Consider the following 60,948-nt stretch of genomic DNA (forward strand, 5'->3'; position numbering starts at 1 on the left):
TGCCTCCCTAACATGCATACACAAGCCTGTATGTTGTCTCTAGTAATAACTTCCACATCTTTAGGATTATTTGAACAATTAAAAAAAAACAGGACAAGGAACAACTGTTAACCAATCAGCTATTGCCTTTTTCTTGGCAGATGATTGATACTATTGCATATACAAAAAATCCAGCACTCGACTTTTTTCGTACATGATTTTCCAGTTGGAATAGAGCTTGTTGGGCTCTATAGTTGCTCACCGTTCAATTCAAGTGGTTCGGGTGCTCATGGCCCCAAACTCTGGTCTTGCAACTTTAGGTAAATCCACCTGTAACAAAAGCTGTCCAAATGTTTAATCCCTCACAAGCAGTTATATTTAAATTGGTTTGCCCACATCGTGGTGCGATCCGGGTGCTGCCTTTCCGAGTTTGGTTGACAACGTACTTCATCATTGAATGTAACAATAAAGACTGATGGTTTTAAACACACATTGAACCGAGCGATCATTGACTCTTGGAATGCGCTGCAACGTCCAGTTTACGAGATGATTCGTACTAGGTCAAAACAAAAACAGGACTACTTGCATTGGAATATTCCCCTGTGGTTTAAAAGCCCCCAAAATGTTGTGTTTTCACAAATGATTTATTTTTAACTAAAGGCACAGAAGCATAGAAGTCAGTCGGAATGGGTGAATTTGACCCATTTAGTTTCGACAAAAATTTGCCGCTGTCGAAATGTCACAGACGCCCATTAAAGTCTATGCGAATTTTTTTTGACATGCATCTTTTTATTTTTTTTTTAACGCACACCGCCATACAAGTTATGGGCATCATTTTTGCAGCGAATCAAGGTGAAAAAATTTGTCCATCCCTAGAGAGCAGCAGTTGAGTGCTGTGTCATTGCAGACCCAAAGGTATATACCAATGGCTGGCTGAGTTGTGGGCAACCAATTATTCTTTTAATTGGTGTGTTTGTATGAATTTCCATTTGTGTTTGCATTATCATGGCTTATAGTTGAAGTGAATCAGAGGCTGATTTATTCACACTTAGGGCGGATTTATCAAGGGTCGAATTTCGAATAAAAAAAGACCAGCCGAAATCTATTAAAAAAATCTTTCTTTTTTTTTTCCAGGTGAATAGGCCATTTTCGCTCGAATTTGAATCATATGAATCGAAGCAATACCGCAATCGATTGAATTCAAGTAGAAGTTTTTTTTAAAAAAAATTTGATTTTTCAAAGTCCACCAATTGACTCCAAATATGTTTTCGGAGGTGAATGGTCGAAGTCGAATTTTTAAAGAGACAGTACATGATAAATTTCGATATTCAAATTTCTAATTTTTTTCAAATTCGAATGGAATTTGGACCATTCCTTAGTCAAAGTACACCAAAAATAGCTCGAAATTAAAAAAGATTTAATTCAAATTTTCACTTTGACTCTTGATAAATCTGCCCCTTATTATTGTCACTTATTATCCCTTATACATACGCATGCTTTTTAACTAAAGCCGAGATTGGAAATTTTTGTTCAACACATTAACAATTAATTTGTAAATGAAGTGTTCTCTTTGTTTTTTAGGATATTTCTGTTTCAATGAAACAACATTATCAGTGGAAACCATGTTAGAAAAAAAAATGTTGGGCTTATTCGGATTCTCAGAAATCATATAACCTGGAACAAGAGAGCATTTTCAAAAGCATGAAAGCTTAAAAATCATTGCCTTGTGGAGAGCCTTTTACAGAGAAAATATAACTGTTGGAATGGAAATGACACAAACTTTCACAAAGTTAAGTGGGCATTCCAGTGTCTGGTATCAAATGCAGTTGCTTTATGGAGTATACTGTAAATAGCATTTGAAACTGCTTTAACACTGTGACCATTATCTATGCAAATAATTCCATAAAGATGACATATATGATTATATAATACAGTATATATGAACACCAGGAAAGAAAATATGTTTTCTTAAAGCGAACATGGAAAATCCAATTGTTAAACCGATAATGCAATTCAATATTTGTGCAAAAACAATACTACTCAAAGATTCACATGTACAAAAATGTATGCATTATGTGTAGAAGTTATGTATAGTGGGAAATCTCTGAAAAAATTAGTGAAACGGCAAAAAAAATTGCAAAACAATTTGAAGTCAATGGGTGTTATAATTATTTTGACGCGCAACAATTTTTATATGTGCGACTCTTTTGTCCAAATGCATTAAAGTCAATGGGCCTCTGAATATCCCTCTTTCTACACCATGCATGAATTCTTTACTATAATAACTTTGGATAAGTGCTCAGCAAAGCCTGACCTTACAGTCAATAATTAATGAAAATGGGTATTCATCATAATAAGTTCCACTAGATAGACCATTCTATACAAATGGGGACAGAACAGGAATGCTTGATCTCTACCCTATAATTTTTAGATGGGCTGCTGAGGTGAAATAATGATTACTAATATATCATGATATAATTATGCTTCCACATTTCAATAATATGGCTTTAACAGTCTGGTGCTTGAAACCATAGAATAGCATAGATAGGATGTACATCATTGTGGTGATTAGCCCAACTGTGCTTAGTATGAGAGCATTTATATCCTGGGATCCAAACTTTGGTCTCTTGGCATTACAAGAGGACAGTTTTTTTAACCTCTCACCATTAGATTTCTATCAATTTACAGTGCTATATATATGGAACAGAGTAAACTTTTGGTCAGTTTCAATATACTTGCCCAAATAAGAATAAGGGCATGGTGCGCCACAAACATGGATTAAGCTTCTAAGACCACAGAATGGGCTATTTTTCTTCTCCTGCATGGTCCATAGTGGTCATAGAGTTCTATGAGTTCTGGCCAACTGCCAGTCTCCCCATCATTTATTGTTCAAGCTCACTCCATTAATTTTTTGACATTTCCTATGCTTTGATACCTTGGAGCAGTAAAGCATTACAAAATTATAAAAATGTGGGATGCCATTGTGCTAGTAGAGATTTGCAAGATTTGCAAGTAAACATGTTGCAAGAGGTGTATATCCCCATTTACCTCCCCCTTATGTAAAGACACAGAGTTGATGTAAGATGCAAAGATTAAAGACTTTTTCTGGTCGAAACACAGAAAGAAATCGCCAGTGCTTGGTCTAACCCACAATGTGTCATTGACCAGCTGCTATGTGCCAACGCTCGGTCTAAACCACATTCTGGAATTGACCAGCTGCTATAAACGTTAAAAAGACAATAATTGCACATAAAGAGAGAAAATTGCATTTAAAAATAATCATTACAAACATTTTTTTTTAGCTGGTCAACTCCAGAATGTGGGTTAGACCAAGCGCTGGCACATAGAAGCTGGTCAATGCCACAGCATGGTTTAGACCGAGCACTGGTGATTTTCTTTTTGTGTTTTGTGTACAAATTGTAGCCACATATTGCCTATTGCTACCATTCAGCCTTTAAAACAGGAAATGATCTACTGGATCAGGTCCTATTAACTCATGTCCCTATGTCCATCCCTACCTTTCTGCAAGATATAAAAAAATGTAGTTAATCAGATTTTGACTGTTAACTACATATTGACAGCAACCAAGAGGAAGACCCCCAATCCCCAAACTGTTTAAGAAATAATAAATAGAGTGAATAATAATAGAGTCTTTGAATTAAATGTACAGTATCTACTATACAGAATTAGGTTTGATGACACCTTGATATATGATCCATACTGTTTGGGTATAACTATGCCCATCAAACACTGTTACACCTGATTACTTTGTATTTAAGACCTAACTCTGAACTACTTTGTTGGCAACTTTAAGGTTATTTATTTAAACTCGATTTTTTTTCTAGTCAAGTGTTTTAGTGAAAAAAAATTGAATTTTTAGATTTCGAAAAACTTTTCGAGATTTATTATGCCCGAAGCTGCTAACAGTCTGAAAACCTGTCAAATTTATGTAAAAGTCAATGGCAGCGGTTCCTTTAACCATTTGAAGATGTTTTTAAACTTTATGAATTTTGGGAGTTTTGAGGTTTTTGATGCTTGTTTTTACTTGAAAGCTCAATAAATTCAAGTTTTTTGAGTGGCAATTCAAATTCATAGAATTCAAATTTTTTGTTTCTAAACTGGAAAAGTTTGAGGGGTTTTTAATCCGATTATTTATCTGTGTCAGGACTCTCGGGATTCGAACTTTAGCATGTGTGTTCCTGGGATAATGCACCTTCCTGTTGAGCCACTGGAGCCTCTCATGGCTATTTCAGGCCAGTCCTCCTACCTATATTGTATTTTCTGTCTCCTCCCATCTCATTACCCTCATGTGTTTCCCATTTAAAATTATGTACCCTTTATAAACCTGTCCCTAACTAGTGATCCTTGCTTGATCATCTGAGCTCCTGAGCCAGATCCAGCCTCTGACTTTTGTGATTCCTGACCCTTGATTCCTGGTTCCTGTGTTCCTTGCCTGGTTCTGTGTCCGTTGCTTGTTTCCCTTGCTCCTGTTCCCACCTGGTTCTCATTACCTGTCTTCTTTGAATTCCTTGGTTTGACCTTTGGCCTGTTACTCAACTCTGCTTGACTGCTGCCTGCCACTGACCTTGCCTGCCATTCAGACATTGCTAGTCGTCTGCCAGCCCTGACCTTCTCAACCTGTTGTTAGATTTCGCTCTATCGCTACCAAGGCCTGTGTTTGGTTTTTCAGTTTGCTCTCCTGTTTATTGTTTTCATTCTTATTATTAAACCTCCTTAACTTAATCATGGCTTCTGATTTTAATCCTGAAGTAAATGTGTGTCATCTGGGTTATCCAGCATATAGGCTTCAAACTGCTGAACATTCACCAGCACTCAGACATAGTTACATAGTTACATAGTTACATAGTTAAATTGGGTTGAAAAAAGACAAAGTCCATCAAGTTCAACCCCTCCAAATAAAAACCCAGCATCCACACATACACCCCTCCCTACTTTTAATTAAATTCTATATACCCATACCTATACTAACTATAGAGCTTAATATCACAATAGCTTTTGATAATATGTCTGTCCAAAAAATCATCCAAGCCATTCTTAAAGGCATTATCTGAATCAGCCATCACAACATCACCCGGCAGTGCATTCCTCAACCTCACTGTCCTGACTGTGAAGAACCCCCTACGTTGCTTCAAATGAAAGTTCTTTTCTTCTAGTCTAAAGGGGTGGCCTCTGGTACGGTGATCCACTTTATGGGTAAAAAGGTCCCCTGCCATTTGTCTATAATGTCCTCTAATGTACTTGTAAAGTGTAATCATGTCCCCTCGCAAGCGCCTTTTTTCCAGAGAAAACAACCCCAACCTTGACAGTCTACCCTCACAATCTTCCGTCCCTCTAACCAATTTAGTTGCACGTCTCTGCACTCTCTCCAGCTCATTTATATCCCTCTTAAGGACTGGAGTCCAAAACTGCACTGCATACTCCAGATGAGGCCTTACCAGGGACCTATAAAGAGGCATAATTATGTTTTCATCCCTTTAGTTAATGCCCTTTTTTATGCAAGACAGAACTTTATTTGCTTTACTAGCCACAGAATGACACTGCCCAGAATTAGACAACGTGTTATCTACAAAGACCCCTAGATCCTTCTCATTTAAGGAAACTCCCAACACTCTGCCATTTAGTGTATAACTTGCATTATATTATTTTATATTATATTATATTATATTATTACATGACAATCTGATTTTTTTTCCACCTGAAATATAATCCCCTTAATGTGCCTTTGCTCTTAGGCTTATACCTACATAGTCTCTGTCAAGAATCCTATAGAATTATTACGATAATAACTTGTTTCTAATTATCTTTGACTCTTTACATGTAAGAGCAAATTAAAAGAATTTTGAATATTCTTTGGTGTTATTTAGGTATGTAAACAGTATAAAGGGTGAATGGAGGAGATAGCTTCTAGTACAGATGTCTGAATGCAGTTTTAACATAATACCAATGTCTACTGGCTGCCAGTGGGGTAGAGCTCATTTTTATCCAGTGACTGGGCAAAGGTCTATTAACATAAACTGCATTAAATATGTTTTATTTGGAATAAACACTAGAAAATATTCTTAAGAATCAAAAATATTGCATAATAAAAAGTCTTGTAGGTATTGCGGTTTTGAAATCACAAAGCAATTTATACTTTTTTGAAGCATAATGGAAACTGGTACACCACTGCTTATAATTAGTAATGAGCCCTGGTAACTGCGCTGATGACCCCGTAACTGCCCCATTTGCTTCACCAAACAAATTTGTGAAGCTGTTTAAAATGCATGAAATTCCGACAAACGCATTATATTCAATGGATGTTTTTTTCACCTATCATCCCTACTCATCAACCTGCAAATATAAACAACAAAAAGCAGCTGTTCAGATGCTCTAGTAGTGCTCAATTCTTGAGCCTGATGCAATTGGAAAGGTTTCTGATTTTCTGCAGCTTCATTCAGTGATTTACTGGTTTCATCCAGCTGCAGGTAGAACAATTCAATCAAACATTAAATTGGCTGCCATGGGTTAATGTCCAGTTGCAGTCTTAAAAAACAAATAACCATCATAGCACTTGAAACACTGAAAACTTTTCTTGCACTTTATTTGCTGGTCTCATCATTTAATATATGCGTGTGTGTCCTCATTTGTTTTCCCCAGCTATCATTATTGTACAGTATATTAACAGTATATTTGTATTGCTTAATTTTTCTTTATTTAAGATCAGTAATGCATTCTTTTGTTTAATACATGTAACTGGCATTATATTTATCATATGGAATTGACACTGTATGCCAAACTGCCATGGTACCGTTCCTTTCAACAATACAAAGGGGCAAACCTACTGCAAACACAATAATACCATGAAAAATGGAATTGATTGTACTATAAATATTGGAAAACAAAAATACATTAGTGCTATGAAAGTTTGATAACCACCCCATGTCTAGGATGCCATAGTTTCTAATTTTGCATACCCTGGTCAACAGTTCCAACTTTACTACTATTTTTGTTAGTAATACCCTGTTTGAGCACTGGAGACCAAAACTGCATTGCATATTCTGGTTGGAGCCTTACCAGTGCTTTGTAAAGGGGGAGACTAACCCTTTTCTCCTGTAAACGTATACCCCTTTTAATACTGCTTATAACCTTGCTTGGCCTTGCAGTTGTTGACTGTCATTGCTTGTTAAAGCCAAACGGAGTATCCACAAGTACCCCCTTACCTAACTTAAAGGAACAGTAACGTCAAAAAATAATTTTTTTAATGTAATGAAAATATAATGCAGTGTTGCCCTGCACTGGTAAAACTGCTGTGTTTGCTTAAGAAACACTACTATTGTTTATATAAATAAGCTGCTGTGTAGCCATGGGGGCAGCCATTCAAAGGCGAAAAGGCTCAGGTTACACATCAGATAACAAATAAGCTCTGTCTGTCTAATGGTGTTATCTTTCATCCATTAGTTATCCGGTGCCATATAGCCGTTTTTCAATTTCCACCATTGCTTCCCAGCAGCTTGTTTATATGAACTATAGTGGTGTTTCTGAAGCAAACACATCGGTTTTACCAGTGCAGGGCAACAGTACATGATAATTTCATTACTATAAAACACTTACATTTTTTGGTGTTACTGTTCCTTTAATTCTTTATGGGTATAAATGGCATGCACATTTTTACATTTCAGGTGCACGACCTTACATTTATAAACATTATGGGGCTGATTTAATAACATTTAATTTTTTGTCCTGCTCTCCCATATAAGACAAGATCCAGATATCTCAGGTCTTATAGTGAATATTAAAGAATCTAAATGCATTGCGTTCGCAGACGATCTCTTATTATGCATTACAAAACCTATTATTTCACTCCCAAAAATAATCTCAATGATGGGGGAGTTTAGGGAGCTTTCCAACTTTAAGGTGAATTATTCGAAATCGGAGATCTTAAATATCAACATTCCAAAAGATAAAGCTGAAAAAATTCAAGAAAATTTTCAGTTCAAATGGGCAGACACGACTATAAAAATACTTGGGAGTTAAAGTAAGGGCAGATCTTAGCAAACTTTATCAAGATAATTACTTACCTCTCTTAGCGTCCTTTACGAAATAAGTAAAGAATTGGGAGAAAATACAGCTGTCATGATTTGGAAAAATACAAGCTGTTAAAATGATATTGATGCCCAAATTATTGTATTTTCTCCAAGTTCTCCCAATAATGGTGCCTCAGTCCTTTTTTACCTCTGTAAAAACCCTAGATTAAATTAATTATGAGGTGGCACTATACACAAAAAAACTGAAAAAAATGTACCCTGCTAGTTCAGGTTTGTGTTGGAGATGTAATATCTCAGGAGACACTCACACACACATATGGTTGACCTTCCCTGTTCTACACGTCTTCTGGAGCAAAGTACTAGCAACAGTAAATCTGGTGACAGAGAGTAATATAAACATTGATATTAATAATAAATAGGTCTTTAAATCTCATCTGCCATTTAGCTGCCCATATTGCCGGTTTGTCAAGAACCTCCTCTATGTCATTAGTGAACAAATTAATGTAATCATTCCTTTTTCAGAAACCTCATATACATTCCTAAGACCGAAATAACCGTATATTGCACTGGTGTTCTGTGCCTGTGGTCATTTTAAAATAATTTGAAAATGAATCTAAGGTAAAGTAACAGAAGGTGCAAAGTTGACTTTAGGCCTAGTAATCTATAAAACCATTAGCAGAAGTTAGTGTTAGAATAAAATAGCAATATTATTTTCAAAAATTAACTGCAATAGTCAAAGTCAAAGTAAACTTTATTGTCATCTCAGCAGTATATAAATACACAGTGAGACGAGACGACGTGGCTCCAGCTAGTACAGATATCAGATTGTCTCTGAGGTAGTCCAGGTGTGTAAAGAAAGGTTCAGTTAACAGTTCAGGTGTATCTGGAAAGTAGTGGGAGGGCAGGCAGTGAGTTGAGGAGTCTGATAGCTTGTGGAAAAAAGCTTTCCCGCAGCCTGGTTGATTGCTTGATGGCTTTAATACTGCGTCTGCATGACGTTAGTTAGTGAGAGGTGGAGTACAGAGGATATGGCATCCTCGGTTGACCTGTTTGGCCAGTATGCAAATTGTAGTGGGTCCAGTGAGCGGGGGGAGGGTGCTCTTGAAGTGTGCCATCACAAGTCTCTCAAAGTAATAAAGTAGGAAAGTAGATTCACTTTGTGTTTGTGCCTGAAAGCAATGTGTAATGTTTATTAAAGAAGCTTTATTTGAAAAAAAAAAGATTCACTTAAGGGACTCAGCCTGGATAGTAATGGATATACATGCATAAACAATAAGTGCTGGTGACATTAAATATAACAACCATCTCAAAGGACTAAATCGTGTTTATAACTGAAAGAAACTGCATCATTAGTTACAATGAGAACAAAGAAAAGTCTCAAAAGTTCTTTTCAAACAAATGGATAAATAAACCCTATGAAGCTCAAAAGATGGGACATGTCGGGTCCTGTTCTACTCAGCAGCCAATAAATTATTGCTCAATGAGGTTGCAATTTTTTTATTGTTACCTTTTATTCTTTATCTTATTATGCAGGCCCTTTCCTATTAATTTTTTCAGTCTTGCATTCAAACCACTGCCTGGTTGATAAGATAAACAAGACTCTAGCAACTAAATAGCTGTCAAAATTCCATAGCTGACGAACAGGAGAGATGCTGAACAAAAATCTAAATAACCAAAAAAATCACAAAAAATTTAAAAATTAAAACCAACTAAATGTTAATTTAAAGGTGAACTACCCCTTTATCATGTGGGGTATTTATTAAAACTCCAATTTTTCTCATTATTTTAAAGAATAAAAATTCGACGACAAGTTCACTAAAAAATCAGAATGAAAATTGTATGTGCAGGAAAAGTCACAACAAAATCATACAAATCAACAAATTTTGTGGATTCTTGGAATGAAAACCATTGTCAAACAGCACAAAACCCTTGAAAATCATAAAGGCAAACTTTTCTTCCATTTGTAAATGGGACATTAGCCATTGACTTTTACATGACTTTGACAGCTTTTACCTTTAGTATTTTTGGATTTGGATCAGAAAGATAGCAATGTGTACACATTAAACAAATAAATTAAACTCACTATATCCTGCTGGTCTCAATAGAGACTATGATTTGTTTCTATTCATATCATACTGTTTGATACTTCTGAAATATATTTATTGTATGACGCTTGTACTAAATGCTTCACATGATGCGTGATGTCATTTCCTGTAAATCCCTTTAAATGCATTCTGTGTGTCAGTTGCATGTAGCTTGACAAAGGGCAGGTGACTTGGCCGAACACCACTATTTTTTAAAACCATTAGGCGGGGGTGCAATGAGGCTGTGACCACAAAATACATATAGACAAATACAAGAGTCCTCTGCACTCAACCCATTATCAATATATTTAAGACAGAGACATTTTGTGCATACTGCTACTGAAAAATGCCTTACCCTTTAAACAAAACAGGGATTGTTTGTCCATATATTGCAATATATTTAAGCTGGCCAACTACGTCAAAGTCATCCCATATCTGGCCAGTCCTATGCTCAATTTTATCTGATTCATTAAGAATTCTATTGCTTCATTATACATTTTACATTATACTGATTTATTTATTAGACAAAACATTGGAGCCTTGGCAAGTGTTACGGGTCCTTTAATGAAACACCAAGACCCAGAAATTTGGTAAAATAGTCCAAGTATTCACATTTTATCAAATAAATAGGACCTTGTCAGCCTCCCCCCAAGGCAATATTCAAAACCAGAATTCCATAAGAGATTGTTACTATTGTAGGGATGTGAAAATTTAGACACCCTTACCCTTTATTGACAGGCACATCCTTAGTGATATGGACGCCTAATTATGGGGGCTTTGTACTTATGTAATCCCTGCAGTTCTCATAGTGGATGCTAGATGGCACTGTGGCATAATATAAAAGGCTTGCAAACCATGAGGTCAGTGTCCATTGCTGCTGAACCTTTCCTGTTATGCCACAGAGGTTAGGGGTGGTGGAACTCAGCCTGAGTATACTGAAGTGATAGTTATACCCTTTAATAGATCACTCTAGGAGTGATAGATAGGGTATGTAGTTGAGCAGCTCAAAATTCGGACGAGGATATTAGAGGGATTAAGATCTCGGGTATTACTGACTGTCAGGACTGCCAGAAGTACCCGACTGCGTTGTTTACATTCCCGGCAGTCACAGTGAAGATCCAAGATGACGGTGCCCATGCTGAACACATGGCTGCAGCAACGCTGCATGATGATGTCATCACTAGTGCCGGGATCTCGTCATAAAAGGGCGCCCAAAACATTGTGACGGCGCCCAAGAATAGGATTCAAATCACTACTGATCCTGGGTTCTTGTACTGCATGTTTTCCAGCCTTGATTCCTGCTCCTGCTCCCAGTCCGTGATTCCTATTACCTGCCTGTGTTATTGAACTTTGCTTGGACTTTGGACTTTTGCATCTGATCTGCCTGCCCTCGTTAACTCCTGCCTGTGACCACTACTACTGATTCTGCTTAACCCTTCGGATACCGCGACCTTGCTCCCACTAGAGGGCTTGCTCCTTGATCCAGACTACCTCCCTGGAGGGAGCTCCCAGCTCCCTGACACTGACCCCATAGTAGGGCCTTAGTGTTATACTCAGGGGAGTATGTAGTCTTCTGAGTTCCACCTAAGGTAATCCCGAAGATTGGGGAAATACCTTCTGACAAGCTGCCTAACTCTCTACGTGTACTCTTTACTTTGCAGAGAGTCATTCTATGTTTGATACAGTGAGTATATCTTGTTAAATTGGTTGATCTATGTGTTACTCTATGTGTGCTCCATTGTGAACTCTGGTTTTGGTTAATAAACTCAGTTTATGGTTTAAGCAAAATAAAACTACTGCCACCCAATCTCTTGTGCATTGCACACAATTACAGTTGCACTACACTCTGCCTCCACTCCGCTGCAAGGGCTTACCCCTGAGAAAAGAGTCTTATGGGTGGTATTAACCCACACAGAAAGTAGCTAAAACAGACTTCCATAAAGTCCGTTTATTATAGTGCTACGCTATGCTCATATGCTCTGCCATTCCTCACTTGTGATAAGCACTATGTCATTATATGCACCACTGAGTATTAGTCTGCCTCTACCTACAGAGACGATGGTCCCCAAATCTGCTATGAGCAGGAGCTGCATCTTCCACCATGAGAGGAGTTACGCAGCCCTGATGTTGGTCCTAATTCTGCAGTGTCTCGATGATAAGAAATCCAAGAAGGCTGTCACCTAGCACAATCAGTAGGAGTGTTTGTATCAATCAACCCACTGTGAAGTCACAGGAGAGAACTTCCTTTCTCCCTCTTCTAAATTTACCTGTGCAGTATTCTGGCAAGGACCTACCGCAGCTGTGACAAAACTTAAAATACATTCTCATATATCCACTGTTATGGTCCATAGGAAGCCAAAAAAAACCAGCCTGAAATCAGTGCCTCAAGAGGGAAAAAAATTCCTTCCTGACCACAGTGGTGATCAGAGACATTATCTGGATCAAGCATTTGACATTCATTTAACATGAATAATACCATGCAGATATGTTTATACTGGATAACCGTACCAAAATCACAGTATAAGAGTACATGCAGGAAAACATCCAAATTTGGTTATAATATGAAAACATAAAGAAAAATACATATTTTACAAAATATGCAAAAAGAGGGGAGGGTGGGATGTTTCCAGTTTCGGCCCAGACCTGCTCCCCCAAGAAGAAATTAACCTGTGTGTGTGCGCGGTGGGCATGGGAATTGGAGGTCATGAGGGGCCCCGGGGACTGCCAGAATGGCTCTTCATTTTCAGCCCAGGTGAGCCCCCAAGGCTCCAATCGGACTCTGGATGTTTCTACCTGCTCAGAAGATGAGGATGTGAACTGCTTCTTCCCCTGACATCAAATCCCTTCATTTCTCCACCCCCGACCCAGCTTTCCCCTGCCTTAACTCATTCTTTCTCACCAAATAATAGGTGTGTCTAATTCTGCCAGTCTTTAAACATAAAACAGTGTATTTTGACTGCTGGTTATTTGGATCCAAGGTTGTCCCCTTTTCTGCTGCTGGAAAATGGGCAAGAGGGTGGGGCAGATGACGTCAGAGGCAGGATAGGGTTGTGAAATTGGAGGCAGGGCTGGTGAAGTTGGGAGCGAGACTGATGACGTGGCGAATGGTTGTCATTATTTTCAATGTCCTGTCCGGATTTCCTAAATTGGAAATATGGATTTCACTTAGACATCCGAGTGAAATCCAGACAAGTGGCCCCTGCATCTATAGCTCTAGGGCATTCCTTTATATTTAGCCCAAGAGTAAATGAACATTTATAAATGTATGGAATATATTTATTGGATTTGTTATCCAGAAACCTTTTATCCAAATACAGCAAGTCAGCAACCACAAAATACAAAAACAGCACCAATTTAAATTTTAAAAAAACTTTGCTTTTTCTGTTGAAATACTTTCAGTACCCTTTAATCATGTTGATTCACATTATACAGAGATCCTTCTGCCAAAGAATCCAGCTCCCAAGCATTCTAAGTAATAAATCTCACATATTTTATATACATTTTTCTTTTTACTGAGCACTAGCAAAATGTATTTTATTTAATGCTAGAAGACTTGCTTTATTTATCTTTAAAGATTCACTTTGGCAAAGCGCATGAAGCTATAATGTGTACACAGAGTACACTTAAAATAGAAAATCACTGATTGATTCAATATTATTTACAAGAAAACTGTCAATATAACTTGTTTGTTAAGCTTGTAACATTGAAATACATCCTCCATGGTGAGCTCTTGCAGCCCATTGTATTTATGTACTGGCACTGTATACAGGAAATGATAATTAAATAGAATTCTCATATTACCTACAAGCTTTATATGGTTGTCTAAAATACACACGTTGAGGGAACTCTACAAAGCACTTGTCTCAGACATTGGGTTAGCATAAGTCATTGTTATCATGACAGGTCTCTCTCTCTCCCTGTTAGGTTGCACATGATAGAGCATAATAAGGCTAATCTTAGACAGGTGACCAGTTTAATGCATTAAAACAGTAGCACTGATACATTAACCCTCTCTGACTTTGAGAAAAGGGTGGATAAGGGTATAGGAGCAGTCAAATATCTCAGACAGGCTATGAAGGATTGATAGGGGATATGAGAATTGTAGTAGAGTGACACTGTCATGTGATTTGCCTCATGGTGATGAGCAAAGTTTTTCACCAGTCATGGATTCACAGCAAAATTCCCAGTTTTGTCATCAGCAAATTTTTCACAAAGCCACTGCAAAATTTTGCAGCTAAAAAACATGCAAGAAGATCACAGCAGAATAATAACACCATTAACTGTAATGTATTTTACACAAAAAAAATAGTGAAAAGAAAACATCCTGTCAGGATCTGCCAGTAATTAAACTCTGGTCACTGTGTTTCTATTCAAATGCATTATTCCAGTGAGCTACTGGAAGCATCTAGTACTTGTACTGACTAGTTTCTATAACAGATATCTCGTTACTCTCCTCTGTTATTGATCAAGAAATCAGGGGCCTTTATAAGCCTGCTTCCTGCAACTCCTAGTTGCTTGATCATTATAGCCCACAATCCTGATCCAGCCCATTATGCTATTGTTCCTTCTTGTTCCCTGCCTGGTTCCTGTTTTTTTCCTTCCATTGATTCCTGCTTCCTGATCATTGACTTGTCCTGTGCCCTTGTTCCTGATCCCTTCCTGTTTTCACTGATCTCCTGACTTCAGCCTGTTTTCTGGTAAATCCTTTGTCTGCAACCTGCCCCTGACCTCAGCCTGCCTACCAGATTTCCCTGGCTTGCTACCTGTCCAGACCTTCGGCTTGTTTAATGGAGTCTGATTGCTAGCAGCCTGCCTCTGACCCCATGCCTGGTAAAAGGACTATTGTTTATATTAAACCTGCTACATTGTTCTTTATTTTCAATAATAAATACTCTTCCTATATACCATGTCATCTGCCTATTATAATGCTCCATTCCTGCATTACCCTTGTTATACAGCACATAGGCTCCTACCTGCTAGCCACACACATGTAGTCAATCCTAGCACACCCATTATTGAATGTTTTGGTCAAAAAACACCAAGGGAAAAACACAGATTGAATTTAATTTTTTTTCGATACAGTGAAATTAGACAGAATGACTCGGTCATCACTACTCATAAGGTATTTTTAAATCAACTATTTTCAACTTTTGGTAAACCATCTAATGCAACATAGTAACATATTAACCTAATAATGAATGTGCCAGATATTCAATGCATCTGAAACATGCTGCTATACGTTGCCATAGCACTTAGCCAAACACCCAGTATTTCTCCTACCATCAGAGGAAGATATTTGCTTATGTAGATGCAAAGGACACACCGATTGTCATACCTTGCATTTGAAGGTCATATTTGCTATTAAAAACAAAATAATGTAACATGAAATCAATCAGAAATACTTTATACTGGTGTTTTCAAAGTATCAGTAAGCCCACTGTACCCCAACCAGATACCTGATGCTTAAAATGAGTCAGCATTGCCCTTTGCTCAACCTACATTAAGTTCAATTAATAAGACTGATAATCTATTTGGACTAGTTTGACTAATGTTCTTAAAGGAAAACTATACCCCCCAAACAATGTAGGTCTCTATAAAAAGATATTGCATAAAACAGCTCATATGTATAACCCAGCTTCATGTAAATAAACCATTTTCATAATAATATACTTTTCTAGTAGTATGTGCCATTGGGTAATCATAAATAGAAAATTGCCATTTTAAAAAATAAGGGCCGCCCCCTGGGATCGTAGGATTCCCTGTACTCTCAAACATACCAACAAACCATACATGTTAAGTCACATGAGCCAATTAACAGACAGAGTTGTGTCTTTTGCTTCCACACTTCTTCCTGTTACAGTTAGAGTTGTAGTATTTCTAGTCAGGTGATCTCTGAGACATCACAGAGACCATCACGAAATGGTGGCTTAAGGCAAGAGATGTAAAAGGGCAATATTTACTTAAATATATATTCCAGTTTGGTAAGATTCTTTAATATGCCACTTAATATGATATGAACTATCTGTTGCTTAAAGGGATCCTGTCATCGGAAAACATGTTTTTTTCAAAATGAATCAGTTAATAGTGCTACTCCAGCAGAATTCTGCACTGTAATCCAGTTCTCAAAAGAGCAAACAGATTTATTTATATTCAATTTTGAAAGCTGACATGGGGCTAGACATTTTGTCAATTTCCCAGCTGCCCCATGTCATGTGACTTGTGCCTGCACTTTAGGAGAGAAATGCTTTCTGGCAGGCTGCTGTTTTTCCTTCTCAATGTAACTGAATGTGTCTCAGTGGGACATGGGTTTTTTACTATTGAGTGTTGTTCTTAGATCTACCAGGCAGCTGTTATCTTGTATTAGGGAGCTGCTATCTGGTTACCTTCCCATTGTTCTTTTGTTTGGCTTCTGGGGGGAAAAGGGAGGGGGAGATATCACTCCAACTTGCAGTACACCAGTAAAGAGTGATTGAAGTTTATCAGAGCACAAGTCACATGACTTGGGGCAGCTGGGAAATTGACAATATGTCTAGCCCCATGTCAGATTTCAAAATTGAATATAAAAAAATCTGTATGCTCTTTTGAGAAATGGATTTCGGTGCAGAATTTTGCTGGAGCAGTGCTATTAACTGATTCATTTTGGAAAATTTTTTTTTCCCATGACAGTATCCCTTTAAGTGTTCATTTTGGGGGTATAGTTTTCCTTTAACTTCTTATTAACACGTATCTATGTTTTATTAGTCTAAGGGCAAGGACATTAGTTGCCCATGATAATTCTCATGTACCTAAGGCTCTTGCAAATGCTTTCTCGCTAGTGGTAGAGAGATTTATCACAGGCAACTAATTTCCACATGTACCATTACCCCAAACAGAACTTCCTGTTGGTAAATAATGAAGAGGAGAAAGTTGTTATTCTTAATGAAATTATCAGCCCACAGAGAAGACAGATGAATAGAACATTCCCCCTTATCTTACAGCCTGAGCTTGTTATATCCATTTCTGCAAACTGTACTGATTACAGAGGGGGAAAGGACATTTTCACTAAATTTATTAAGCGAAAGAAAACATGAACCTTTAATACCAAACTTTTTTTTTGATATTTTTATAAACTTTTAATAAATTTAATGACAACCATGGTTGTAGAGTTTGTGAGTTTAGTTATGGTTTCCACAACCTTTAAAACCACTAAAATTGGACCTTCAATAAATAAGCCCCCATGTCTACGAAAAGATGATTTAAATATCATGAGTGAATTTGTCCGGTTTAAATTTTTGATTTTCTGGAAAAATTTGCTAAACCGCGAAAAATTCATAAAACACATTGAAGTCAATGGGCGTCAAAATTATTTTGCCGTGCATCAATTTTGACGCCCGTGACAATTTTTATACGTGCACCTATTTTGTCCAAATGCATTAGTCAATGGATGCACGCCCAAATTAACGCAGGCAGATTTTGCTGCGAATTTGCACCTGCCAAATTTATTCGCCCATCACCACATGTAAATTACTAAATATTTATGCATATTAAAAGGTGTTAGAATGTACTTTTTTCATTAAGAATCTTTGTATTTTGGTTTATAAACATTTTAAGCACTGGCGTTTGAGAGAAAAAAAGTTGTAAAACCTACATGAATAATTTAAAATGTACTGCCTTTAAGGGATGGGCGGAAAATTTGCCTTAGTTGAATTTGCGGCAAATTTTTTTTAAAAAATGCTGCTTGGCTCATTTCACAATACGGCAACTTTTTTGGCGCTCAACGAATTTTGCGCCCAAGAGACGCACGACAAAAAGTAACACTATTTTTGATTTCCCCTTTCCTTCCACAGCAACCAATTAGATCTGAGGCCTCCCACTGTCTGTGTAAGGAAGTGCAGAGGCAGCCATTATTGATAGTGGTTAGAGTAGGATAAGTAGGAGAGATTTCTGTGCTATTTAGATAGAGGCATTTGTTTAAAGTCAGTGCAAGTGGAAGTTGTGGATTTCAGTTTACTGTTTTCCCTCTGCTTGCCTGCTCACCTCCCAAGAGCCCTTGTTATGGCAACATTTCTTTGTCCGTGTCGGTGTGTATCCCTTGTGGGTGCACACTTCTGCTGAGGGGTTTTAGTTTAGGGTTTTTTTTAGGTGCCGTGGGAGAGGAATGAGGGGTGGGATGGGAGGCCTGGGTGGCAGTGGGAGGAAGGGTGGGAGAGCAAAAGTCCGAAGTGCTGGCCATGGGCATGCTACCCCACAACAGCCCACACCTTGTGCCATGCCCAGTCTGGGCACTGTAGTGCATATGCTGACATTTATAAAAATGAATGGATAAGCAGGGATTTTCGATTGCCCATTGCAGACATCAGAGACTTGCCTCCTCTCCTCCTCAGAGATGTACCCTCCTCTCTCCATTGCCTATAATCTTTTCTCATAGACGCCTCCTCAATAGTTTTGCCTATTCCCCATCTGGCTGCTATGTCTGCTTCTGCTGCTGCAGCCTGATACCCCTAGTACTACTGCTGCATTGTCGGCAAATGTTTTTCTGGTGGGGGCCTATCAAGGCTCCTACTGCTGTTGCCATATGGTTGACAAATTTCTTCTAGTTGAAGCCAACCATGGCTTCTAAAAATGCTGCTTCTAATACTGCCACATGTTGGCAAATTTCTTCTAGTTGATGCCTACCATGGCTTCTAAAGATGTTGCTTCTAATACTGCCACAGGGCTGGCAAATTTCTACTAGTTGAGACCTGCCTGATCTAATTCTAATTCTCATAATGTTAATTCCAATACTGCTGCTGCTGTTTCTTCTACTGCCACAGTGTTGGCACATATCTTCTGGTTGAGGCCTACCTCATCTAATTCTAATAATGTTGATTCCAATACTGCTGCTGCTGTTCCTACTACTGCCACGTGGTTGGCAAATTTCTTTTGGTTGAGGCCTACCTCATCTAATTCTAATAACGTTGATTGCAATAGTGTTGCTGTTGTTGCTACTACTGCCACATTGTTGGCACATTTTTCTGGTTGAGGCCTACCTCATCTAATTCTAATTCCAATAATGTTGATTCCAAAACTGCTACTCTTGCTACTACTGCCACATTGTTGGCAAATTTCTTTTGGGTGAGGCCTACCTCATCTAATTTTAATAACGTTGATTCCAATAGTACTGCTGCTGTTGCTACCACTGCCACATTGTTGGCACATTTTTCTGGTTGAGGCCTACCTCATCTAATTCTAATTCCAATAATGTTGATTCCAAAACTGCTACACTTGCTACTACTGCCACATTGTTGGCAAATTTCTTCTGGATGAGGCCTACCGCATCTAATTCTAATAATGGTGATTCCAAAGTTGTACAATGTTTAATTGTTATAATGAAGAAAATGTTCACACCTTTATATTTGGAGTTTATTTTTATTTTTTTTATATTACTCAGTCGATGTAAAAAACCACAGATGTTTTTAAAAAACTGGCAAAATGTGAGCACTTTTTTTCTTTTGAAAAGATAGGAGTCCTTTAACAATGTAGGCAGGGCATGTGTGTAGCAGTGTACTGAGCGAAACTTGAGTGTGAATTGGTCTTCCCATTAACGCCAATGCAATTCAGCACATTTTGACACAAAGCAAAACATGCCATAATCATTTATTACAGTCTACAACACTTGAAAGTAAGGGAAAATGTTTTAATGGTAGCCCCAAAGCTGAAAAAAGGTGACACAAACAAAACACCCATAGAAGATTTATCGAATTGCATTGCACGAGGAAAAAATAATGTTGCGCGTCAAAACACAGATGCACGTGTGCGTCAAATCAGTTTCACAAATTTTTCAGCAAAGCAAAATGCCACAGATTCGCCCATCACTACTGCTTTAGTCAAAACTTAGGAGTACCTTATTAATTACAAATAAACTACCTGTAGCCCAGTATTACCTAAACTTTGATCATAACAAAACACCTGCTAAGAAATTGTCACAAGTTGACAAGATAGACCAGCATATTATTCTTTTTTACCAAACTATTATTACTTGTGACATTCTAACTCCCCTATCTAAAAGTCATGTTTCATGTTTAAATCTTGAGGAAAACATTATAAATAAATAAAAACAATACAGGTATTCCTGGATAATGGATCTTTTTGTAATTTGGATCTTAAGTCTATTAGAAAATCATTAGAACATTAAATAAACCCAATAGGCTGGTGTTGCCTTCAATAAAGATTCATTTTATCTTAGTTTGGATTCCGTACTAAGGTACTGTTTTATTATTATTACAGAAAAAAGGGAAATGTTTTTTAAAAATGTGGATAATTTGATTATAATAGTATAGTCTATGGGAGATGGTATTTTCGTAATTTAAAGCTTTCTGGATAACGATCCCATACCTATGCAAATGAAAATGTGTTTGCCTTTTATTAAATAACCCGTTAAGCATGTTCATGAAGAATCATATTTCGTTCATTGTTTGTCACATTCTACAAACAAATCTATATAGAATGTACAGCAACCATGAAGACTAATCTCCCCAACTAACAGATAAGGAAAACCATAAACATTATTATACTAAAAAGATAACCTTTTTAGAAGGTTTGAATCTTTTTTTTATCTTTCTCTGCTTCCATTTCTTTGGTGGAAATAATGTTTCCAAGAGTGTTTTTATTTTTAGTTTCAAAGTAAAAAATTGCTGTCACATACTGCCAATAGTAAGCCTTAGAGACTTCCAAAGTTGCACTGAAATGGACTATTATTTTGAGATAATACCAATGGCAAATTGTATATATTAATGGAAAGAAAATGTTAAGATCACCTAAATGCAATATATACTATATATATTTTTTTACAAACAAACTTTTTCTCAAACAAATGTATTTTTTTAAACTATTCCTTTATTTGCCTAATTGCTACAGCAGGGGTCGAAAAAGAGAGTGCTTTTCTGTTTCTGAGTGAGAAAGCTAATCTCATTATTCCAGTGGGTCTTTACCTACAGAAAGGTAGTTTACAATATCAAACACATAATTGTATATAACCCATTTCTTCTTTTTTTTGTATATTTTGTATATAACATAGAAAGGCAAGGCCTGTTGTTGTGAATGTATTCATATATTTTACTATGTCTTACTCTTTTTCCTTCGTGGCTAGGTGCACAAAAAAATTATTTTGTGTTAACATTTTAAACGTGTGCCAATTCTTGTGTGCTCAGTCACACACGTGGTGGAGTATAAAGAGTTAATTGCACTAAAAGTTAAGTAAAACCATATGGTGTTGTGGAACTACAACTCTCTAAGTACTACACTACATTATACTTTTTTCTCTTTTTTTCTCTTTTTCTTCATATTTTCAACTGAGCTTTGATTAACACTGACCTACAGATGCAGCCACTTTGGTTTGCCTGTTTGACACAGAATAACTAAACACAGATATCCCACTTATCCCATTTAACACAGACAATTGTGTCACAGCATCCCATCTAATTAAAGCATTCCCCATTGTGAACAATGGTGCTTTGGTATGCTAATGAAAAGGTTAAATGCATTAAATGAGTTAAGATGACTTTAGATAACACAGTTTCTTTAATTAACCTTGAGTCATGACGCATTTAACTCACAAATCCAAGTGGCTTCATCTGTATTTGAAATTTGGATTGCTGCTGTTTTACTCTAGGAGAAACGAGGACTGTAGGATCGGAAAATAAGGGGATATTTCAGAAACTTTGGTCACACAAAAAATATTTTTATTTTTTGGTTTGCAGTAAAGTTTTTTTCCTCATTTGTGTAGACAGATGAAAAATAACAGTTCAGAATCTCAGCTTTTTTTTGTTCTCATCAACCAGCTGTCCCACTTATCATATTAAGGGTCCCACCCCTTCCTGCTTCATTTTTTTACGATTTACATATTTAAAAAATAATTTGGGATTTTTTTTACTGCTTGCTGCAATACCCTTTTCCATATCGATTTTAGCTTGCCTGGTAGCTTTATTGCATGATTTATTTGCCTCCTTGTACTTTATAAATGTTTTGGCTGTCCCAGCTAACTTGAAAGCCTTAAAAGCAGGTATTGTCTTACCCACCTCAACACTTCTATTGAACCAAAAAGGTTTTGCTTTGCAACGAAGTTCCTTGCTTACAAGGGGAACATACCGACATGTAAATTTATCAAGCAACATTTTAAAAACTTTCCATTTTTGGCCCGTGTTTAACCCAGTGAAAAGCATTTGCCATTAATATGTTGCAGAGATGCCCTTTTACTGTCAACGTTTGCACATCTAAAATTTTGTGTTTAAGTTACTCCCTTATAGAATTGCCTCTGCAACAGGATCTCAAAGGAGACCATGTTATGATCACTATTCCCTAAATGCTCACCCACACAAATGCTAGAGATGAGTTCAGTATTATTAGTTATTACAAGATTCAAAAGAGAGTTATTCTTAGAAGGTTCCTGAATGAGCTGGAATGAAAAGTTGTCATTCAGCATATTTCCAAACCTACTAGCTTTTTCTGTCTTTGCAACCCCATTACCCCAGTCTGTATAATTGAAGTCCCCCACAGTAATAATTTGACCTAGTTGTGAAGCTGCTTATATTTGTAAAAGTACCTGGGCTTCATACTTGTCACCTAAACAAGGTGATTTAAAGCATACACCAATGGCAATTTTCTTTGTAACCTTTTGCCCAAAATCTCTACCCAGAAGGATTCCACACCTTCACTAGTACCACCAATGGTTATTTCTTTAGTGCATTGCTTTAATTCAGGCTTTACATACAAACATACTCTCCACTCTTTTTAATCCCTCAGTCCCTTCTAAAAAGGGTGTAACCATTTAAATTCACAGTCTCAAAGGTCTCAGTGATACCAATTACATCATAATTTTTAGAGCATGAGGTTAACTCTAGGTCTTCCATTTTACTTGACAAACTCATACAGTGGAGGTTATTACTTTTCCTTTTGAAATTTGCATTTCTTAGCAGGGAATTATATCTTCAGTTAGTATATGCCTGTTTTCCTTGTAACAGAGGGACCTCCTTACCTGGTAAACTGTATGATCCCTCACTCCTCCCCATGACCCCTTACTAATCCAACTGCCCCATCTACCCTAGCTTCCCAAAAATTATTTATCTCATCCCCTTTGCCTAGTTTAAACACTCCTCCAACCTCTTAGCCATTCCCTAGCACAGTGGGCCCCCTTCCATTGAGGTGCAATCAGTCATGACTATATAGGTTATACCCCAAGAAAGATCAGCCCAGTGCTCTAGAAACTCAAACCCATCCCTCCTACACCAAGACTTGAGCCATGCATTTAGCTCCCGCTGTCTTCCTAAACTCGCACGTGGCATGGGCAAAATGTCTGAAAAAATTATATAAAGTAATACAAATATATTGCAGTGTTGCCTTGCACTGGTAAAACTTCTGTATTTACTTCAGAAACACTACTATTGTTTAAATAAATAAACTACTGTGTAGCCATGAGGGCAGCTATTCAAAGGAGAAAAGGCTCAAGTTACACAGCAGATAGCAGATAAGCTCTGTAGAACATAATGTTATCTGTTATCCACTATTTATCATGTGCCATATAGAACTATAGTTGTGTTTCTGAAGCAAACAGATTGGTTTTTACCAGTGCAGGGCCACACTACCTGATATTTTCATTACTTTAGCAATTTGCATACCGCATTCTGCTTTAAAAATAACCGGTATAGAGAAGGAAATGTATAAACCTAAGGTGGGAAATATAATAAAAGTTGCAAAGAGAAAAACTATTTGCACCAATAAGATTAAAAATTTGCATTTTGCTATATAATATTCTTCCTTACACTGTTATTGCATTGCAAATTTTAATTAAACATTTTTAAGAAGTGCTTAAAGGTGTAATGTAATAATGTAATGTTTTGAAGCAAATGTAACAACTTTTTCACTAAGAAGTTTTAATGCATACACTGCGCACCACTGCAAATTTAGAAATTCTCAATCTTTCTTCCAGTCAAAAATGTTTGCTAAACAGTTTCAGGGTTTGCAAAAGCTAAACAGTTTCAGGGTTTGCAAAAGCTATATTAAATGTTTTGGGGTTTTTTTGTTACATTCCCCCAAAACCTTTCCTTTCAAAAATGAGAATTTTTTAAATTGACCTTTAAATATTGGCCTGCTCACAAAATTCAAAATAATAATATAGCTTCCAAACATCTAATATAACACTCTAATTTTCATATATCAGGCAGTAGCATCATATTCTATAGGTATGCTATTTATTGAAAGGTTGTTATTAACCTAGTCATGAAGGATTCAAGAGGATTCATGACTATGTTAATAACAACAACCTGTCAGTAAATATAATGGACTATGATGCTATTGCACCATTTAAATATTGGCCTGTTTTCAAAGTTCAAAATAATAATATAGCTACCAAACATCCAATATAATTTTCATATATCAGGCAGTGGCATTATAGTCCATAGGTATTCTATTTATTGACAGGTTGCTGTTATTAACAGTCATGAATTTTTATTTACTATTTCGATGATATGTAGTGATGAGCAAAATGTTTCTCTGAGTTTGGCCATGCAAATTATGCTCATAGACTATAACAGGTAAAATTGTCTCCTGTCAAAAATTTGTCAAAAATGTTTTGGCGTCCATAAACTTCAATGCATTTCTGTGAACTTCACAGTTTAGTGAATTTTAATCTTCGCCCATCACTAATGATATGTAATGATTAGAGCTAAACATAGTCAAGTACATTTTAGTACAGATTAGAGAAATAGTTTGAATAAATGAAACACATTTTTCATGTATAACATTTGAATGAATCCATACATCGCTTAATTGGGGTGTATTTTTTCATATTATTGCTAAATTAATATATTAAAATACCATATTAGAATAAAAATGCTTTTTGAGTGAATGAAATTATAAAAATCTTGCATAATTACCTTTTAAAAATAATATAAACACAGACCTTTTAGTGACAAAGTCTTCCAGAAAATTCTTTGCCAAAACTAACTGTGGATTTCTTCCTGGTAATCTTCTATAATGCCTTATTAGATTATTGTCAATGCTCTCCATCCATGCACAGCCCCTTCAAACACTAATTCCCTGAGCTGAGCAAGTCAGATGAGTCTTAACTGTGATAGAGAAATCAAAGAGCAAAAACAGGGGAAAATTTATCTCTGCTCAACTCTAACTTGTATCAATATCCAGATGGAGAACTGAGAAAAATCATGGCATCTGTGAATTATCTTGCTTGACTGATTCTTTTTCTTCTGTTTTGGAGACAGTCAGAGTGGTATCATGGCATCTTTTCTTATGTGGATGTTCATGTTCTTATGGTGAGTAGATACTTAGGAAATGTCAGTTGTTGGAAATGTACAGTTTGCTATGTTTGCATACCTTAAAATAATCTTTAAAAGTTTAGAAAATTAAGACTAATGTTGTATTTTTATGTAGCACAGGAAAAGCAATGGGAAACTATATCACTACTGCAAATTTGCATTCTGAAAACATAACCCGGATTCTTGACAGACTGCTGGATAGTTATGACAACAGACTCCGACCTAGCTTCGGAGGTAATATTTTACAATTATATAACTGACATTAGTATTTATCAATTAGTATTTATCAATTTCATATAATTAATACGCTTGATTTCTAACTAACACTGTAGTATTAAAACCTCATGTTATAGGTGTCATTTACTACTTAAGCAGTGTTAAATTGTTAAGTGAATTATTTTAAGAGTATGCTTTATTTTCTTTTGCTTCTTGCAGGGATTTTGCATTTAATGTACTGTAAACAATAAATATTGTGAATCTATTGAAATACTTTGCATTTTAATGGTGCTGAAATATTATTATCTTAGGGTTTGCATTCCAAATAAGAACTCCTACTGTTGTACTGGAGAAACTAGATTCCAAGATTTATAGTCTACTCTTTGAGCTTCGAATGCATTGTACTTAAAACATGGAAGAACAGAAGTTTGATTATATTTATAACTAGGTGTACAATGACAGTTTTTACCTTAAATTTTAACAGGTCCTGTAACTGAAGTCAAAACAGATATATATGTGACCAGTTTTGGCCCTGTTTCAGATGTTGATATGGTAAGAATCATTAATATAGTTATATCTATACATAAATAATAGTTTAAAAAGATAAAATACACTTACCCGTAGCCTGTTACTTTTTTAAGATGCATTTAGCTTGCACAGTATTTATGTCGACTGATTACTAGAGATTACTTTGTTTAATCTTCTTGTCATTGTCAACCTACAGAAGACAGTGCCCTATTTATTACAGACTCTTTTGGCATATTCTTTATTTACAATGTTTGATTTTAAGCAACAAAGTCAATTTTAACTCCAGTGAAAATTCCACAAATGTTGGTCAAGATTATATATATATATGTTTGGCTACTGTATTAATATAATAATATAAAGAAACAATTGTGCCTGAAACTTACTTGTATTACCTTAATAGCAGAAGCAAATCCCGGCAGATTTGTTTAACAACAGTATTACTATTATAGTATTGAATTTTGAGGCTTAGCAAATAAGTGGAAAATAACTTTTTTTATTTCAATGCTAACTACATCTTGTATAACTTGTATCATATGCAATTTTTGATCCGAAAGTATATAAGAAACTGACTGATTTTAGGAGCTGTTTAAAACTACTGTATATTGCTGTTTATAAAAGATTATTAACAATGATGTCACACAACACATTGGTGCAGACAAGGACATCATTTCTAATATAGAATTGTTATTAGCCATTGGCCTATACTATTTGCCTATAGCAGTGAAACAATTTAGTTAATGGCAATGAAAGCTTTGTTATGTAGTAGCATCAAACTTGAATTATTATTTTTAAAGCCTTTGCAGTGCATATGATGATATAGAAGGTTTATATTAGTCTTCCATTGTATAAATCTCATTTAAATAAAATAACACGGTTAATTGAAATTATAAATATCAAAATACACTTTAAAACATCAATTAAAAAGAAACTGTTCTTGGATTTCGAGACTACCAGACAACAACAAAATTTTGTTATTTCTGTACTGAAGAGGATAAATATCTTTGCAGGATTTCATAATTTCTTAGTCAGTGAATGTTATATTACTTGGTGAATTGGAATTGGTGAAAGAGTTATATCAAAGTCTATAAAACTGATTTGTTTATAAAACTCACATGTACCCATGTTTTAGCTCCCACCCCTCCCAGCTATAGTCAGGTGATCCCACTGGTATCTAATAAAAGATTTTTCATCTGATTCATTAAGAATTCTATTGCTTCATTATACATTTTATAAAGGTACTAGGTTTTACCTGCAACTTATTAGCTGCTTTCAAAGTAAAACTCCCAAACTTGGCTGCCCTTTTATTAGACACCAGTGGGATCACCTGACTATAGCTGGGAGGGGTGGGAGCTACAACATGGAGCTGGTCACTGCTCCTGTATAACTATAACAAACAAGGGAAAGTTGTGCTCACCACTAATTTTTAAAACCATTAGGCGGGGGTGCAATGAGGCTGGGACCACAAAATGCATACAGACAAATACAAGAGGTCTTCTGCACTCAACCCATTATCAATATATTTAAGACAGAGACATTTTGTGCATACTGCTACTGAAAAATGCCTTACCCTTTAAACAAAACAGGGAATGTTTGTCCATATATTGCAATATATATATATACACGCAACACACATATATATGGGTTAAAGGACCAGTAACATAAAAAACATTTTTTTTAAAATCACTTTCTTTGTGTCGGTAAAAAAACGTAATTTCTTAATAAAAGCTTTGCGATTTAAACGTTAAAACTGTCTTGGTTTTTTGATGTTACTGGTCCTTTAAGATTGAGATTATTGTTATTTATGCACCCTGCCTGCAAATATTTGTGATCACATTGATATATGCTTTAAATGTCTGTTATTCAGTGTTTGAAAGGAAATGGATTAGATGTATGCCATAAACCATGTAACCTGTATACCGAATAATTTTGGTTATGTTAAACTATTGTATATGTATATGATGGGTGGGTCTATTATCCTAATAAGTATCTGATGTCACTTGTGTAAATGAAGCTTGAGAAAGGGGCTGGAGCTCCGAAACGTTGCACGCTTGTTTGCCTGAATTGGTACAAATCGTTTTGCTTCACCTACACGTGTTATCTTGACTTTTTTGGTGAGATATATTATTTGCCCACGGAAGTGGACTAAGTTTTGGACGGGTCTAGCTATACTAAAACACAAATACTGATTAGATGCAATTAGATCATGGGGAAGAAATGGCTAAATAGTTTCATCTTGTGTTAGAAAATGTCCCTAGCTTCATCACAATCTCCCAACACTCTGTATTAATGTATAATTTCAGTAAGTCTTTATGATTCATATACCAGTGGGAACTTTGGGGCCAAGCTTAATTTGAGTCAGTTATTTATTCAAATATATTCAATAAAATTCAAATCAAATTCAAAACTTATTGTGGGTGAGAATCATATATCCCTTGTGAAGGATCATACAGGAAGGATAATATATGAACAGCTATATATCAAAAGCTATAGCTCTAGAAAAGAATTATGCATTATGGATAAAAAAGTGCATTGTGCCAAATGTTTGTACTTTATACTTGCTTAGTAAATAGCCCCTTAAAATCAATTGCTATGGTTATATGCCGCTGTATGCCACTTTTATGATTATGACTTTCTTGATAATGAGCAGAGTATTTAAACATATTAGAACTAACCAAATTGCAGGCTAGCACAAAGTTCAGAAAGAAATGTCTACTTCAATTTTCTTTGCATTTTTAATTCCAAATTATGCATTTGCATCTAATTATTGTGCACATTTCTTTGCAACAGTCAAACCATTTTGTCCTGCTTGATTAACTTTTTGTTTAGTGAATTGTTCTGCAAACCACTTGTTCCCTTCCCCCTCAGATAGCTTTTTTTTAGGTAACTACTTAATGTAATAGGATTAGAATCATTAAGTGCTGACAGAAATGTGGATAACATGCTAGTTAATCTGACAATTAAATCATTAAGTCTGATGATTTGGGCTGGAAACTGAGTGAATCTGAATTTCCTATAGGAATATACAATGGATATATTTTTTCGTCAGACATGGATCGATGAGCGACTTAAATTTGATGGGCCGACAGAAATACTTAGGCTAAACAACTTAATGGTCAATAAAATCTGGACTCCAGATACATTTTTCAGGAATGGCAAAAAGTCAATTTCTCACAATATGACAACCCCCAATAAACTTTTTCGAATAATGCAGAATGGAACGGTGCTCTACACAATGAGGTAAGACTGAAAACTCATTTGAGAATGTTTTGTTGGCAAGAACTTTTACCATGATTTCCTATAAACTTTCAGTATATATTAATTGTTGGAAGACTAGATTTAAAAGTTAGATTTTATAAGCCCCCCAAAATATCTTTCTGAATATGTTATTTAAAAAAATAATTATATCATACAATGAATAATTGAATGGATAAAATTTCATCTGGATTTTTGTAATAGTTTCTCACTATTATTTTGTGTCAAAAAGCACAAGCAATCTTAAATAGGCACGTACTGTATGTCATATAAAACATGCAATCATTTATGTTTTATTTTTAATTCCTTTTTCTTTTGTCTTCTTTGACACATATTACAAAAGACAATTTAACAAGCTGATTAATAATATTTTACACTGTTTACATTTTTTTGTTTCAGGTTGACAATAAAAGCGGAGTGCCCAATGAGACTGATGAATTTCCCAATGGATGGACATGCCTGCCCTCTTAAGTTTGGGAGCTGTATGTGTATACTACAGTGGGTTTTATTATGCATAGAAAATACAAAACACAGAATTCAGGCTTGGTCACTTGAATCCTAGAAATTTCAATAAGTTACATAGTTACATAGTACGTCAGTTAGGTTGAAAAAAGACACATGTTCAACCAAAGTTTAACTTTTAACCTGCCTAAATGCTTGTTGATCCAGAGAAAGTCAAATACCCCACCTGAAGCCTCTCCAATTTGCCTCAGAGGGGGAAAAAACATCCTTACTGAGCTATTTTCCATAACCCTGTATTCCCTCACTTGCTAAAAAGCCATCCAACCCCTTTTTAAAGCTATCTAATGTATCAGCCTGTAAAACTGATTCAGGGAGAGAATTCCACATCTTCACAGCTCTCATTGTAAAAATCCCCTTCTGAATATTTAGGCAGAACCTCTTTTCTTCTAATGGGTGACTTTGTGTCAGCTAGAAAGATCTACTGGTAAATAAAGCATTAGAGAGATTATTATATGATTTCCTTATATATTTATACATAGTTATCATATTACCCCTTAAGCGCCTCTTCTCCAGCATGAAAATCCCCAATTTGGCCAGTCTTTCCTCAAAGCTAAGATTTCATACCTTTTACCATCTTAGTTGCCCTTCTCTGACCATCTCTAATACAATAATGTCCTGTTTGAGCACTGGAGACCAAAACTGTACGGCATATTTTAGATGGGGCCTTTCAAGTGCTCTATACAGTGGAAGAATGACCCCCTCCTCCCATGACTCTATGCCCATTTTAACAGAGCTTAAGACATTATTTAGCTGCTCAGATTGCCAGTTAGTCAAGATCTTGTTGCAAGGATGCCACATCCTAGATGAAATTAATTGGGCTGAATAGTTTTGTGTCATATGCAAACAATGATACATTACTTACAATACCCTCCACTAAGTCGTTAATGAACAAGTTAAATAAAAGTGGACTCAAAATCAAGCCCTGAGGGACCCCACTAAGAACCTTACTCCAAGTAGAAAATGTTCCATTATCAACCACCCTCTGTACCCGATCCTGTAGCCAGTTTCCTATCCATGTGAAAACAACTTTATTAAGCCCAACAGACCTTAGTTTAGAAAGCAGTCATTTGTGGGGTACAGTATCAGATGCTTTGGCAAATTCCAAATAGATCAAATCAACTGCCCCCCCCTCCACTGTCAAGCATCTTACTTACCTCATCATAAAAAGCAATCAAATTAGTCTGACATGACCTATCCTTCATAAAGCCATGCTGATTGCTGCTCATAATGCCATTCACTAGGACAATATTTTGAATGTGATCCCTTAACAAGCCTTCAAATAATTTGCCCACCACAGATGTCAAATTTACTAGCCTATAATTGCCAGGCTGAGATTGTAATCCCTTTTAAAATATTGGAATGACATCAGCTTTTCTCCAATCCATAGGTACCATACCAGATGAAAGTGAATCTGAGAACATTAGATAAAGGGGCTGGTCTAAAACTGAACTAAGCTCTGGCCCTGGCGCCTTGTTTACATTAAATTTAATTAAAGCTTTATGAATCATATTCTGAGTCAGCCACTGACTAGATTGAGCTGCGCCATCAGTGCAGCTACTAAGTGAGCCTGGGAACTCAAACTTCTCTATTGTATACACTGAATAAAATAACTGATTTAGCACATTTGACTTTTCTTTATCTTACAACCATACTGGTACCATTATTTAATGGAGCAACACTCACAACCCACATATTTTTACTACTAATATACTTAAAAAACTCAGTCTTAGCCTTCTTTTCTTTGCCTTCTGGTTTGCTGTTTTACAACATTTATTAGAGTGTTAATATTCATTCCCAACAGACTTGTAGTTTAAATGCCTTTTTCTTCTTTCCTATTAACTTCTTTACTTCTACTGTATATTAAGTCACATGGGGTAATTCTTAGAGCTTTTACAATTACTCCTTAAGGGAATAAATGGAGAACATTAATGATTTAATATAATTTTAAATGACAACCATTTCTGTTCTGTGTTTTTAGCTGAAAACATAATGCTCCAATCAATGCTCTGAATGGGCTTTTCTGAAATTCATGTTTTTTGTTGCCCCGGTGTATATTTGTTTTTTGCACCAAACATTAAATGATATAACATTAGGGTCAATATTACCCAGGGATTCAATAACTTGCACTTTTTCTATAAGTTCTAGTTCATTAGTGATCACTTGAATAGCATTTTTCTGGTTGGCTCATCAACAACCTGTGGCATAAAATTATCATCTTGTTCCCATTAACTGATCTGGCAGTACTGTTGCTCCAGGCAATACCAGGGTAATTAAAATCCCCCATTATCATTACTTTACCCAAACAAGCAGACTTTTCTATTTGCATCAGGAGGTTAGCCTCCTCATTCTCACTTACATTAGGGGGTCTATATCATACTCCTACAATTAATTTACAATTGGTGAAGAACTTCACCCATAAGACTTTTGCCCCCTCATTTTCTAGCATCCCCTCCTCCTTTATATAAGCTTTTAACAGACAAACCCCTTCTCCTTTTCTATTGCCTCTGTCCCTCTGAAACAAAGTATAGCCTCTGATATTAACTGCCCAGTCATGCAACTCATTTAGCCATGTTTTGGCCACACCAATCACGTCATATTTTCCCACCAGCACCTCTAGCTCTTCCATTTTACTAGTCAGACACCTGGCATTTGCAAACGTACATTTAAAGGAGTTGTTCATCTTCAAACAGCTAGTTGTTTTCAGATAGATCACCAGAAATAACGACTTTTTCCATTTACTTTCTATTTTCTATGTGTCACCAGTTTTCTAATATTGAAGTGTAAAGTGTAATTTTTCACCTTTTAAAGCAGCTACAGGAGGGGGGGGGGTTTAATACTGGTACCATATTGAACAAATGACATGTGGTTTTCCCTATCCTTAACAGTACCCCCAACCAAATCTCCTCCCCATTTTCCCTTCCTTTGCCCACTATCTCATATAACCTGTCTTTTCACTGAATCCTTTATTGAACCCTCCCTACCCCCACTCCTCCAACTCTCCAGCCTCCAGCCATCTTCCCTCCCAAAACAGCTGCACCATCATCATTTAGGTCTTAAATATAAACATATATTTGCAACACGATCTTGACAAACTGGCAATCTGGGCAGCTAAGTAGCAAATGAGATTCAATGTTGATAAATGTAAAGTCATGCACCTGGGTTATAAAAATATCCAAGCAACTTATACCCTTAATGGGACTGCACTAGGCAAATCCATTATGGAAAAAGACCTTGGAGTCATTGTAGATGATAAACTTGGCTGTAGCAAGCAATGCCAGTCAGCATCATCAAGGGCAAATAAGGTCTTGAGCTGTATTTGCTGTTTGCTATAACTGCAGTAAAGCACTGCGTATCTTGACAGCGCTATATAAATAAATGATGATGATGATGATGGTATTAAAAGGGTAATAGAGTCACGGGAGGAGGGCGTCATTCTTCCACTGTATAGAGCACTTGAAAGGCCCCATCTAGAATATGCCCTAAAGTTTTGGTCTTGGTCACTCAAACAGGACATTATTATATTAGAGAGGGTACAGAGAAGGGCAACTAAGCTGGTTAAAGGTATGGAAAATCTTAGCTGGAAGAAAGACTGGCCAGATTGGGAATGTTCACGATGGAGAAGAGGTGCTTAAGGGGAGATATGATAACTATGTATAAATATATAAGGGGATCATATAATAATCTCTCTAATGCTTTATTTCCAGCTGACACGAGGTCACCCATTCTGATTAGAAGAAAAGAGGTTCTGCCTAAATATTCGGAAGGGGTTTTTTACAGTGAGAGCTGTGAAGATGTGGAATTCTCTCCCTGAATGAGTTGTACAGGCGGTTATATTAGATAGCTTTAAGAAGGGGTTGGATTGCTTTTTAGTAAGTGAAGGAATACAGGGTTATGGGAGCTCATAGTACAAGTTGATCCAGGGACTAGTCCAATTGCCATTTTGGAGTCAGGAATGCATTTTTTCCCCCTCTGAGGCAAATTGGAGAGGCTTTATATGGTTTTTTTTTTGCCTTCCTCTGGATCAACTAGAAGTTAGGCAGATTAAAAAAAAAACTAAAAGGTTGAACTTGATGGACATGTGTCTTTTTTCAACCTTACTTACTATGTTACTATGTTACTATATTTAAGAGATACACATGTCCACCTTTGTTCTTGCAAATATCTAGGCAAAATGTTTTAAACTATTCATTAGGCATGCAGACAATTTAACCATTATACTCATTCCCGGGATAACCACAGACCTCAAAATACAAATCCCCAATCTGTCGTTGACTTTTGTCTTGCTGCTGCCTTATGTAAAAAACATATAAACTACACCTTTATAGTAGGTGAAGCGAAAAACTTTGAAATAAGTATCTAGAGATGGTCAATGTCTTGTTTTAATAAGCTTCTGAATTCTATAATGCATACAAACAAATAGGGGCATATTTATCAAGGGTCGAGTTTTGAATTGAAAAAACATAATTATATAAATAAAATAATTATATACTTAATAAATAAATTAAGTTGAAGGGGTTTTTTTGGTCGAAAAGGTCCATTTTCGATCAAATAGGCCTGTATTCGGCCGAATTCATTTTTTAAAAGTCCACGAATTGACTCCAAATAGGTTCTAGGAGGTCCCCCATAGGCTTAAACAGCAATTTGGCAGGTTTTGGATGGCAAATGGTCGAAGTTGAATTTTTAAAGAGATAGTACATGATAAATTTCCATATTCAAATTTTTTAATTTTTTTCAAATTGAATTTGGACTATTCCCTAGTTGAAGTACACAAAAAATAGCTCGAAATTCAAATTTTTTTTCATTAGAATATTAACCTCGACCTTTGATAAATCTGCCCCATATTGTATTGTAGTCCCAGGAGTATAATCACTATAATGCCAAAACAAATATCCTGGGGTGCTCACTTACAACTTGCATATAAAAAAACTTTTTATTTCTACCACATTTTTGGAATACCACAGAATGTTGGACAAACATGCTGTTCTCAAAAATTAAGTCATTATTTTAGATACCCGTAACAGCAATGTTGGATAATCCCTTTTTGGTGGAGTGTTCAATCTATTAAGAATTAGATAATCTAAAAAAATGTACTTAAAGTCAGTTCATCATCTGCAGTAATGTTGGTTTAGGACATTTAGTAAAGTATGATCTTAAACTAGCCCTAGATGAATATAATAAAATGTCTCATAAGCCCCCAAAATCAGACTATGTCGCCAGACCTTCTACATTGCATAAATGTTACAGAGATCATGGTTATCTGCAACACTCAGTTTTGCCATTGCTAAATGTGATCTTTTAAGATAGTAACTGCCACCTGCAATGACATCAAAAATATTACCTATTTGCCAAAGATCCATTCCTACAAATAGTGCAAAGCATCACAGGCTTTCACCACAGTTGCTTGAATCCCAAAACAACTTGAGCAATAAGTAGCAATTTTAAGTCAGTGGGTAATGCTATTTAGAACAAATTATTATACATAATTGATGCAATTTATTTAATGTTATTGTATTATACGGAATATAACATACTATCTTTCTGGCATCAGTCGCTATATTATTTGATTTTTTTTTTTGATTGTTTCTCTGTTTGAAATATCATTGTTCTCTCTTTATTTTGACCAATTCTCAGATGCATATCCCAAAAGTGAAATAGTCTACACTTGGAAAAAAGGACCACTGTATTCTGTTGAGGTACCAGAGGAATCTTCAAGTCTCCTCCAGTATGATTTAGTTGGACAAAAAGTTTCTAGTGAGACACTGTTATCAAATACAGGTAAAACTTTTCTAGGTATTTAAAAAAAAGTAGTCAATTGTGTTTCATTTGTAATAGATCTAAGAAAAAAATGCATTGGCATTTGGGTTCTTGGATTCCATTTCTATACAAATTGTTGAATATTTGGACATTTTCTAATCCACATAACAATATTTGAACCTCATACTGTATGTATAAGCCTGCATTTATCAATGTCAATATTTAACTCCATCTTCCATCAGTTCCAATATACCTAAATCACATAGAACTGAAATATGCTGTCAGAATGTTATTTTAAGTTAAAGCATGGATTTGTGGAGAAATTCCGCACTTCACCATCTGCAAATTTTTTCACAAAAACCCACTGCAAAAAGTTTTACTGCAAGAAAAAGTGGCCAAAGCAAAGTTGTCGCAGAGACAAAAGTCGCCATAAGAAAAAATGCTTATTGACTTAAAAAATTGCTGAGACAAAAAAGTCACCACAAAGCAAAACTCCTATTGACTTTAATGCATTTGGAGTGAGAAAAAATTGCTGCACGAGTAAAAAAAAATGGTCACACATAAAAAAGATTTTGCCATGCATTGCATGAATTTTTCAGTGTTTCACAAATTTTTCCGCAGTTTCATGAACGGGACAGATTCGCTCATCAATAGTTATTATCTGGCAAACATAGAGCTATAATGAGGGAACACATCACAAACCCCATACTTTCAGTAAAGTCAGTAATTCAAGCAGTATCTAATACAGTGCAGTTAACACACTGGTGGAGTTAGAATATGGCACCTTTGACACAACATTCCCTACTTTTCTCTCTACTTTTTTAAGCGTATGGAAATTAGTTGGTTTCTGGCCAATACTTATTAATGTATTCAACAACCTACTATGTTATAATATCAAGAGCTTAAACAGAATGTTTAAGAATATCACAACTACTGTGCCCTATTTTCTGACATGTATTCGTTTCTACAACTATTTCTGTTTGATCATAAATACTTTGCAGAGAGTAATTTACTGACAAGTAATATTCTACTCAAATATGTATGAATCAAATATGTTTTTGAATGTTTGTTATATACATAGTAACATAGTAAGGTTGAAAAAAGACACACATCCATCAAGTTCAAACTTCTTATGTCAATTATATATAACCTGCCTAACTGCTAGTTGATCCAGAGGAAGGCAAATAACCCCTTCTGAAGATGCCACAGAGTGCTATCTTCCATAACCCTATATTTCCTCACTTAAACCTGTATTTCTAATGCAGGCTAAAAAGTAGTGATGGATGAATTCATTTGCCAGGCGAGAACTCGCGTCAAATTTGACAAATTTGCTGCGAACATTTTTTGACGTCAGCGATGGTTTCGGCGCTCGCGACGATTTTGACTGCGGTAAATTGTCACAGGCATCAAAATCGATGTTTCGTGAATTTTGCAACAGTTTCGCAAATTTCACGGGAAATTGCTAAAATTCGTGGTGAAGAGAAACGAGACAAATTCGCCCATCACTGATAAAAAGCCATCCAACCTTTTTAAAGCTGTCAGACAGCATAAATGATTCAGGGAGTGAATTCTACAACTTCACAGCAATAACTGTAAAAAAAACCCTTTCCAAATATTTAGATGGAACCTCCTTTCTTTTAATCAGAATGGTGCTCACTCTTGTGTCTGTTGGAAGGACCTACTTATACGTAAATAAAATATTAGAACAATAATTACATGACTCCCTTATACAGTATTTATACATAGTTATTATCTCCCATTGAGTGCCCCTTGAGTTAATTGCCCTTCTTTGGACTATTCTGTTTGAGATTTGGAGACTAAAACTACACTGTATATTTTAGATGGGGCCTTATCAGCACACTGTAAAATGGAAGAATAATCCCTTCTCCCATGATGCCCCTTTAAATACACCTTGAAACATTTTTTTCCTTTCAGTTGCTGCCTGGCATTGTTTGCTACAGCCAAGTGTATTATCTATAAGAACTCCAAAGCCCAAGTGCCATTGGGGATGCTTCTTCTATTTTAATCTTAAAGGACATGTCAACCAAAAAAAAATGTTTTCCTAATAAAAGAAAACATAATTTTTAAGAAACTTTGCTATATACCTTCATCACAAATGTTCTATGGTTTGTAAGTTATTTGCATTACTATTGAAAGCAGTGTTTGTTTTGTCCCTTTCTATTCTCTGCCCTGGCGGCTCTGGCTTTTGATCAATGAAACATTACCCAATGGATTAACAGTCCTGTCTTGTTGAAGGAGACTGGCTTTTGCAACAACCAGGAGTTAAAATAGCAACGAATAACGTGTTTCAGCAACACCAGTAACATTATATTTCCTCTCCAGCACCGCCAGCTCTTCCCTTTTTTCCAGTCAGACTCCTTGCATTTGTAATAAGGATGCACCAAATCCAGGATTTGGTTCAGTATTCTGCCTTTATAAGCATGATTCGGGTTCTGCAGAATCCAAGTTCCTGGCCAAACCAAATCCTTAAAATCATGTAACTTTTCATCACACAAACAAGAAAGTAAAAAAAAATGTAACTGCATTTGCGATTCTACTTAACCCTTCTATATAACCATCCATGCCATATGAAAATTTTTAGGGTTCGGATTCAGTTTGGTATTTGACCAAATATTTCAGGATTCAGAATTTGGTTAAATCCTAAAATATTGGATTTGGTGCATCCCTAATTTGTAAACATACATTCAATACTGGTACCAGTTTGAGAATTTTGCATATACAACCTGTGGTACCCAATGTCATTCTCAGGACCCCCAACCAATTCTCCTCCCCCATTTTCCCTTACTATGCCTACTACCTCATCTAACCTATCTTGCACAGAAATACTCACTACACCTTCCCCCCCATAGATAGTTTAAAATCTCCTCCAAATTTCTAGCCATCTTTCCACCTAAAGAAGCTGCACCTCATTGAGGTGTAGCCCATCCCTAGCAAACTGTCTGTAGCTGTGGAATTATTTAGGCACAGCCACCAATGAGAGTACACAATAATTAACCAATGAAGAAGGGAGGAAGAAAATACTAATAACAATACAAACTTAGCATCCATGTTATAGGTGTAGACTAATAAAAATAGGCTACATCAAATTTGGAGTTCATACTGGTAAGAATTCTAGTTTGCAAATAATGTATTGTTTATTAGAGATTATGTTCTTCCGGTAGCATGTGAACTATGCACAAATGAACAAGTGATAAGTAATCTTGATCCACACCATACATACTGTGTTTGTGCCAGCTGTGTTGGTTCAGTACCACCATCTTTCCTCAGTAAACTAGGGTAAAGTATATTTCCAGTGGTTCTTGGTTTTCTGAAACAAAGTTATAACCCTTGTACAATATGTCACCTTGAATTGGCCCTGTCAATAAGCTTGACTGATTTGTTTATATAATATTTTTTATCTGAAAAAAACAAGAATCAAAAGTCAATATACAGGACAATGTCTCAGGAGGAAGATGAGGAAACCTATTCTATTTAAATAATAAATATCATGATGTGATGGTATATACTTCACAATAAAAGTGTCTGTCAGGGAGTTATGTAAGGCCTGCTCAAAGACTTTAATAAGGGCGAATAAAGACAAACGCTAAAGCATATACATCTGAGACTAAGGAATTGTCTGACAGGTATATTGCATATAAAATGTGAGGATAACATGAATAAGGCTGAATATTAGTTGTACATTGTTTCCTAAAAAGGACCATAGGAATTTTCCATCTGCCACCCTTCAAACAAATATCCAGCTAGTTGATCAATGCACCCAAATTAAACATTTGTATATGTACGTACAAAGTGGAGTGGAGCACCCAACCCATCTGTGACTTAGTCCACTTCTTCCCTGAATGTGGGTGCGTGAATAGATTTGTACGTATGACACTAGAACATTGATTACCATATGGATATATGCCATTCCTTAAGGGCACCAATACACTCTGTGGATCAGACGTCAAAGATCCCACATCAGTTCTTACTAGTCTGTCTCTCAGATTTCAAGGTCATTTATAAGACAATAATGGTGGTTCCTGAAATTCCTGGATACCTGGATACACTTTCCTTAAGAGTGGCCAATGTTTGTAGATAATTTGATGAACCTTATGAACACATGGATGATATGTGTGTACAAAGGGAATCTGTGCTCTCTTTACAGTTCCCTGAGCTTTTTCTTGTATCATAGATACTTGATCGAGATCCCTCACACTTGTCGTTTCCTAGTCAAGCATATCACTAGGATATCCTCTCTGTGTGAATTTAGATGTCATCTCTTCCAATCATGTAGACAATCTATCTGCCTCTGTCACTATTCTTTTAACACGTAGTTACTGTGACCTGGGAAAAGACGATATATTAGCCTTGGGGTGCGCACTCTCGAACCGCAATAAATTATTGCGGTCCGTAGATTTGTCAAAAATAGCATTGTACTATATATGCATTGTCTCTTACGGTACACCTTGGTACCTGTAACAGATTCTTCACTATGTGTCAGCGTAAATTTAATGGTTGGGATACAGCTATTTAAATGTACGTTAAATTCCAACAGGGATTCAATGTCGCCCTTCCATTACCAAAAAGTCGTGGATATAGCGTCACCATTTTAGACAGTGTTTCTTAAAAAGGTCATTTGTGTAAACGTACTGGTTCTCATAATGATTCATGAAAAAGTTGGCATATGTCGGGGCGACGTTCAAACCCATTGCGGTCCCCTGTACCTGATGGAAAAAGGAGTCCTAAAACAAAAAGTAGTTCCTCTGCAATACCAATGTGAGCAATTCCATATAGAAACTACACTGTATGTCGTTATATTGCAAATATTTCCAATAAAGTCCGTACTGACTCCATGCCTAAATCATGAGGTATGGATGCATACAAACTGCAGACATCAAAAGCCACTAATAGTATATATCACCTCCCAGTTGAAGATCTTGTTTCAACCTTAAAAATTAGATGTATCTTTAATGTAAGAACCTCCCAAAGGTACAAATGGAGCTAGGACCTTATCCAGAAAGGTTGCTATTGGAGCAAAAATGGAATTACCTACGCCACTATGGGGCACCCTGGGGGATATTGCAAGTTTTTATGGACCTTTAGCAAAGAGTAAAATACCGGAATACATAGAAATTCCTGTATTAAATAATTCCTTAACTCCTCAATGACCAGCCCTAGCAATTGCCAGTGGGACAGTATATCCAAAATCAAACCTGCTATTTCATTAGTGGGGTCCCTAAGCGTGTATAAGTACAGTATGTTCATCATTCAGTTGCCCCATAATCTCCTGTATATAGTATTCCTTATCCAAAATCACTAAAGCACCCCCTTTGTCGGCAGGTTTATAAACCACAGTTTTATCATTCAATAATCCCTGTTCAGTCCTAGTCATATTGTTATTATACCTCATAGTTTTCAGTCCCTTGGAGTCATACATCAAATGATTAATGTCCCTCGAAATTAAGTTGATTACAGTCTCTAGAGGGTGTGATGAAGTAGGAGCAGAGCCGCATGCACAGATTTGTGTTGGCGTGCTCATGCGTGAATTTGCTCTCGAGTGCACATGCGTGAATTTGCGCTCATGTGCGCATACGCAAAATTGTGCTTGCATGCGTATATGCAGAAGCGAAAAAAGCAATAAAAAGTACAGAGAGTCGGGCAGAAAAGGTAACCGGATTTGGGGTAGGCGATAGAGGAGGTACGTGCCTACCCCTAGTTCAGGCCCTGTGTAGGAGGTAAGTAGCAACTTTTCTTGTATAGCCCAAATTGTTTTGGTGTAAGGCACTGTGTCCCTAAAGCCTCCACCGTTACCTTGTCCTTAAACTGGACCTTCAATCTTAGTAATCTATACAGTTGCTGTAAATCAATATCTAGTGAAAAGGTATCTAATTTAGTGGAAGGGCAAAACGATAAACATTTCTGCAACACTCCCAAATCAAATTCAGAAAGTACCTTTTTAGAAATGTTAATCACTAATAATGTTGTTTCTTGCTCTTTATCCTGTCGGCCGTCTGAGTCTGCCGTGTCCTGATTGCAGCCGCGATATTCACCTCGGGGCTGTGTCCTTCTCGCTCCCCGCTGCTGGTCTAAAACTGAACTAGAGTGAGGGATATCAATCGAGTATCTATGATACAAGAAAAAGCTCAGGGAACTGTAAAGAGAGCACGGATTCCCTTTTTACACACGTATCATCCATGTGCTAGTAAGATTCATCAGATTATCTACAAACATTGGCTACTCTTAAGGAAAGTGTATCCGGATATCCAGGAATTTCAGGAACCACCATTATTGTCTTATAAATGACCTTGAATCTGAGAGACAGACACGGCAGCATCACTCAGATTTCTGGTGATTGAGTCTGTTGTCCCCACCCATGTTGGGGGGGGCAACATACTCTTACAACTCCAAAAGAAAGAGAAATTTTGGATTCATACTTTGCAGACATCACACCCTAACATAGTAACATAGTAAGTAAGGTTGAAAAACGACACGTCCATCAAGTTCAACCTTTTAGTTTTTTTTTTTTTTTATCTGCCGAACTGCTAGTTGATCCAGAGGAAGGCAAAAAAAAAAAACCATCTGAAGCCTCTCCAATTTGCCTCAGATGGGGAAAAATTCCTTCCTGACTCCATGGACTAGTCCCTGGATCAACTTGTACTATAAACTATCTCCCATAACCCTGTATTCCCTCACTTGCTAAAAAGCAATCCAACCCCTTCTTAAAGCTATCTAATGTATCATCCTGTACAACTGATTCAGGGAGAGAATTCCACATCTTCACAGCTCTCGCTGTATAAAACCCCTTCCGAATATTTAGGCGGAACCTCTTTTCTTCTAATTGGAATTGGTGACCTTGTGTCAGCTGGAAAGACCTACTGGTAAATAAAGCATTAGAGAGATTATTATACGATCCCCTTATATATTTATACATAGTTATCATATCATCCCTTAAGAGCATCTTCTACCAGCGTGAACATCCCCAATTTGGTCAGTCTTTCCTCATAGCTAAGATTTTCCATACCTTTTACCAGCTTAGTTGCCCTTCTCTGTACCCTCTCTAATACAATAATGTCCTGTTTGAGTGATGGACACCAAAACTGTACGGCATATTCTAGATGGGGCCTTACAAGTGCTCTATACAGTGGAAGAATGACCCCTCCTCCCGTGACTCTATGCCCCTTTAATACAGCTCAAGACCTTATTTGCCCTTGATGCTGCTGACTGGCATTGCTTGCTACAGCCAAGTTTATCATCTACAAGGAATCCAATGTCCTTTTCCATAATGGATTTGCCTAGTGCAGTCCCATTAAGGGTATAAATAGCTTAGATATTCTTACATCCCAGGTGCATGAATTTATCAACATTGAATCTCATTGCCACTTAGCTGCCCAGATTGCCAGTTTGTGAAGGTCGTGTTGCAAGGATGCCACATCCTGGATTGAATTAATTGGGCTGGATAGTTTTGTGTCATCTGCAAACACTGATACATTACTTACAATACCCTCCCCTAAGTCATTAATGAAAAGTGGACCCAATACCGAGCCCTGAGGGACCCCACTAAGAACCTTACTCCAAGTAGAGAATGTACCATTAACAACCACCCTCTGTACCCAATCCTGTAGCCAGTTTCCTATCCATGTGCAAACGACTTCATTAAGGAAAAAAGACCTTAGTTTAGAAAGCAGTTGTTTGTGGGGCACAGTATCAAACGCTTTGGCAAAATACAAATATATCACATCTACTGCCTCCCCACTGTCCAGCATCTTACTTACCTCATCACAAAAAGCAATCATATTTATCTGACATGACCTATCCTTCATAAAGCCATGCTGATTGCTGCTCATAATGCCATTGACTAGGACAACATTTTGAATGTGATCCCTTAACAATCCTTCAAATAATTTGCCCACCACAGATGTCAAACGTATAATTGCCAGGCTGAGATCGTAATCCCTATTTAAATATTGGAATAACATCATCTTTTCTCCAATCCATAGGCACCATACCAGATGAAAGTGAATCTGAGAAAATCAGAAATAGGGGCTGGTCTAAAACTGAACTAAGCTCTCTTAAAACCCGGGGGTGTATGCCATCAGGCCCTGGAGCCTTGTTTACATAAATTTTTATTAAAGCTTTATGAATCATATCCTGAGTCAGCCACTGACTAGATTGAGCTGAGCCATTAGTGCAGCTATAAAGTGAGCCTGGGAACTCAGACTCCTCTATTATATACACTAATGAAAAGAACTGATTTAGCCCATTTGCCTTCTCTGTATCTGTTACAACCATACCGGTACCGTTATTTAATGGAGCAACACTCTCAACCTGCATCTTTTAACTATTAATATATTTCAAAAACTTTTTGGGGTTAGTTTTCACCTCCACCGCAATTAACTCTTCATTTCTTTTCTTAGCCTTCCGGATTGCTGATTTACAACATTTATTACAGTGTTTATATTCATTAAATGCAGCTTCTGTCCCTACAGATTTGTAGTTTTTAAATGCCTTTCTCGTCTTTCCTATTAACTTCTTTACTCCTGTATTAAGCCACATAGGATGATTCTTAGAGCTTCTACATTTACTCCTTAAGGGAATAAATCGAGAACAGTAATGATTTAATATCATTTTAAATGACGACCATTTCTGTCCTGTGTTTTTAGTTGAAAACTCAATGCCCCAATCAATGCTCTGTAGGGCAGCCCTCAAGGCACTAAAACTAGCTTTTCCAAAATTCATGGTTTTTGTTGCCCCAATGTATATTTGTTTTTTGCACCAGACATTAAATGATATAATATTATGGTCACTATTACCCAGGGGTTCAATGACTTGCACATATTCTATAAGTTTTTTGGGTATGATTTATTTATTTATTTATTTATATTATCCCTTTTTTTGATTATTCAAAATCTCCCCCTGTAGCGTAATAACCCCATCTCTGGCAGCTACAGGGATTTCATGCGCAAGAACTAAAATTGAAGCAAGACCTGGCAGATATATTTACCCACACCAGTATGGGACTTAGCCTCTAATTGCAAAATGAACAATACTAGATAGCCAGGGCCATTCAGGTTGAGTTAAAAAGCAATATTTATTATCACCATGCCAAAAATACTAAAACCATTTAAAATAAGCAGCGCTGCTTGGGGGGTGGGGATCCCATGACCCTATTTAGTATATATTACGGTACAATGAAAGGGGGCTGCGTGCACGCAAAAGGAAACCTCCAATATGTTATAGTTGCAACCAACTCTTAATCAAGAGTGTCAAACTGGATAAATCCGTAATTGGGTATTCGTGGGATGAAGAGAGCGATGAGTCCTCACGGCTGTAATATAAGTCGCTAATTGGGTACTCAATTTGATGGTAAAGAAAGTACTTGCTCCAATTCTGATTGTGACTAATAGAATGTCAAAATGTGAAACGGCATGTGAAGGCGGAGCCGGTGTGGGGTTAATTCTTTGATGCCCAGAGTAATTCAGTCCGAATAGTAAGGATAAGGGCACTGGAGGGAGATATATCCCTGAGTATATCCAATGGATATCCGGATCACGGTGTTTGGGTGGTATAGCAATTGCTATATGGTCATATGCATTCCACCGCTTAGTAGCAAACCGCTATGCTGAGTAAAAAGATACTGACCGTAGTGGATCACCTCCCACACCGAATGCTCAACGCTCCATACTCACGTCCGGATTTCACAATTATTTGTACATCTCCTGCTCATCGTCCTCAATGGGGAAAGGGAGCTGGATACCACAATACCCCTTTGCAGCGCTGTGCCTCGACAGCTGTTTCGCCGCTACCTGCGGCTTTGTCAAGAGACCGACAAACCGGAAATGACGTCCTTTTAAGGGTAAAGTCACATGATTTCAGTGATCGTAGTAACCACAACATTGTTGCATATAGTCATAAATGTCAATAGTATCCATGCAATGATATTAATAGAATGATGCACAGTCCAAGGACATCCTTAGAACGAAATTAAACAAATCAACACATCATATATCAAAAAAGATAAAATGAAAATAAGGAATAAACGTAAGAAAGTAAATATTGTTGTGGCGTTATCAACATAATTGATCACTATATTTCTAGACCCCTAAGACATGGTGATAAGATAAATTTAAGGAATTATCGAATGGACCCTGGACATATGATGAAGTTTCCCAATTATAAGTATAAATGTATAGATTAAACTCTCAAACATTGTAGAGAGGTTGATTCAATGGGATGGCAATGACCAAATTACCCCAATGAATCGCTTCAGCACTAACAAAAACAAAACAGAAAAAGGAGAAAAAAAGGAGAAAAAGGCACCATGAAAAGTAAACAAAACAAAAGTAAACAAAATAAACAAAGCAAAAATTAAATATGATTAATATAATTCTAGGTAGGAAATATAATTGACATCATTGGATTTGCCGCTGTGGGCGGCCAAACCCATATAATGAATTGTTGGATATAATGTCACATCATTTATTTACAAAGGCTTGGAAATTAAGATGGCCATTGAGGCCAAATTCAGATTTGTAAGTACGGAGTCTGAAGATCCATGTTGTTTCCAACTGTAGTAGTTTATTATCCAAATCACCCCCCCTAATGTCCCCATGTAGCCGGTCAATACCCTGAAAATAGGAACCTGCAAAATGTCCATTGTGCATGCAGAACAGGTGTTTGGCAATTGCTGATAACAAGTTGCAATTACTGATGTCACGCATATGTTCATATATGCGTCTCCTAAGGGGTCTTTTAGTTTTGCCAACGTATTTACTGCCACAATGACAAGTAAATAGATATATCACGTGTGTGGTCGTGCAACACGTATAATGGTACATATCATAGTTCGCTTTTCCATTTCCAAAATTTGTGGACACTTTGATATATTGGCACTGTTCGCAGGCACCACACTTGTAACTGCCCAATGTTTTGCAGCATGTCGTTCTAGATGGTGATTGAAAGTGACTATGGGTGAGTGAATCACCAATACTGGTGTTTCTCCTATAGCTGAATAAAGGATAAGATGGCACCAATTTGCCTATAGTTGGGTCCTTTGATAATATGCTCCAATGTTTATATATTGAGGAGCGAATTTCTTTATCATTGGTATTGAAGGTCAATACCAATCGTGTGGCTTCCTGTGTCTTAGGGGAAGATGTTTGGACATTTGATCTCCGACATTTGTAAAGTAAATCTTCCCTGTTAAGGGACAAAGCATGTTGATATGCCCTACGAAGGCACCGTGTTTTATAGCCCCGTAACTTAAATCTCTGATAAAGATCATAAGCCTCTCGTTTAAAATCCTCATCTGTCGAACATATTCGTCTCAATCTTATATATTGTCCCTTAGGAATACCTTCAATGCATCTATGAGGATGCATTGATTGGGCATGTAGGAGGCTGTTACCAGCTGTTTTCTTACGAAACAGGTTAGTAGATACCCGACCATCCTTGTCTACTTCTCTTCTACTATCTCTGTGTCCAAAAATTCCAATCTAGTGCTGTGGTAGTTTAAAGTTAAAGTTAAATTGAATTTGTTGACATTGAGTTTTGCCACAAACTCCTGTAATAGTTTCTCCGGACCCTGCCATATTAACATGATGTCATCGATATATCTGTGCCAACGTAGCACGTGAGGCAGGTAACTCTCATACTCTTCAGCCAAAAAAACATAGTGTTCCCATTCTCCTAAAAATAAGTTGGCGTAGCTAGGGGCACATTTAGCACCCATAGCCACGCCCTGGCGTTGTAAGTAATAAATACCGTTGAAAAGAAAAACATTATGATGTAAAACAAAATCTAACGCTTGCAAAATAAATCTGTGTTGTTCAGAAATTGGTTTCTGCCTACGTTCAAAAATCGATTGTATGGCGTCAAGACCCAGGGTATGCGGTATACTCATATACAATGCCTCTACGTCTAACCCCACCAAAATACAGTCCGAATCCAAAACTAAGTCATTAATTTCCCTTAATAGATGGGTGGTGTCTAATATAAATGAATCTAGTTGTGACACCAAAGGTTGTAACACCATGTCGATATACCCACTAATTGGTTCCGTAAGTGAGCCACAACCAGACACGATAGGTCTTCCCGGCGGTTCGCTGAGGGACTTGTGGACCTTCGGGAGGGCATAGAAAGTGGGGGTTCTGGGATGTGAGACTTTAAGGTATTCCAATGTATGTTGGTCAATTATGCCATTCCGATAAGCTTGATCTATGAGGTCAAATAATTTGTCCCTATGTCCTTGTATATGCGGTAACAGAATAGGTTTGTACCATTGTTTGTTGTTCAGAATTCTGGTGCACATCATAGTGTATTGGGAGGAATCCATGATTACAATGTTGGAACCCTTGTCTGAGGGTTTTATCACAATATTGGGGTTGCCTTTTAACTCTTTGAGTGCCTGAATTTCTTCCCTTGTCAGATTAGGTTTTTTTATTTTTTTGGTTAAATGTAAGATGTCCTCCGTGACCTTTCGTACGAAAGTGTCTATAGCACCATTTTCTGAAACGTTAGGGTAACGGCAGGATCTTTTCTTACATGAGGGTAATTTAGTACGATCAGGGGAATTTTCGGACCATAAGTCCTGAATATCTTGTAGCACTAACTGCTCTTCCTCCATTCTAGGATCATCCCATAGTTCCATTAGAATTTTGAGCGTTTTAAAGTCATTCAAATTGAACTGACTGAGGTCCACAGTGTTAAAAGTGTTTTTAGTCCATTGTGATTTTAGGAGCAATTTTCGTGCAAATAAGTGAACATCTTTAATTAAAGAAAAATGATCTAGCGACTTAGAGGGTACAAAAGAAAGTCCCTTTTGTAATAGACCCGTAACCGTAGGTGTGAAAATAGTGCTCGATAAGTTTATTATTTGCAAATCATTATGACGTGATGGTGAAACTACATTTCCTGTGACATTCACAGGTTGAGTGACTGTAAAAAACTCGTGCCTACTGGTGATGGTGCATCCTGAGACAAATTGAACAGGAATGGCGCTTTGACGCTTTTTTCCTGGACAACTTGTGACGTGACATGTTCCTTGTGAAATACTGTGTTAAATTTTCGCTTTTTGCGGTCCATGTGCTTACGTGAAAATGAAGATGTGTCGGACCCGCTCATTTCGCTCTCTGAGTATGTTTCGTGATCCGAATTTGCCTTGGTGTTTTTATTCTGGTGCCTCCCCTGAAAAGCCCTTGTGCTCCCATTACGATCAAATGTGTTCTGAAAATTACGTCTTTTCTTGTTCCATTGGTAGACATGTTTGTTCTCATAATCTAAAATGTCCCTTTCAAATTTCCGTTTTTTCACCTGCATAATTTCAGCATTGAGATTATCCATAAATGACTTCAAATTATTATCCAATCTCCTAAATTCCTCATTGGATTCATATTGTTTTAATAGATCGCACAACTGTTTCTGTTGTGCTTTGATTAATTCTAATTCTTCAATATTGTATTGCTTTAAGAGGGACATAAGTTTATGAGAACATTCACTCAATACTTCCTCCCATTGCACTTTGAATGGTTGTGGTGTGTCCTCAAAAGAGGGAAAAAGCTGTACACGCAATCCCCTTGGAATAATACCCCTGGTCATATATTCCTCCAAACATATAATATTCCAAAATATATTTAAACGCCGTCGTAACAAATTTTTACTTTTCACCATTAGGTGAGACATTGTAAGGGATCCCTTGCTGGTGGAAGCATCGGATCCAGAAAATACTGATTTAGCTAGTGTGGCCCATTTGTTGTCATCTGAAAAAAATTCCATATCAAAAAGGGAAAGAAAATAGATGTGAGAAGAGAAAAGATAAATCAAAAGCAAAAGAACACAAAAACAAAAAGGCTGAAGCGTAAATAACCTATAGGTTATATATAAAACTCTGCGTAAACCTTGCTAATTGGAGAATTCTAGTCCCGACCTTAGTATCAATTTCCCTATAAGCGAAGCAAGGTGCATGCAATTAATGGTAACCAATTGTAACCTGCATAAAAGAGGTGTCCACATTTGTTTCATATAGACATATTTACCCACACCAGTATGGGACTTAGCCTCTAATTGCAAAATGAACAATACTAGATAGCCAGGGCCATTCAGGTTGAGTTAAAAAGCAATATTTATTATCACCATGCCAAAAATACTAAAACCATTTAAAATAAGCAGCGCTGCTTGGGGGGTGGGGATCCCATGACCCTATTTAGTATATATTACGGTACAATGAAAGGGGGCTGCGTGCACGCAAAAGGAAACCTCCAATATGTTATAGTTGCAACCAACTCTTAATCAAGAGTGTCAAACTGGATAAATCCGTAATTTTGCAGGTTCCTATTTTCAGGGTATTGACCGGCTACATGGGGACATTAGGGGGGGTGATTTGGATAATAAACTACTACAGTTGGAAACAACATGGATCTTCAGACTCCGTACTTACAAATCTGAATTTGGCCTCAATGGCCATCTTAATTTCCAAGCCTTTGTAAATAAATGATGTGACATTATGTCCAACAATTCATTATATGGGTTTGGCCGCCCACAGCGGCAAATCCAATGATGTCAATTATATTTCCTACCTAGAATTATATTAATCATATTTAATTTTTGCTTTGTTTATTTTGTTTACTTTTGTTTTGTTTACTTTTCATGGTGCCTTTTTCTCCTTTTTTTCTCCTTTTTCTGTTTTGTTTTTGTTAGTGCTGAAGCGATTCATTGGGGTAATTTGGTCATTGCCATCCCATTGAATCAACCTCTCTACAATGTTTGAGAGTTTAATCTATACATTTATACTTATAATTGGGAAACTTCATCATATGTCCAGGGTCCATTCGATAATTCCTTAAATTTATCTTATCACCATGTCTTAGGGGTCTAGAAATATAGTGATCAATTATGTTGATAACGCCACAACAATATTTACTTTCTTACGTTTATTCCTTATTTTCATTTTATCTTTTTTTGATATATGATGTGTTGATTTGTTTAATTTCGTTCTAAGGATGTCCTTGGACTGTGCATCATTCTATTAATATCATTGCATGGATACTATTGACATTTATGACTATATGCAACAATGTTGTGGTTACTACGATCACTGAAATCATGTGACTTTACCCTTAAAAGGACGTCATTTCCGGTTTGTCGGTCTCTTGACAAAGCCGCAGGTAGCGGCGAAACAGCTGTCGAGGCACAGCGCTGCAAAGGGGTATTGTGGTATCCAGCTCCCTTTCCCCATTGAGGACGATGAGCAGGAGATGTACAAATAATTGTGAAATCCGGACGTGAGTATGGAGCGTTGAGCATTCGGTGTGGGAGGTGATCCACTACGGTCAGTATCTTTTTACTCAGCATAGCGGTTTGCTACTAAGCGGTGGGATGCATATGACCATATAGCAATTGCTATACCACCCAAACACCGTGATCCGGATATCCATTGGATATACTCAGGGGATATATCTCCCTCCAGTGCCCTTATCCTTACTATTCGGACTGAATTACTCTGGGCATCAAATAATTAACCCCACACCGGCTCCGCCTTCACATGCCGTTTCACATTTTGACATTCTATTAGTCACAATCAGAATTGGAGCAAGTACTTTCTTTACCATCAAATTGAGTACCCAATTAGCGACTTATATTACAGCCGTGAGGACTCATCGCTCTCTTCATCCCACGAATACCCAATTACGGATTTATCCAGTTTGACACTCTTGATTAAGAGTTGGTTGCAACTATAACATATTGGAGGTTTCCTTTTGCGTGCACGCAGCCCCCTTTCATTGTACCGTAATATATACTAAATAGGGTCATGGGATCCCCACCCCCCAAGCAGCGCTGCTTATTTTAAATGGTTTTAGTATTTTTGGCATGGTGATAATAAATATTGCTTTTTAACTCAACCTGAATGGCCCTGGCTATCTAGTATTGTTCATTTTGCAATTAGAGGCTCAAGTCCCATACTGGTGTGGGTAAATATGTCTATATGAAACAAATGTGGACACCTCTTTTATGCAGGTTACAATTGGTTACCATTAATTGCATGCACCTTGCTTCGCTTATAGGGAAATTGATACCTGGCAGATATATTACTAGCTCTGCCCTTTCTTGCCGCGTCATGAATGGAGTCCGGAAGCTTTGCGGTCTGCCAAATTTGTCTGTCGCTACGTCACAGACCCGGAAGTTGGCGGTGTGCGAAATCTCGCGAGACGCGAGTAAATGTGTAATGACTCTCTATTTAAACTTTTGGACGAGGAGCGCTCGCCACTAATGCCCCTGAAGAAGCCGATCTAGTCGGCGAAACGCGTTGGGCGGCATTGGTGGACGGTGAATTAATTGGATTAAATGTTACGTTTTAAGCACTTGATACATTGTTTGCACTAGACACTGAACTGGTTTGCTTTGAAGCATAGGGTGGATACTTTGTTCACATAAGTGTCCCTCTGGCTTCAGTGTGTTGTTACATATGACTTGCACATTTGCTATAAGTTCTGGGTCATTTGAGATCACTAGATCCAGAATACCATTTATTCTGGTAGGTTCCTCAACAACCTGTGCCATAAAATTGTCATGCAACAAGTTTATAAACTTGTTCCCATTAACTGATCTGGCAGTACTGTTGCCCCAGTCAATATCTGGGTAATTAAAATCCCCCATCATCATTACTTTACCCAAACTAGCAGCCTTTTCTATTTGCATCAGGAGCTTAGCCTCCTCCTTGTCACTTACATTAGGGGGTCCAGAGGCGCTCCACCAATGAGGCGAGTTGATCCACTTGCCTCAGACGGCAGCACCCCCCTGGTTACCTGGGGGAGCAAAATTGCCGCTCCTGGTAAGAGCTGAATTTCCGGTCATCAACCCGGGAATTCGGCTCTTCTAGTGCAGAGAGCGCAATTGCGCTCTCTGCACTAGCGTCGTGCAGCGCCTGACCCTCTCCTGTGCAGGAAATGTAAGAGCCGTGAGGAGGGGTGGGGGCTGCAATGGAAGGCCACCTCAGGCGGCATAAAGGCGTGGATCGGCGCTGAGGGGGTCTATAGCATACACCTACAATTACTTTGCTGGACTCTTTACAATTGGTGAAGAACTCCACCCATTCATTTTCTAACATAACCTCCTCCTTTATATAAGCTTTTAAATCCTGCCTAACAAACAGACATACTCCTCCTCCTTTTCTATTGCCTCTGTCCCTCTGGTACCATATGGAATATATGACATGTGGTCCTCCCTATCCTTAACAGTACCCCCAGCCAAATCTCCTCCCCCATTTTCCCTTTCTTTGCCCACTATCTCATCTAACCTGTTTTCCACTGAATCTTTTTACTGAACCCTCCCCCCCCCATGCCTAGTTTAAAAGCCCTAAGCCCTAAGCGTCTCAATAGGAAATATGATCTGTATGCTTTTCTTTAGGATATTGAAAAAAAGATTGAGGGTTAAGGTTGGGATGTAATTGCATATGAGGAGATGGGTGTGTCTACTGCCTTTATAAGTGTTTGAAGTCATTGGTGTTAATGATGCCTGAGAAAGGGATGGGAGCCCCGAAACGTTGCACGTTTGTTTTGCCTACATTGGTAAATTCATGTTAATAATAGGTCATCGAATGTAATGACCATAATAAAAGATGTATTGTTTCAAAGCATTGTTGTCACTGTACACATACCTGTGCTCTCATCAGTCCATGTATAGTTTGAAATGAACTGGGGCAAACTTTGCATCTATGCCTGTCCTGCACTTCTTTAACTAGTATGTGTCTACAATTAAGTGTTAGGTTCATATGTACTATCGTTATCAAGATGGAAGCTAATAGTTTCTAACAGTTAAAGATAACAAGATGTTACATCAATGGATGCCTGATAATAGACCTATAGCACACATGTATTGACCACTGCTGCCCTGCTGCGAAGAATATCGTCCATTAGAAAGTTTCTGTTCAGTAGACCTCTGCTCAAAAATGCTCATGTTATATGGAGGCATGACAACAATACTTTTTGCTTTCATTGAGTCCTGCTCATCTACTCCATGAGCCAAATAAATTACTGGGATGATATGCCAGGTACCCACCAAATCCACCTCTATGTGTGACCAAGTTAAAGGGTTCTTTTTTCATTTTCAGACTCTTATTCTTTGTATAATAGCAACAACAAGAGAATTAAATAATTAAACTTCTATATTTCTACAGGTGAATATGTTGTAATGACAGTGCATTTCTACTTGCAAAGGAAGATGGGCTATTTTGTGATACAGACTTATATTCCCTGCATAATGACAGTCGTTCTCTCCCAGGTTTCATTTTGGATCAACAAGGAGTCCGTTCCTGCCAGAACTGTGTTTGGTATGGCCTTTGCAAATCTGTGCCATACTTTTGTTCCACCTTCCTCCAGGCCACTGTTTCATAAATCCATTTCATTTTCTATATTGTAATGTATGCTTCTGTGTGTTTGTAGGTGAATATTCAATTCAAGTAGTCCTGTTTTTCCTTCAGAGAAAAATAGGATACTATATCATTCATACATACATCCCATGCAGCATGACTGTTGTTCTGTCTCAAGTTGTCTTTTGGATCAACAAAGAATCAGTTCCAGCCCGGACCGTTGCTGGTATGACATTTTATGTTTACTGATAGCTATTGCATCCTATCATCATTTTTCACTTGTATGACTGCAGTCATAGTCCTAGAATTTCCAATAAATTCATTCTTTATCTAATGGCAATATCCGGCATATATGTAATATTTGTAAATGTATGTGTTGTGTTAAAATTCATGAATACTGACAAAATACTTTGCCATGGGACTTTTCTGTTAGTGCATTTGTACAGACAATGTCTCAGAGGTAGTACCTTCTTGACTGAATTTTGATGCCACATTGAACAAAGCTACAATTCTATAGATTATACTATACCCAAATATATAAAACACAAAAATGGTTGGTTGTGGGAGTACTCCAAAGATAAGCAAAAATATATAAATACAATGGAAATGTGACTTATCTGAACAAATTATCTACAAGCAAACAAAAGAGGGGAGTGATCAATGCACATCTCCTGGTCCCCTGTTTAATAGTAATTAAGTTATCATACCAATGCTACGGTCAACAGAAAAGAGAGAGGATATAATGAAACATAAGAAGGTGGAGTTGTCCCAAAACTAACTGCCTGTTGTTTTCTAAGTCTGGGACACCACAAAGAGGAAGGCAGGACAGGTTAACCGAGACTGTGACCATGGTATATTAACTTGCCCTGATCTTAAAGAGACTAAGTTGACCCTAATAAGCCACAAATCACCGGCCCCTTAGAATGGAAGAATGATTGTTTAAGATAAAAAAGACCGTAGCAGTAAGGATTAGATCCAACCCCAGTAAAAGCACCAGGAAACAATATTTAAAATACAGGATTTGAGCGACTCGCAGGCATTGGTATTATTTTTACCCAATTGTGGTCATATTTTAATCTAATGGGATCTTTTCAATTAATTTAATTTCCAGCATTCTTTATATAAATACCAGCACTTGATTAATTGAATATACCTTTCCTATGTGTTTTTAATAATCCTCACTTAATTTAAGCATTTTTTCCCAATTAATTGCACTCCTTTGATGAACTTTGTCATTTTATCTTTTTAGCTTTTTTTGGTTGAGTTCAACCATGAATTGTTATTTAATGTGAGAATGATAATTGATTAAACTACTCAATGGATATTATGCACTAATTGGCACTTTATAGTATTTATGAATTATTCTAAAATCAAGTAGTTGATCAATTAATTAATTAATTGATTGGGCACTTTTTTCACCTTAACTTATTTATTTAATTAATTTATTTAAATCCTAAGAGATTTAACGTATGCTGGATATTGATTAGGTTGTTACCTACGGGGTACTTTTTTCTTTATAATTTTGAGCATTTTTTGACCTTCTGACGGTTGTCAGCCCTCGTGTGTAACCTTTGAGATCCTGTTTATTTTGGGAGTTAAGAGTTCCTTTCCTGTTTTAATTTTCCACAATTGGTAAGCCACCATACCACATCAAGGTAAATCCCATATGGTGGCCCCTTACTATTTACATTGGGTCCTATTTTTCAAAGGCTGCCCCCACCCGGCATGGTAGCATTTCTTGGGATAAGTGTTGCCTGGCCTGGGTATTAATTGCAATCAGAGGGCAAAGTGCTCTCCCATGCAGGGGAGAATTAAGCCTATGGAACCAATACTCATTTAAAAGCTTATGGTTGGGGAGGACTGAGCCCTCTGATGGAACCCAATGCCTAGGTTAGGAGACACTTATCCCAAGAGATGTTATCATGCAGGAAGGTGCCAGCCTTGGAAAAATAGGACCAACCTATTGTTTTTGCCTTGAAGGGGTATGGTGTCTTTACAGTTTTATCATCATAACTTTGTAACTAAAAACCCCTATTTTTGAATGTGCATGCACGTGCATAGATACTAAATTCCTAAATATATACATATAAAATATAAACTAACATAGACATCTAGTAGCTATACAAAATATTATGTTTGCTATGTACAATAGAGCCATTCTTTCTTCATAAACAAATAAAACCATTAAAACCATTCCTTCTTCTCTTTGACAGGTATCACAACTGTTCTAACAATGACCACATTAAGTATAAGCGCCCGTCATTCTTTCCCGAAAGTCTCATATGCAACAGCGATGGACTGGTTTATAGCAGTGTGCTTTGCCTTTGTATTCTCCGCATTAATTGAGTTTGCTGCTGTGAACTATTTTACTAATCTCCAGATTCAGAAAACAATGATGAAGGCTGCCAAAGAATCAGCTCTAGCAGCGGTAACTGCAAGGGCAGAAAATGAGTTTGTTACGGTAATAGATTTGTATTTTTTTCATAAGTCCAATATAAGGAGAGTCAGGCAGAAAAGAGAATGCAAAATAAAAGAGCAATATTATAGTGTTTGTCAAGATGATCCCATCAAAAGCAGTTGCACTGATAAAAATCAGCAAACACATTGTTGCAGATATAGATTATTGAAAGGTATTATGAGAAATATTACTTTTCAAATGCCAAAACCGATACTAAAAAAAGTAACTTTTGAAGCAATTGTCTTAGTAATTTCTAATAGTTTTTGTTAATCAGAATGAATTCATATTGGATTGCCAGGTCAGAACCCACTATGCACTGAATATAGAGAAATTATCAGGGTGCCAAAGTAAATTCACTTAACTCACCAAGGTTTGAAAGTGGCCCAAGTGCACCACGCTGAGCCTTCAGCTCAGAGTGGATCAAAACCGTATTGATGTAGAGCAGGCACTCAAAGTGCACACATGGAGGTAGCCTTACATTTTTCCTGTTTCACAAAGACACAAAGGGGCATATTTACTAAGTATGTAGTCAAAGTTTGTTTTAAACAGACAGTACTTCGACTATCGAATGGTCGAATAGTTGAATGATTTTTAGTTCGAATCGAGGTCATAGTAGCGTATTTGATAGTTGAAGTACCCAAAAAAAACTTCGAAATTCGAAGTTTTTTTTACTTCGAATCCTTCTCTCGAGCTTAGTAAATGTGCCCCTTAATCATAGGCTCCTTCTTGAAGATGTACAACAAATATTTTTAGAAATCTTTATCAGTTATGAGATGGCATTTCAGCTGCACTACATTCCAATGAGCTTGATAAAGCACTTAAAATTGGTTTGCAGCATTTAAAAATATTTTAGACTCTGTGCATTTGCCAATATATTTTGGAAGGTTAAACAACAGTCACTTGTATATTGTTAAAATCAAGGACAGGGTGAGGGTCATTTTAAAACCATGCTAATTGTACAAGTTTCAAAATAATTGGTTCAAAGAAACCAGAAAAATCCATGAAAGACGCTCACCAAATTTAACCCATTTAGGAATATGCTAACTGCACCAGGTTTAGTATTTAGTACCAAATCTATTCTTTCTCAACACTATATAATAATTCAATACTTCTTTTTAAGAAAATGCAATTTACTGCTGGCAAACCATTTTATAGTAGCTACCTTAAGTCTTATTGTTATGGAAAATATAGGTATTTAAATTTGCATATGAATCATCATCACCTAGGAACTCTTTCTTATGATGTTTTTAGTATCGTATTATTCATTTGATTGACAAGTATATTAGCTACAATGTGCCTGCAAGAGAAATTGGAGTAAAAGTTTAATTGATTGCTGGAAATCTATCATTACAATAAGTAATGTCCTGTTCAGTGCATGAGAGAACAAAAAGTAGGTGGTATTAGTCATGCCTCTCCTTAGCTTAGAATTTAATACAACAAAACTTTTGTTGTAGTTCTGCCTTAAACTGTATGTCTATATGATTTCACAGAATGCTGACTCAAACTGCAATTTAAAAAAGCGAATCAATTCAGTGGCCTCTCAAGGGGATCAGTCATCTGGAGGTGATTTGCCACTCTATGAAGATTCTCCATATAGTCAACAAACTGTTTTCCCCACCAGCAATCATATGCTATCGGATACCTCCTCCATTCAGTATACAGGAACAAGTAAAATAGACCAGTATGCTAGAGTCCTGTTTCCACTGTCATTTGCAGGATTCAACTTGGTTTATTGGGTTGTTTATCTTTCAAAAGACACAATGGATGTTAATCGCAGTAACTGAATCCAAAAAGCTACAAAAGGTAAGGGCAAAGTTATAGTATCTGTAGTCAAATATATTGGATTTATTCAAAGTAAAGATTGCATCTAACACCTTTTGGTCATGTAGTTAATGGAGTTTTAAGAAACTATAAATTGGTCCATACTGTAAATCAGGGGTCCCCCAACCTTTTAAACCCATGATCCACATTCAAATGTAAAAACTGTTGTGGAGCAACACATGAAGGAAAAAAAATTCCCGGAGGTGCTACATAATGGCCTCTGTGTGGACTGACAGCATATAAGAGGTTTTGTTTTGCAGTACCGTATTTTATTACAACAAAAAGTTGCCTGCAAAGTATTAAAAAACAATCACCTGCTTTAAGGCTGTTGGGAGAAACATCCAAAGGGTTGATGAGCAACATGTTTCTCATGAGCCATTGGTTGGGGATCATTGCCATAAACCTAAGCCAGCAGTCATGTGTTACGAATAGCATAATGTTACTGTTTTGGTTATAGATGACCAGATTGCAAGGCTGACCATCAGGACATTGACACATGGGACAATATTAGGCATTTTACGAAATGCTCACGTTTACCCTCCAGTTCCCACTTTTTCCAGGCATTTTCTGGTAATTTTTCCCCCAGACATATCATATTGCAGACCCTTTGGGGGGCTCAAGAGTTAAACGGGTGAATAGTTTGAAGCTCAGATCGAATTTGTTGTAATTAATCTGCCTATCCACTCTGAAATCTGCTTAGAACTGAGTGCTTATGAGAATGAGTGGGTATATTGGTAAAACTAAGGGGTACATTTATTAATGGTTGAATTTTTCTTGTCTTGGGGAAAAAAACACAACTTTTTCAGGATTTATTATGTGACAAAACTGCAACAAATCAAAAATACTCCAGCTAAAACCTGTCGAAGTCATGTTGAAGTCAATGGCAGATGTTTCTTTTACAATTTGAAGATGTTTTGAGCATTTTGACATTGGTGTTTGTGCGACAATCTGAAAAAGTTGTGGTTTTCAAGTGACAATTTAGAAAAAGTTGTTCAAATTGTTGAACAATTTTGTCATGACTTTTCTCGCACATGTTTTTTCATTTGGATTTTTTTTTTGTAAATTAAGGGCATTCATGATTAGAAGTTTGCTTGAACTTTTTTTGAAAAATTGAGTTATAACTCCCTAAATGTTTGTATGGAATTATGGGGGATGCCTCACTTGATCAAGCCCTTAAGGCCATTATCATCAGAATGTATAAAGTATTGGTGTTTAAAGAAATATCTATATATCCACAGTTGGATGTAGAGGAAAGCTTACATGTTGTTAATTATTTTTCTTGGTTTTTGTTGTTTTAGACTTGTAAATATGAAGAGTATGGCTATAAAGAAAATCCAGCAAGATCCCGGCCTTAAACTGTTAATAACAGTTATGTATGTTTTAAATAATGAATATTGTTTGTAGTTACTTGGCGTCAGTGGACAAAATGATATAATACTGATATGCTCACATAAACAAAAATGTTAATAAATAATTTTACCTCTTGTGATTACACATTTTCCTACAGATGTCTCAATTATTATCTTTTCCTTGTTTTAAGATGGCAGGTATAGTACAAATGATACTTGATTAAAAATAAAAAAACAATTGATAAAGTGATGGATAAAATAAAAAATAAGATTATTATTGTATTAATTTAAGTTTGCCATATATTCCTCTCAGTTGTAGATAAGGGTATAAAACAACCAAATAAAATACTGTCTTGCATAAAAAAAGGGCACACACTTAAGGGATGAAAACATAATTTTGCCTTTTTATGGGTCCCTGGTAAGGTATGCAATGCAGTTTTGGGTTCTTAAGAGGGATATTAATGAGCTGGACAGGGTGCAAATGTATGCAACTAAACTGGTTAGAGGGATGGGATATTTAAATTATGAGGGTAGACCTGTCAAGGTTGGGGTTGTTCTCTCTTGAAAAAAAACACTTGCAAGGGACATAATTACACTTTATAAGTAAATTAAAGGACATTATAGACAGATAGTGGGTAATCTTTTTCCCATAAAAAGGACCTCCGCACCAGATGCCACCCCTTCTGACTTGAGGAACAGAAGTTTAATTTAAGTGGTTCTTTACAGTGAGTACAGTGTGGTTAAAAGCTCCATGTTGTGATGCCATATTATATGAATGCCTTTAATATCTACAGTTAGTATACAGTAAGGGGCTGATTCATCAAGCTCGAGTGAAGGAATCGAAGTAAAAAAACTTCGAATTTCGAAGTTTTTTTTGGGCTACTTTGACCATCGAATTGGCTACTTCGACCTTCGACTACGACTTCGAATCGAAGGATTCGAAGTAAAAATCGTTCGACTATTCGACCATTCGATAGTCGAAGTACTGTCTCTTTAAAAAAAACTTCGACCCCCTAGTTCGGCAGCTAAAAGCTACCGAAGTCAATGTTAGCCTATGGGGAAGGTCCCCATAGGCTTGCCTAAGTTTTTTTGATCGAAGGATATTCCTTCGATCGTTGGATTAAAATCCTTCGAATCGTTCGATTCGAAGGATTTAATCGTTCGATCGAAGGAATAATCCTTCGATCGTACGATCGAATTTTCTGCGCTAAATCCTTCGACTTCGATATTCGAAGTCGAAGGATTTCAATTCCTAGTCGAATATCGAGGGTTAATTAACCCTCGATATTCGACCC

The 60,948-nt window shown here is 36.9% G+C and overlaps 1 protein-coding gene across 4 annotated transcripts; it reads left to right on the forward strand.

Annotated features, from left to right (window-relative positions):
* Positions 1-25,164: 25,164 nt before the first annotated feature.
* Positions 25,165-59,796, forward strand: gabra6.S (gamma-aminobutyric acid (GABA) A receptor, alpha 6 S homeolog). Of its 4 annotated transcripts, none has more exons than XM_018254518.2 (10): positions 25,165-25,392; positions 25,511-25,629; positions 26,096-26,163; positions 29,156-29,376; positions 29,791-29,873; positions 35,545-35,688; positions 53,834-53,986; positions 56,239-56,486; positions 57,974-58,286; positions 59,603-59,796. In XM_018254518.2, exons 1-9 carry the CDS (start codon positions 25,355-25,357, stop codon positions 58,265-58,267), a joined length of 1,368 nt encoding a protein of 455 aa, XP_018110007.1. In that variant the 5' UTR covers positions 25,165-25,354; the 3' UTR covers positions 58,268-58,286; positions 59,603-59,796. The 4 variants fall into 4 exon arrangements, with proteins under 4 accessions (XP_018110007.1, XP_041443975.1, XP_041443976.1 ...); XM_041588041.1 differs by lacking the exon at positions 53,834-53,986 and adding an exon at positions 54,099-54,251; XM_041588042.1 differs by lacking the exon at positions 53,834-53,986 and adding an exon at positions 54,099-54,251 and having other exon boundaries at positions 25,516-25,629.
* The last annotated feature ends 1,152 nt before the right edge of the window (positions 59,797-60,948 follow it).

The sequence above is a fragment of the Xenopus laevis genome, chromosome 3S (genome assembly GCF_017654675.1).
Source record: "Xenopus laevis strain J_2021 chromosome 3S, Xenopus_laevis_v10.1, whole genome shotgun sequence".
Classification (NCBI taxonomy): Eukaryota; Metazoa; Chordata; class Amphibia; order Anura; family Pipidae; genus Xenopus; species Xenopus laevis.

Bases quoted from the DNA above. Each gene is read 5' to 3' on its own strand.
- gabra6.S (XM_018254518.2), top strand. From the start codon at position 25,355: ATGGCATCTTTTCTTATGTGGATGTTCATGTTCTTATG. The intron at 29,377-29,790 runs GTAAGACTGAAA...TTTTTGTTTCAG, and splicing joins ACGGTGCTCTACACAATGAG to GTTGACAATAAAAGCGGAGT. The intron at 56,487-57,973 runs GTAATAGATTTG...ATGATTTCACAG, and splicing joins CAGAAAATGAGTTTGTTACG to AATGCTGACTCAAACTGCAA.